The sequence below is a fragment of the Coturnix japonica genome, chromosome Z, assembly GCF_054131305.1.
Source record: "Coturnix japonica strain WE chromosome Z, WE-NBRP24, whole genome shotgun sequence".
Classification (NCBI taxonomy): domain Eukaryota; kingdom Metazoa; phylum Chordata; class Aves; order Galliformes; family Phasianidae; genus Coturnix; species Coturnix japonica.
In genome coordinates this window covers 66,744,796-66,814,059 of record NC_140702.1, presented here as the reverse complement: position 1 = coordinate 66,814,059, position 69,264 = coordinate 66,744,796, and the positions used below count along the sequence as shown (strand labels likewise).

Sequence of the window (69,264 nt, the reverse complement as noted above, 5' to 3'; positions counted from 1 at the left end):
CTACCCCAGCTCTGCTCCGAGCACCTTGTGCATGACTGGACAGTGGGGGCTGCTCCTCAGCTCACTCAGGACCAGCCACAGAGGCTCCTCGGCTGCATGCACGGGCTGAGGGCATCCAGGAGACCCAGGCTGGGGGGTGGGAATTTCCAAATCCATTTGGATGCTGCGTCCAAATTAAAAGTCACTGCTAACAGGAACAGGGTCGCTCAGCTTCACTCAACCCGCTGACCAGCAAATTCCTTCCCGCAGAGCCCCCAGTTCCCAAGAGAAAGCCACTGAGGCACCTCACTGAGCCCAGCCTGGAAAGCCCCCGCCACTGGGAAGGGGAGTGGGCCTCCTGCCAGCCCACACCATATAGAAACGTGATCCATGGCATCCTTAGGAAGCAGGAAAAGAATTGCTGGAAGCCAGCAGCACACGCGCCGGCTGCCTCCCCATCCTCAGCGTGCAGCAGGGCTGATGGGAAGAGCAGGGTGAGTGCAGCGTGCTGGGAAGCGCAACCCAGGACTCTCCTCCCCATAAACGGGTACTAGAGCTGCAGGGCTTTGGTGTTCTTGGACAGAGAGAGAGTTGTGCCCCGTGTACCCTCTGATCATGAAGAAAGGCATTTTCCCAGCTGAAAGTCATGGTAGGAGTTAACCCCTTGATCACTCATACACCCATGGAGATGTTAAGCAGCTCTGGGAGCAGATAAGGAAAAATGCGCAGAAAAAAATGTGCAGAAAAATGTGCATGGGGTGAAATGGTGCTGATTGCAGTGAGAGGGACCTGAGTGAGTGGTCAGTGTGGATGTTCTCTTCATCCTCTGCACGGTGTGCAGCACTGCCCGTAGCACTCCCCCTCTACCTGATCCAAAAGAACGGGCTGGGCTGGCTGCCTTTTGTTAACCCCTCTAACCAGGAAAAACTGGGATGCTGCTCTCACCCTCTTGGCCACACAAAGCCCAGTACATGGGATCCTCTGGGCTCAGGTTGGTGTGAACTTGTACATTTGTCACCATGGCACCAGCACACTCAGCTTTGGCTGGAAGGGGTGATGCTGGTCCCTCTGTGGCACAGTGGAGACATCCTTGGAGTGGCAAAGTTTGTGCTGGGGAGGGGACACAGTGAGATGCTCCTGCTCTTGGTGAGAAAGAAACAAGCAGCATGGCAAAGGCTTGATTCAGAATTCCTGCAGTTTCTTTTGCTGCAGTGTAAAACGTAGTGGAAATTGCTGGTACCAGTCCAGCTGTTGTGGAAAACGGAGAGGTAACAAGTCGTAAATCCCCCAGGCAATGGGCCAGGCATGTGACAGCCAAGCCAGGCAGTCTGAAAGGTTTGGGTTGGGCTGTGAGCAAGGACATACAGAGGCACCTTCCCAATGCAGCCTGCATAGTGCTTGAATTCAAAGAGATTTAGGGAAACTGCTGGGAAAAGAGACAGCTGAGCGCTGTCAGAAAGGAAACGAGTCCTCCTCCATTTCATGGCTCTGTGCTGAGGGAGGCTGGATGCTGGGACTGAAAACAGGCAGTCATGCCACAGACACCTAGCATCTGCCAAGCTGCCCTGCACTGCCCCTGGCATGAATTTAGCCACAAAGGGCTCGGCCAGAGAGAATGTATCCACTGCCTATAGCAGACAGGATCTGGCACATGCAGAAAGCTGGGCAAGAGGGAGGGGGGGAAGAAATTAGAGGCTGACGAAGGGAAATGAAGCAAAATGCCAAGAAGGCTTTGAAGGGTTTGTAGAAGATGTTAGAGCAGTATGTAAGCTGGGAACTGGATGTGCTTCAGCTCTGCTCACAGCTCGGCACTGAACAGGGAAGCAGCAGCCCAACGGCAGAGAATGCAAATGTCTGGAGATGGAGAGAGAGCCAAGAGACAGAAGATGGAGCCCAAGGAATGAGGAGATGTGAAGCATTGCATTGGGCATGGACTGGTAGAGTGTCAGCTTTGTGTACCATGAGTGCCTTCAGACAGAGCTGGCACCAGAAGTTGTGTGGAAAAAGCTGTTGAATAGAGAGGAAGTGTTTGGGGTTGCTCAGAGAGCCCTGCTCCACGGTGCACAGGTCTCTTCTGCCCGGATACAATTAAGCAATAGGAAGAAGTTATGAGTTCAAATTCTAAACATGGCTATTCATTAGGACTAATACAAGCAAAGCCAAGGAGCCATCAAAAGCCGACAGCAGCTGGCTTTATGAGACAATGCTTGAAGGCACCAGCGGTGACATGAGACTCATTTTGGCAGCCAGGAGCAACATCAAGGGGTTCTCTGCACCAATTGTATGATGCAGATCAGCTTCCTCACAGACATGCACAGAGGTGAAATAACTCAGATACACCAAAGATCTGGGAAGATATGAGTGGCCATATGGCTTGGTCTCCAAATTGGTCTTCAAAGGAGGCAGAGGGGAAGAGTGTGGAGTAAACATTGTCTGGGGCTGGGACTCTGCTTGAGATGCTCCATCCAGCCGGCGAGCATCCAAGCCCCTTGGTTCAGCGGGTGGCTGCAGATGGTGTCCAACGGGCCAGGAGCAGTGAGGGGCTGGAAAATCCCCTTGGGGCTGGGGATCTAGCAGGATGGCTATTTACAGTGAGGGAGCAGCAGGGAAGAGCTACAGAACCAGGTGCCAAGAGACCTCCCAGCAGCATCTGCCTGCCAAAGCCCCCTGAGAACTTGCAGTGGCAGCACCCGTCTTAGCTCTGGGAGAATCATCCAGCTGCTTTGATAGACACAAAGGACAGAAGAAATGGGTATGTTTGTCCTGTCTGATTAGGCCAGGAACTATCATTGACTGAGCTCACAGAAGTGGTCGATCAGGCCAACCACTCTGGTGTAAGCATAAACCAGATAGCCCTCCTGCCCACCAGAATGCTCAATTTCAGTAGTTTCAGCAGCCAAAATAACCTGCACTCACAAAACTCACGGCTGGAGCTACTGCCAGGGAATCACACTCAGGGCTTTGGAAGTGATGTATGTCTATGCGTGTGCATATCAGCAGACTGCTGCTGGCACAGTCCTTTCTGGTGTCAGCCTTTCAGAAGGAAAAAGGATAAGGTATTGAGAAAAGGATGAAGAAGGACTTACAAAAAGATTTTTAAAGAGATAGGGTGTAACCAAGACAGAATCTCCCCTTATGGCACTGGGAAGAAATAATAGGTGTCTCTAATGCATCAGGAGGTTGATATGCAGCCTTCACAGTCACCCAAATACTTTGTGTTCCACCAGATTTGTCCTACAGTGGTACTTGTCAGACACAGATACTGGCTCACAGCTGCAGAGCCTGAAAAGAAACGAAAGACCTGCAAGTAGTTCTCCATAACTGCGGTAGGCCATGGCCAATGGTTTATTCCTCAGTGACTGCAGTGTTGAACTCTCCCATGTTTACAGCATCCAGTTTCCACAAATAATACCCCAGAAAACAAGAAACAACCTCAGTGCTCTTCTAACCCAACGAGTTGGTCAGTCTTGTCTCCATCCACGTGACGTGTCTCCAATGCTTTGGCAGGCGGATGCTGCCGGGAGGTCTCTCGGCGCCTGGCCCTGTAGCTCTTCCCTGCTGCTCCCTTGCTGTAAACAGCCATCCTGCCTGATCCCCAGCCCCAAAGGGAATTTCCAGCCCCACACTGCTTCCAGACCATCGGACACTGCCTGCAGCCACCCGCTGAGGCAAAGGACTCAGATGCTCACTGTCCGGCTGGGGTGCGTTAAGTAGAGCCTCAGCTCCAAATCTTGTTTTCCCTGCACTCTGGCAGTTGCCTCTTCACATCTCCCTCTCATTAGAGAACAGTTCAGCGTAGCTTAGGACAGCCTTTCTCCTTTGCAGGGAGCTATGGAGACCTTAAGATGATTCTAGCACACCCAGGGTAGTTGTAGAAGACAGACACCTGCTAGAGTTGGCATCCCCATGCACTCAGAGCAGATCTGCCTCCAGAGTCTATGCAGCAGAGTGGTTCTGCACGTACCCAGGGAACCTTGCAGTCCAGCTCTGGAGGTCCAGCTCCTTCTTGTAGTATACTGGGGTCCAGAGGTTCCATTCCTACCTCTTCAAGTGGGTTCCATCCCAAAGTCTTGGCAGCAGAGCAGACCCTGCTTGTTGCACATGTCTGGAGGAGCTCGGGGCTGCCCAGATTAGATTCAGACCAGATCATGCCCCACACAGCCCAACAGTAATTGACTTTGTTTGCAATTACGAGGGGGATTTTGCACCCCCAGGAAGACCACAAGGGCCATGGCCCTAATTCCCATCTGTGCAGGGCTCTGCTCCAGTCCCGAAGGTCTCTCTGAGAGTTGCCAGCATTGCAAAACAACGGCCTCATTGGAGTGAGATGGGGAAGATGTTCAAGCCAACAGCAGAGGACTGTACCATTTCAGTGTCGAAATTTCCAGAGATGCTCCTGCTCTCTTTGCCTTTGCTGTGTGCTCCTTATCCTGGGAGCAGGACCACCAAACTGTCATGTAAGCCTCAGCCTGGGGGAAACCCAACCTCCCAATCATCAGCTGTGACTTAGTTGCCTGGATAGCTCTTCTGGAACCTGATGAAGTTCACAGTTTCTCCACTGTCACAGGGAATTAGACAACTCTGCATCGAGCCAGGATCACACACATCCACTTTGGCTATAGCACTGCAAAGATAAGGAGAACTCTAAACATCCAAACAGCTCTTGGAGGTCAAGCTGCTCTCCATTCCCACTCGATGTTATCTGCCTTTCAAGCTCCTTAGTCAAATAGAGATTTCGGGAAAAAACACTGTCTTATTGAAAAACACTTTATCATGTCCTCCAGCATGGGGATGTGCTAGTAACTAAGTGGTCCACCAGACATGTGCACCATCTTTCTAGTTCATCCCTGTACCCTTGTCAAATATTATTTTAACATTTTTTACTAAATCTTTTGGAAATCCCCGCTGTCCCAAGACTTGGCTGCTTCTTGGGCTCAGCACACTTTGCTGAAATAGGCAATTTATATGCACTAAGTGAATGATTAGAAGATCTTTCCTTGGAGTGAGTGATACTCATTGGAGACTGCAGATGTCCCTTCAAGGACTTCTCCGAAGCTATGTACAGTGTCCATTTACCTGCAGGCTTCACCTATGTGCTCAGGAGAAGCCGTGAGCACTGGCTGCCCTGCAGCAAAGGTTTACAGACTGAATTAATCTGTGTGGTTGTCACTCTTCCTAAAACTATTATGAGCTCCCAGGTGCAATGGGAGATGCATGCCCAAGCACCACGATAAGGGCAAATCCTGGACATGAGCCATTCCTTGTTCAAGGGAGGTCCCAGTGAGCTGGCCCCAAGCTACCTGGGAAGAGCAGGGTGCAGAAAGCTGTAGACAGGGCCATGCAGCTGGAGCCACACCATGTTCCTGGCACACAAAGTGGATCAGCTCCTCACCCTCACAGCCATCTCACTGTTATCTGTGGCTTGTAGAGGGCTATGTCTGGGCAGATCAGTGGTTTCTCCAGCCTTGAACTCAGTTTTAGAAGAGGCCGGGTGGAACAAGAACCAAGAGAAAATATGGCACCCAAACCTTCCTCCATCCTCACCACATCACTCTCCTGCCTAGCCCTGGCTGCTGGAATATGCACACCACAAGCTTCCACTCAAGCCCACTCCCTTCTTCTGCTCAGAGGATGTCCCCATAAAAAGCTGTCCTTCCAGTCTTTCAATACTGAACTCAATATGATGCAACTTCTGGGAAGCTTTGGATTTCAAATGTGTTTGTCCCACTTCCCAGGCTTCCCAGCTGTTGTGTTCCATTTAAGCTAATCACAAAGATTAAGGCAAAGACCCAGCCTGGAAGGTTTGCAAACAGCTCCAGACTACTTCTGCAAATAGCTTTTACAGACAGCAGTCCTGCACAAAAGCACAGGGGCTAACAAACCTATGGCATGCATGCAGGGAATTCCCAGGAAAGCTCAGTTCTAACAGATCCCAGCCATTTCCAGTTACTGGCTTAGTGACACTGCAAATCCCAGGACTACTGGACACAGGACCCTCGAAGGGAAGTTCATGGTGGCAGCAAGGGTGAGAAAAGTACATGATGCATCCCAGCACAGAGGCTGGATCCTGTTGTCCCTTGTCCGCTCAGAAGGCTTGCAGTCAGGCTGCGTGGCCAGCCCAAGCAGAAGGAAGCCCCAAATCATTCCCATTAGACCCTCATGTTCTCAGCTGCAAGCAGTAGCTGCTGACCAGAACTGTGCACAAGCAGATTGACTCCAGATTTTGCAGCCTTCAATCTCTCACAGCCAGGAGACATGACAGATAAGCCACCCCACAACTGTCCAGATGTGTGCTGAGGTTTCCACAGCCACCCACTAAGCAAGCCCTGTCAGAGTAAACAGGTCATCCTCCCTCTTGAGGGATCACTTTGAACCCCCAGCCCATCTGCAGCCCCGTGTTTGTCCCCATATTAAGGAAGCATCTTGCAGCTGGCTGTGCTAGGACAGAAGGGGCCCTGGTTGACTGTAGTGTGTGATGGACAGTTGACAAACTGACCCTTCCCAGAAGTTCAGTGTCAAGTCCTCATTTGATGGGTGGTTGTGAGGAAGAGCTGAGAGAGAAGACAGATGCTTGTCTAAGAGGGGATTGTGGCTGAAATGTGATCTTCTCTCTGAGCGTGGTGGGAACACTCCTGCTAGTATTGCTGCTACTGAGGCAAGGAAGACATTTTCCAGGACAGTTTGCTTCCAAGAGCATGGCAGGAGGCTGGGACTGCCCTGATGCGCATGAGACTTGGGAACACACGGTGGCTCCTGCCAGATGTGTCAACAAAGGGGAAGGAGCAGAGCACACAGCCCGTGTACTGTGCAGCAAATAGACCTGACCAAACTTGCTTCAGCTCCAGTCACACAGCACACCATGATCTGTTCTCCCCTCCCTTCCACAAGGCCCCTCACCCACCCCACTATCAGCACAGCACAAGCAGGGCGATTTACCAGCAGGCTTATGTGGCTGCAGACATTCAGCATCAGTACAGCTGTGCCAGCACCTTGTTCCCTGCCGGCACATGGTTTTGAAGGCAAAGTGCAATGCTAATACTGTAGGAACGCACAAAGCTCAGGCTAAGCACGGCTGGCTTTTGGCAGGATGTAGAGTGAGCAAGGCCAGCAACAGCCCTGAAAGCAGTGATCTGAAAGGTCTGGGCTCAGGAGCCTGCTGGCTGTCATATCTGAGCACCTTGGCTAGAGTAAATCTCATCCATCCCTTCTCCAGCACAGTGTGGCCTCCCATCCATGACAACCTCAGGCTTCTGTTGATAATGCAAAAAGGACATATTGACCCCCAAACCCAAAGTCAGTTAAACCAGAAACATTCATGAGACCTCCAGAGGGGAGATTTTAGGGTCAAATGATTTATTTATTTCCAATGAGGAGCACAACGTGGGGGAGGGGGGTGTTGGGGGGGAGAATAGGAAAAGAAATTTCAATTATCCTCTGTTGTTGTTTGGGAAAATAAACATTTTCCTGAAAGGCAGGTGGCATAAAATCAGGGGCTTTCCATCCAGGAGAGCTGCCAGAGGATCACTGGGAACCCTGTACAGATCAGGGGACCCAAGGAACCTGCAGCACCGACCATGTCCTCATCTTTGACCATGACAAGAGGGTGCATCTTCTTGCTGCAGATGAGGGGGCTTCTCCACACCAGGTAGCTGAGGTGCTTGGTGGCCTTCACATGCATGCTTTGTCAGCTCATCCAGACTTCTCCTGGTTCTTCTTCTTCTTTGACCAGGAAGGCAGTGGAATCATCGTCCCTGGCAGTGTTCAGGTGGTGTCCAGATGAGTACCTACGAGATATGGTTTAGTAGCTTGTGGTAGTAATGGTGATGTAATGATGACCTTGTAGGTCCTTTTCAACCTTGTGATTCTATGATTTTAAGATTCCCACTCCTTTAATAGATTCACAATCCTGTCCAGGCTGGAGAGGACCTCAGGAGGTCTCTAGTACAACCTTCTTCACAAAGCTGTGACGGTGATGGTATCAAACCAGGCTGCTCAGCATTCTGCACATCTGAGTCTTAAAAACATCCAAAGTCAGAGATCCCACAACCTCTCTGGGCCCCTCTCCCAGTGGGTAACTTAGGGAATACCCTCAAATTTAGCCTGTTCCTCCTGAGCTGCACCTCCATTAAAAGCCTGATTCCATCTTCTTAATAATCTCCTCACAGATGTTAGGGGGTCTTTTCTAGTCCTCCAGAACCATCTCTTTTCAAAGCTGAACAAGCCCAACTCTCCAGTCTCTCATCACGTGGCATTAACTCCAGCCCGTGTCTCAGAAGCTTCTCACACCTCCTGGAGAGCTGCAGGCTGGAGCCCTGTTGAGAGCTGCGCAGATGCCTCCTCAGTGTAATTTCATAACCCTTTCCTTGCCCCTTGGAACCAATAGATTTCATCTCTCTGTGTGGCTAAAGTGCATGAAGGATGCCTTGCACCCAAGGGGATGCAGATGCCTGAGCAGAGAACCTGGCAGAGCATCGCCTGAGAACACTAGAGAAATTCCAGTTGTATAACAAATAAATGTTGCTAAAATTCAGCCCATTCTTTCAGGACTATTGTGTACAATTCTTCTGGGCTGCTTCTTTTGAAATATTTGTCCTCGGTGTACATCGTCCCCTCCTGTGCCTGATAAACAGGATAGCATCTTCCAGACTCACTTACACTTTCCCAAACAGTGGATACAGACACTGCCTATCTTACAGTATCTTTGCTCATCAGAAAACAGCCAACAGCTCAACAGCATTTACATTTTTTCCTGGAAAGCGACCGTTATCAGAAGCATGGCTATATACCGAATTCATAGAACTGCTCAGGTTGGAACCTGAGAACCTTCAAGATCATAAATTCCAACCTCAACCTAACCATGCAACCCTAACTCCAACAACCAACTGCAAAATCATATCCCTGAGCACCCCATCCAGGTGGTTTGTCAATAGGTTGCCCAAGGAGGCTGTGGATGCCCCATCCCTGGAGGCATTCAAGGCCAGGCTGATGTAGCTCTGGGCAGCCTGGTCTGGTGGTTGCTGACCCTGCACATAGCAAGAGGGACTGAAAAGAGATGATCTTTGAGGTCCTTTTCAACCCAGCCATTCTATCAGTCTATGATACTATGACAGCAACCCAGCCACCTCCCCACAGCACCACCTCCAGTGCTTAAATACCTTTTTTGTAAGGGGTTGTTTCTCCCTCCTCCGGGTTACACATTAATCCACTCCCGCTCAGATCATTGCTCCACACCCCGCACCGCCTTTGTGGCTATTTTCTGGACACGCTCCAGGGCCTTGAGGACTTTCCTGTTCTGAGGAGCACAAAAGAGAACACAGTGTTTGAGGGGTGTCCTCACCAGGCCAGAATGCAGAGGGATGCCCATTTCCCCGCTCCTGCTGCCCACGCTATTGCTGACATAAGGCAGGATGCCATCGGCCTTCTGGCTGTTGGGCTGCAATAGGCTGGACTGGGCCCAGCCAGTGGCCATTGGCGCTGCGGCCGTTCCTGACAGGCCGAGATGGGTCCCCGGCCTGCAATGTGCTGCTGCTTGGCACACAGGTGCAAGGGGAAAGCTTGGGCCTCCTCCAACCCACACGCACGTCCCAAGAGGACTTAATGGAACTCTGTGAGCTGGCCCTTACCAGGTCCTCCATTACGTTCTTCTTTACGTGACCCTCCCACAGCCAAGTGGATGCTGATGACAGAAGCCGTGGGCATCCACAGCCCCTCTGCCTCCTTGAGGTCCGCCAGGGGAAGGAGGCGATATGGGGCCAGGTCTCTCCGCACTTCCAACACTGGTGATGTTGGCTTGGCAGCCGTCGTCCTCCATTGCCAGCACTGAAGCCGTTGGTGCTGCCTGTGTTGCTGCCTTGTATTCACCTTGGGATGTGCAGGAACCTGCAGGGCCACCTCTGACCGGTGCACGCGCGGACGATCAGTCCCACTGGCACCTCTGCTCCCACCAACTTACTGCCACCTCTATTCGCAGGATGTTGTCATGTACAACAGTCCCCTGCTGTGGCCGCCGTCTGTAACAGCAGCAGGTCCCAGCACGCCGCTCAGCAGCTCTTCCTTGTTGCCCTTGCTCCCTTGCTGCTCGTTCCGAAGACTGTCTGGCAGAGCTGGGAAGGCCTGTTGGAGACACAGCCTGCTGAGGAGGGGGCACGAGATGATCTGGCCTCTGGGGCAGCCGCCCGTCTGGGACAAGATGCACGGTGCAGTCCTCTCCTGGTGGCTGGGTAGAGAAGCCACCACCGCCATGCTTCTCTTTTTCCCACCAAGGAAGCCCTGCTTTCAACACTGAATGGCCTACCTTCTTTCTTGACCTGCAAGCGTTCCGTTTCAGAGAGACCACTTGGTCTCCCTGTCTGTCTTCTGGACGGTGTTTGTCCAGGAAACTCCTTCTTGATTGTGCGAAGGCCTGGTGGATTCACTGCCCACTCTCGAAGGGGCTCGAGATTATCCGGCCTCTGAGGCAGCCGTCCGTCAGGGAGGAGGATGGCCTCGCGCAAAATGCACTCCTCCGCAGGTGGCCGGCAGACCTCGGTGGGATCCCCTGCTCTGCTGGCTGCCCTGCCACCTTGGAACTTTGTCTGGGCTGGTTTTGTTGCCATCAGACCTGGCCGGCGGTGGGGCTGGGTTCTGCAGTCCATGTGGGCTCTGTCGTATCTTCTGGTTGAGCTCTGGACACCAGAAGAGCTGCAGCAGGACAGGCTGCCACTCTCCACCAGCTCCTCCAGATCCCTCCAGGCAGCATCCCAGAAGTCAGGGCCCAGAGTGCCGATGTGCTCAGGCAGTGCTGACTGCACCAGCTGCTGCAGCTCCTGGTCCGCCTTGCTGCAGCGGTTGCATCTGGGGCAGCAGCACCGTGGCCCATGCATCTGTCTGTTGTCATCTGCAAAGCAGGGAGGGGACCTGAGCCACAGCAGGATGGGGATGCCCTTGACCCAATCTGCAGAGTGCAAGGTCCTGTTCCAGGGCTGGGCTCCTCCCCTGGGCCTAGCACACATCAGGGCAATTATGTAGATTGGGGCTGATCCGCAAAAGACTTACCTGACTCACGAATTGATGCTCCGCGCTTCTTTTCTGGCTGGGCATTGGCAGAGCTGCAGCAGTACAGACTGCCCTGCTCCACCAGCTCCTCCAGATCCCTCCAGGCAGCATTCCAGAAGTCAGGGCCCAGACTGCCGACAGGCTTACGCAGTGCTGACTGCACCAGCCGCTGCAGCTCCTGGTCCGCCTTGCTGCAGCTGTTCCAGCTGGAGCAGCACCATGGCCTGTGCCTCTGTGGCTCAGCATCTGTAATAGGGAGAGGTCCTGAGCCACAGCAGGATGGGGCACCAGGGACAACCTTGTCCCATCTGGCCGACCTGCAGTGTGCCAGTTCCCAGGCCAGGGCTGGGCTCCTCCCATGGGCCCATCCCTGCCTGGCGTGAATCAGGACAAGGCTGGGGCTTGGTGATGACCCATGGGACACTCACCTGACTTTGGTGCTGCTGCTCCTCGCTGCCATGATCGCAAGAATAGCTTGACAGCCTGCAAGCACATGAACGTGGCACAGTGAGGCTCTGGGAAGCAGCCAGCGCAGTCGGTTCCAAATCCCCCAGCCCTGAGTCCCCCAGCCCCATATAACCCCATCCTCAAACTCCCCTACCTGTAGGTGCCACAGGGTGTGAAGCAGAAAGACCCCGGCCACCAAAAACAGGCCATCCAGGAAGAAATGGTATGTAGGGACAAGAAGAACGCTGTTGTCAACCATCGCTCAAAGCCGGTCACAACCGCACTGAGAGAGGCGGGGTGCTGGTCACTGGCTCCTAAAGATTCAGCTGTGAGGTCACAGTGCTTTGGGTGGGGACACCTCTGTGAGGTCACAGCCCCGCAGCCCACATGGGAGCCAGTCAGTGCTTGCCCTCTGTGTGCTGGTGGGAGAAGTTACAAGTAAACCTGTGGATAATGAAAATTGCTTCGAAAAATTGTAGCTTAAACATCAAGTGAAATCGTGCACCAGCCTGGGAACCAGAACCATCCTTGTGGTGTGCAGCTGCAATCTTCCCTTCAGGTACCTGAGGCAGACACAGGGTAAAGAAGCAAAGTGCTTTTAGTCTGCTTTTTCTTCTTGCTATCCTACTGCATTATTAGCTGGTAATAAATGAAACTTCCCTGGACCTAAACTGCTTTGTCTGGGACTGTAACTGTGAGCCATCTCTGTCTCCTTCTGGCACGTTGATTATATCACACTACCCCAAACCAAGGACGGAAGCGGCCACTGGATGGCTGGAAACATATCCCATGCTCCATGCCTCCATCCAAAACACTATCCTGGGCACTTGGCACCCTAGAAAGAATTCAGTCCAACCGGACTCATTTCTGAAATAAGCTGACCAACAGCTGTGCCAAAGAGCGTGGCTTTAAGTGGGTATATCGCATTCTCTGTCATGCTCCAGCAGAGCCCACACGGGGATCAAAGAATAACAGAATCACCGAAACATGAAATCACAGAATTGTAGAATCACTGAATGGTCTGGGTTGAAAAGAACCTTAAAGACCATCTGGTTTCAACCCTCTGCTCTGTGCAGGGTCGCCAGCCACCAGACCATGCTGTCCACAGCTGCATCCAGCCTGGCCTTGAATGCCTGCAGGGATGAGGCATCCACAGCCTCCTTGGGCAACCTGTTCCAGTGCATCCCCACCCTCTGTGTGAAAAACATCCTCCTAATATCGCACCTAAACCTCCCCCACCTCAGTTGAAACCCATTCCCCCTTGTCCTATCACTATCAACCCTCGTAAACGGCCATTCCCCCTCCTGTTTATACACTCCCTTCAAATACTGGAAGGCAAGGAGCTCTCCCCAGAGCCTTCTCTTCTCCACACTAAAAAAGCTCAGTTCCCTAACCCTTTTTCACAGGAGAGGGTCATCCTCAGACCCTCCTCTGGATTCGATCCAAGAGCTCCATGTCTTTCTTGTGCCTGGGGCTCCAGGCCAGAACTCAGTACTGCAGATGGGACCTCACAAGAGCTGAGCAGAGGAGAACAGTCACCTCCCTGTCCCTGCTGGCCACCCCCTTTTTAATGCAGCCCAGAACACAGCTGCCCTTCCGGGCTGCAGGCACACACTGATGGTTCATGTCTAGTTTCTCGTCCACCAGGACCCCCAAGTCCTTCTCTGTAGGGCTGCTCTTAAGGAGATCTTAGAGAATTATAGAATCACCAAGGTTGGTAAAGATCTACAAGATCATCCAGTCCAACTGTTCTCCTGCCACCAATAGTTCCCACTAAACCACGTCCCTCAACACAATGTTTAAATGATCCTTGAACATCTCTGGGGCCAATGTCTGCACCACCTCTCTGGACAGACCGTTCCAGGGCCTGACCAGTCTATCGGAGAAGAAATATCCTGACAAAGAGGATCTTTTCTTGAATCCTAAAAAAAATTCCCTAACGTCCAGACTGAATCTCCCCTGGCACAACTGGAGGCCATTCCCTCTGGTCCTATCACTAGTAACACGAGAGGAGAGGCCGACCGTCAGCTCACTACAACCTCCCTTCAGATAGTTATAGAGAGCAATAGAGAGGTGTTCCCTGAGCCTCCTCCAGGCTGAACAGTCCCAGCTCTCTCAGCTGCTCCCCATAAGCTCTGTGCTCCAGACCCCTTGCCAGCTTCACTGCCCTTCTCTGGACATGTTCTTGGCCACCTGGGCTCACTCACTGATGGCTCATGTTCAGCTGAGCATCTTCCAGCTGCTCTGCCCCAAGCCTGTAGCGTTGCCTGCAGTTGCAGTGGTCAAAATGCAGGACCAGGCACGTGGTTGCACTGAACCTCATCCCATTGGCTGCTGCCCAGTGACGCAGCCTGTCCAGATCCCTCTGTAGGGCCTTGCCACCCCCAGGCAGATCCACACTTCCTGCCAACTTGGTGTCATCTGCAAACTTACTGAGGGTGCACTCAGTGCCCTCGTCCAGGTCATCAATAAAGATACGGAAGAGGACGGGTCCCAACAACGACCCCTGGGCAACACCACTACTGAGCGGTCGCCAGCTGGATTTAACTCCATTCACCGCCACTCTCTGGGCCTGGCCCTCCAGCCAGTTCTTTACCCAGCAAGGAGCTCAGATCTGCCAAATGGCCGCATTAGGGGATCTGCCAGTCAAGCCTCCTGTGTATGGTACAAAGGGATCAAGTCCCTGCAGTGCACTTGAACAACATGCTGGGCAAGCCGGTCAGGGTTGTTCCCGCCTCGGGCAAAAGCAAGCCCATCCGTGGGATTGCTTCTGCTCAAGGATCTGCATGCACTTGGTGGGAAATGTGGAAGGATGGGGATGTCCAGTGTTTACCTGGAAGAGGATGTGATGTCGGGGGAGAACAGCCAAGAATTTGAATTGTATGATGCTAGTTGCTATATAATGCCGCATATTATTATTCCTATGATTCCCATACCCCTCACTAATGGCATTACAGTAAGGAGAACCCAGGTTAAGGAAGAATGAATTCTGACAGAACCAGAAGTGGATTCAGCACACAACACTTCAACACCACACTCCATTCTATTAATCATAACTACTATTCTTTTCTCCCCTTCCTTGTTCTGTCTTAGTAAATAGTTTTTATCTCAACCTGCAAGTTCCAGGTTGTTGTATTTTTCTGATTCTCTCTCCCATCCCACTGGGAGGCCGGGCAGTGACTGGGTGGTTTGTAGCTACAGGCTGGGTTAAACTGCAGCATACCTGGATCTCCCTGGCCTTGTGGCATTAGTGCCTAGTAAAGTCTCCCAGACTTGACTGTTGCAGAATTACTGAATCACGGAACAGCTGAAGATGGAAGGGACCTCTGGAGATCTTCTTGTCCAACCAGTCTGCTCAAGCAGATTGCACAGGCCCATCCCCAGGGTTGTCCAGAACCATTGTGTCCACTAATCAGACCTATAGGGAGAGAACACCTCTGCTATGCTTGATGTTACACAAAATGCTACTCTGGATGCTTCAACAGATCTTCAGGCTGATTTATACTAACGCCAGGTGCTATACAACTACCTATAGGTGTAGCTACTAGAAACTGGAGGCATCCTCACAATAGCTGCTGTATATTTGCTTTCCTGCTGGTAGCTGTTAGAGGATGCTCTCTGTATCTACTCTTAGCAGCAGAAGTGCCATCTGAGAGAGTGAGAGAGGTCATCTCAGAGGTTAGTAGATAATTGTTGTGTGTCTCCAAGGCAGTTATACCCAAAGCCCATCTGTACCCTTGTGGGTCCTTGAAGTACCCTTTCCTCCTGCGGTAAACTATAGCATCTCGGAGGTGGATGTTCACACACACAGTGCAGTCCTCTGCTGGTCCTCTGCTGGTGGCCACGTAGAGGAGTTCAATGTACCGTTCTTCTCTTTTTCCCACCGAGGAAGCCCCAACTCTCTGGCAGAGCTGGGAAGACCTGGTGCAGACCCCACCTGCTCAGAAGCGGGCACGAGATTACCTGGCCTCTGAGGCAGCCGTCCATCTGGGAGAAGGGTGATTCTGTGCACAGTGCAGTCCTCTGCTGGTGGGCGGCTGGAGGAGTCACCTGCACTGTGCTTCTCCTTTTCCCACCGAGGAAGCCGGTTCTGACTCTGAGTGGCCTGCATTCCCTCTGGACCTGCAAGCATTGTTACTTGTCAGACACAACTTGGTCTTCCTCTGCATCTTTTCAACACTGTTTGTCCTGGAAACTGCTTCTTGATTGTGCGAAGGCCTGGAGGATTTACCACTCTCCCTCGAAGGGGCACAACATTATGCAGCCTCAGAGGAAGTCGTCCATCTGGGAGGAGGATGTTCTCACACACAGTGCGTCCTCTGCTGGTCTGGCTTCCCAGCATTTCTCTTTCTTCCCGCTGTCTTTCAGCCCCCCCGAAAGCACATGGGTGCACTCAGACAATGTGGAAAGCATCCTGGGCATTGCTGACCCACCAACATTGTCCCTGTGTTGCTCAATGAAGTCCCCATTTGCAGGTGGCTGCATGCAGGTGCAGCTCTGTGGGGGCTACTCCATGGCCCCCTGCCTGCCTGGGAGCCCTGACAATCTGTCCTGGGGGCTGCGGGGACCACCAGCTGCCACCAGTACCAGCCCTTCACTCACTTCTCGCACTGAGGGCAGAGCTCAGATGCTGGCTGGCTGCACTTCTGCCGTCATCTTCAGTAGTCAGACGTGAAGGTGCTGTTGCTGCTGGTCTCACTGTGCTGTGCACTTAGAGAACTACTGGTGCACATGCAGACGATCAGTCCCACTGGCACCTCTGCTCCCACCAATGTACTGCCACCTCTGCTCGCAGGATGTTGTCATGTACAATTGTCCCCTGCTGTGGTGGCTGTGTGTAACAGGAGCAGGACCCAGCACGCCGCTCAGCAGCTCTTCCCTGTTGCCCTTGTTCCCTTGCTGCTCGTTCCAAAGACTGTCTGGCAGAGCTGGGAAGGCCTGTTGGAGACACAGCCTGCTCAGGAGGGGGCACGAGATGATCTGGCCTCCGGGGCAGCCTCCTGTCTGGGACAAGATGCACGGTGCAGTCCTCTCCTGGTGGCTGGGTAGAGAAGCCACCACCGCCGTGCTTCTCTTCTCTTTTTCCCTCCGAGGAAGCCCTGCTTGCAACAATAAATGGCCTACCTTATTTCTCGACCTGCAAGTGTTGTTCCATTTCAGAGACACAACTTGGTCTCCCTGTGTGTCTTCTGGACGGTGTTTGTTAGCAGAGCTGGCTGTGCTAGGACAGAAGGGGCCCTGGTTGACTGTAGTGTGTGATGGACAGTTGACAAACTGACCCTTCCCAGAAGTTCAGTATCAAGTCCCCACTTAATGGGTGGGTGTGAGGAAGAGCTGAGAGAGAGAGACAGATGCTTGTCTAAGAGGGGACTGTGGCTGAAATGTGATCTTCTCTCTGAGCGTGGTGGGAACACCCCTGCTAGTATTGCTGCTACTGAGGCAAGGAAGACATTTTCCAGGACAGTTTGCCTGCAAGAGCATGGCAGGAGGCTGGGACTGCCCTGATGCACATGAGACTTGGGAACACACGGTGGCTCCTGCCAGATGTGTCAACAAAGGGGAAGGAGCAGAGCACACAGCCCGTGTACTGTGCAGCAAATAGACCTGAGCAAACTTGCTTCAGCTCCAGTCACACAGCACACCATGATCTGTTCTCCCCTTCCCTTCCACAAGGCCCCTCACCCACCCCACTATCAGCACAGCACAAGCAGGGCGATTTACCAGCAGGCTTATGTGACTGCAGACATTCAGCATCAGTACAGCTGTGCCAGCACCTTGTTCCCTGCCGGCACATGGTTTTGAAGGCAAAGTGCAATGCTCATACTGCAGGAAAGCACAAAGCTCAGGCTAAGCACGGCTGGCTTTTGGCAGGATGTAGAGTGAGCAAGGCCAGCAACAGCCCTGAAAGCAGTGATCTGAAAGGTCTGGGTTCAGGAGCCTGCTGGCTGTCATATCTGAGCACCTTGGCTAGAGTAAATCTCATCCATCCCTTCTCCAGCACAGTGTGGCCTCCCATCCATGACAACCTCAGGCTTCTGTTGATAATGCAAACAGGACATATTGACCCCCAAACCCAAAGTCAGCTAAACCAGAAACATTCATGAGACCTCCAGAGGGGAGATTTTAGGGTCAAATAATTAATTTATTTACAATGAGGAGCACAACGTGGTTGAGGGGGGTTTTGGGGGGGAGAATAGGAAAAGAAATTTCAATTATCCTCTGTTGTTGTTTGGGAAAATAAACATTTTCCTGAAAGGCAGGTGGCATAAAATCAGGGGCTTTCCATCCAGGAGAGCTGCCAGAGGATCACTGGGAACCCTGTACAGATCAGGGGACCCAAGGAACCTGCAGCACCGACCATGTCCTCATCTTTGACCATGACAAGAGGGTGTATCTTCTTGCTGCAGATGAGGGGGCTTCTCCACACCAGGTAGCTGAGGTGCTTGGTGGCCTTCCCACGCATGCTTTGTCAGCTCATCCAGACTTCTCCTGGTTCTTCTTCTTCTTTGACCAGGAAGGCAGTGGAATCATCGTCCCTGGCAGTGTTCAGGTGGTGTCCAGATGAGTACCTACGAGATATGGTTTAGTAGCTTGTGGTGATGTAATGATGACCTTGTAGGTCCTTTTCAACCTTGTGATTCTATGATTTTAAGATTCCCACTCCTTTAATAGATTCACAATCCTGTCCAGGCTGGAGAGGACCTCAGGAGGTCTCTAGTCCAACCTTCTTCACAAAGCTGTGGCAGTGATGGTATCAAACCAGGCTGCTCAGCATTCTGCACATCTGAGTCTTGAAAACATCCAAAGTCAGAGATCCCACAACCTCTCTGGGCCCCTCTCCCAGTGGGTAACTTAGGGAATACCCTCAAAGTTAGCCCGTTCCTCCTGATCTGCACCTCCATTAAAAGCCTGATTCCATCTTCTTAATAATCTCCTCACAGCTGATAGGGGATAATCTTAAGTCCTCCAGAACCATCTCTTTTCAAAGCTGAACAAGCCCAACTCCAAAGTCTCTCATCACGTGGCATTAACTGCAGCCCCTGTGTCTCAGTGGTTCCTGCAGAACTCTCTCCTGATTACTCAGATTACTGGATACAGTGTCCAGCCCTGGTGTATTGAGTGTTGAGAAGTGGAGAATATTCACCCTCTCCCCCACCCCACCTAGAGTCAAAAGGAAAGAACTGAGCCCCTCTGCCTTCTCACAACCCAAATGCATTGCCAAAGCTATTGCTTAGACTGGCTTGAAATGAGGATCCACTAGCTCATCTGTTCCCTAAGAATCTCTGGGTGATGAACAGATCAGTACCAACTCCTTCTTTCTGCATTGCCCCAGAACTCCAAAGACAAAGATGTGTAGCAGAATTTTTGTAGATATGGAAAAGAAACAGATTCCCCAACACTTCTGATGACTGCAGGAATGGAGCAGCTACAGGATGCATTTTCTACAGAATCACTCGCAGAGCCTACAGCCAGAGGGAGCCATCAGATCAGCTTCTCACACCTCCTGGAGAGCTGCAGGCTGGAGCCCTGTTGAGAGCTGCGCAGATGCCTCCTCAGTGTAATTTCATAACCCTTTCCTTGCCCCTTGGAACCAATAGATTTCATCTCTCTGTGTGGCTAAAGTGCATGAAGGATGCCTTGCACCCAAGGGGATGCAGATGCCTGAGCAGAGAACCTGGCAGAGCATCGCCTGAGAACACTAGAGAAATTCCAGTTGTATAACAAATAAATGTTGCTAAAATTCAGCCCATTCTTTCAGGACTATTGTGTACAATTCTTCTGGGCTGCTTCTTTTGAAATATTTATCCTTCGTGTACATCGTCCCCTCCTGTGCCTGATAAACAGGATAGCATCTTCCAGACTCACTTGCACTTTCCCAAACAGTGGATACAGACACTGCCTATCTTACAGTATCTTTGCTCATCAGGAAACAGTCAACAGCTCAACAGCATTTACATTTTTTTCCTGGAAAGCGACCGGTATCAGAAGCATGGCTATATACCGAATTCATAGAACTGCTCAGGTTGGAACCTGAGAACCTTCAAGATCATAAATTCCAACCTCAACCTAACCATGCAACCCTAACTCCAACAACCAACTGCAAAATCATGTCCCTGAGCACCCCATCCAGGTGGTTTGTCAATAGGTTGCCCAAGGAGGCTGTGGATGCCCCATCCCTGGAGGCATTCAAGGCCAGGCTGATGTAGCTCTGGGCAGCCTGGTCTGGTGGTTGCTGACCCTGCACATAGCAAGAGGGACTGAAAAGAGATGATCTTTGAGGTCCTTTTCAACCCAGCCATTCTATCAGTCTATGATAATATGACAGCAACCCAGCCACCTCCCCGCAGCACCACCTCCAGTGCTTAAATACCTTTTTAGTAAAGGGGTGTTTCTCCCTCCTCCCGGTTACACATTAATCCACTCCCGCTCAGATCATTGCTCCACAAGCCGCATTGCCTTAGTGGCTTTTTTCTGGACACGCTCCAGGGCCTCGAGGACTTTCCTGTTCTGAGGAGCACAAAAAAGAACACAGTGTTTAAGGGGTGTCCTCACCAGACCAGAATACAGAGGGATGCCCATTTCCCCGCTCCTGCTGCCCACGCTATTGCTGACATAAGGCAGGATGCCATCGGCCTTCTGGCTGTTGGGCTGCGATAGGCTGGACTGGGCCCAGCCAGTGGCCATTGGGGCTGCGGGCGTTGCTGACAGCCCGAGATGGGTCCCCGGCCTGCAATGTGCCGCTGCTTGGCAAACAGGTGCAAGGGGAAAGCTTGGGCCTCCTCCAACCCACACGCACGTCCCAAGAGGACTTAATGGAACTCTGTGAGCTGGCCCTTACCAGGTCCTCCATTACGTTCTTCTTTACGTGACCCTCCCACAGCCAAGTGGATGCTGATGACAGAAGCTGTGGGCACCCACAGCCCCTCTGTCTCCTTGATGTCCGCCAGGGGAAGGAGGCGATATGGGGCCAGGTCTCTCCGCACTTCCAACACTGGTGATGTTGGCTTGGCAGCCGTCGTCCTCCATTGCCAGCACTGAAGCCGTTGGTGCTGCCTGTGTTGCTGCCTTGTATTCACCTTGGGATGTGCAGGAACCTGCAGGGCCACCTCTGACCGGTGCACGTGAGGACGATCAGTCCCACTGGCACCTCTGCTCCCACCAACTTACTGCCACCTCTGTTCGCAGGATGCTGTCATGTACAATTGTCCCCTGCTGTGGCCGCCGTCAGTAACAGCAGCAGCTCATAGCACGCCGCTTAGCAGCTCTTCCCTGTTGCCCTTGCTCCCTTGCTGCCCCTTCCGAAGACTGTCTGGCAGAGCTGGGAAGGCCTGTTAGAGAAACAGCCTGCTTAGGAGGGGGCACGAGATGATCTGGCCTCCGGGGCAGCCGCCCGTCTGGGACAAGATGCACGGTGCAGTCCTCTCCTGGTGGCTGGGTAGAGAAGCCACCACCGCCGTGCATCTCTTTTTCCCACCAAGGAAGCCCTGCTTTCAACACTGAATGGCCTACCTTCTTTCTTGACCTGCAAGCGTTCCTTTCCAGAGAGACCACTTGGTCTCCCTGTGTGTCTTCTGGATGGTGTTTGTCCAGAAAACTCCTTCTTGATGGTGCCAAGGCCTGGTGGATTCACAGCCCACTCTTGAAGGGGCACGAGATTATCCGGCCTCTGAGGCAGCCGTCCATCTGGGAGGAGGATCCTCTCACGCAAAATGCACTCCTCCGCAGGTGGCCGGCAGACCTCGGTGGGATCCCCTGCTCTGCTGGCTGCCCTGCCACCGTGGTACATTGTCTGGGCTGGTTTTGTTGCCATCAGACCTGGCCGGCGGTGGGGCTGGGTTCTGCAGTCCATGTGGGCTCTGTTGTATGTTCTGGTTGAGCTCTGGACACCAGAAGAGCTGCAGCAGGACAGGCTGCCACTCTCCACCAGCTCCTGCAGATCCCTCCAGGCAGCATCCCAGAAGTCAGGGCCCAGAGTGCCGACGTGCTCAGGCAGTGCTGACTGCACCAGCTGCTGCAGCTCCTGCTCAGCTCGGCTGCAGCGGTTGCAGCTGGGGCAGCAGCACCGTGGCCCATGCATCTGTCCGTTGTCATCTGCAAAGCAGGGAGGGGACCTGAGCCACAGCAGGATGGGTTGCGCTTGGCCCAGCCTGCAGAGTGCAAGGTCCTGCTCCAGGGCTGGGCTTCTCCCATGGGCCTAGCACACATCAGGGCAATCATGCAGATCGAGGCTGACCTGCAAAAGACTTACCTGACTCACGAGCTGATGCTCTGCGCTGGTTTTCTGGCTTGGCATTGGCGGAGCTGCAGCAGTACAGACTGCCCTGCTCCACCAGCTTTTCCAGATCCCTCCAGGCAGCATTCCAGAAGTCAGGGCCCAGACTGCCGACAGGCTTACGCAGTGCTGACTGCACCAGCCGCTGCAGCTCCTGGTCTGCCTTGCTGCAGCTGTTCCAGCTGGAGCAGCACCATGGCCTGTGCCTCTGTGGCTCAGCATCTGTAATAGGGAGAGGTCCTGAGCCACAGCAGGATGGGGCACCAGGGACAACCTTGTCCCATCTGGCCGACCTGCAGTGTGCCAGTTCCCAGGCCAGGGCTGGGCTCCTCCCATGGGCCCATCCCTGCCTGGCGTGAATCAGGACAAGGCTGGGGCTTGGTGATGACCCATGGGACACTCACCTGACTTTGGTGCTGCTGCTCCTCGCTGCCATGATCTCTTCAGACACAAGAATAGCTTGACAGCCTGCAGGCACATGAACGTGGCACAGTGAGGCTCTGGGAAGCAGCCAGCGCAGTCGGTTCCAAATCCCCCAGCCCTGAGTCCCCCAGCCCCATATAACCCCATCCTCAAACTCCCCTACCTGTAGGTGCCACAGGGTGTGAAGCAGAAAGACCCCGGCCACCAAAAACAGGCCATCCAGGAAGAAATGGTATGTAGGGACAAGAAGAACGCTGTTGTCAACCATCGCTCAAAGCCGGTCACAACCGCACTGAGAGAGGCGGGGTGCTGGTCACTGGCTCCTAAAGATTCAGCTGTGAGGTCACAGTGCTTTGGGTGGGGACACCTCTGTGAGGTCACAGCCCCGCAGCCCACATGGGAGCCAGTCAGTGCTTGCCCTCTGTGTGCTGGTGGGAGAAGTTACAAATAAATCTGAGGACAATGAAAAAATGCTTCAAAAAATTGTAGCTTAAACATCAAGTGAAAGCGTGCACCAGCCTGGGAACCAGAACCATCCTTGTGGTGTGCAGCTGCAATCTTCCCTTCAGATACCTGAGGCAGACACAGGGTAAAGAAGCAAAGTGCTTTTAGTCTGCTTTTTCTTCTTGCTATCCTACTGCATTATTAGCTGGTAATAAATGAATCTTCCCTGGGCCTAAACTGCTTTGTCTGGGACTGTAACTGTGAGCCATCTCTGTCTCCTTCTGGCACGTTGATTATATCACACTACCCCAAACCAAGGATGGAAGCGACCACTGGATGGCTGGAAACATATCCCATGCTCCATGCCTCCATCCAAAACACTATCCTGGGCACTCGGCACCCTAGAAAGAATTCAGTCCAACCGGACTCATTTCTGAAATAAGCTGACCAACAGCTGTGCCAAAGAGCGTGGCTTTAAGTGGGTATATCACATTCTCTGTCATGCATCAGCAGAGCCCACACGGGAATCAAAGAATCACAGAATCACAGAAACATGAAGTCAAAGAATTGTAGAATCACTGAATGGTCTGGGTTGAAAAGAACCTTAAAGACCCTGCTATATGCAGGGTCGCCAGCCAGCAGACCAGGCTGCCCAGAGCCACATCCAGCCTGGCCTTGAATGCCTGCTGGGATGAGGCATCCACAGCCTCCTTGGGCAACGTGTTCCAGTGCATCCCCACCCTCTGTGTGAAAAACATCCTCCTAATATCGCACCTAAACCTCCCCCACCTCAGTTGAAACCCATTCCCCCTTGTCCTATCACTATCAACCCTCGTAAATGGCCATTCCCCCTCCTGTTTATACACTCCCTTCAAATACTGGAAGGCAAGGAGCTCTCCCCAGAGCCTTCTCTTCTCCACACTAAAAAAGCTCAGTTCCCTAACCCTTTTTCACAGGAGAGGGTCATCCTCAGACCCTCCTCTGGATTCGATCCAAGAGCTCCATGTCTTTCTTGTGCCTGGGGCTCCAGGCCAGAACTCAGTACTGCAGATGGGACCTCACAAGAGCTGAGCAGAGGAGAACAGTCACCTCCCTGTCCGTGCTGGCCACCCCCTTTTTAATGCAGCCCAGAACACAGCTGCCCTTCTGGGCTGCAGGCACACACTGATGGTTCATGTCTAGTTTCTTGTCCACCAGGACCCCCAAGTCCTTCTCTGTAGGGCTGCTCTTAAGGAGATCTTAGAGAATTATAGAATCACCAAGGTTGGTAAAGATCTACAAGATCATCCAGTCCAACTGTTCTCCTGCCACCAATAGTTCCCACTAAACCACGTCCCTCAACACAATGTTTAAATGATCCTTGAACACCTCTGGGGCAGGTGTGTCTGCACAACCTCTCTGGACAGACCGTTCCAGTGCCTGACCAGAAATATCCTGACAAAAAGGATCTTTTCTTGAATCCTAAAGAAAATTCCCTAACGTCCAGACTGCATCTCCCCTGGCACAACTGGAGGCCATTCCCTCTGGTCCTATCACTAGTAACACGAGAGGAGAGGCCGACTGTCAGCTCACTACAACCTCCCTTCAGATAGTTATAGAGAGCAATAGAGAGGTGTTCCCTGAGCCTCCTCCAGGCTGAACAGTCCCAGCTCTCTCAGCTGCTCCCCATAAGCTCTGTGCTCCAGACCCCTTGCCAGCTTCACTGCCCTTCTCTGGACATGTTCTTGGCGACATGGGCTCACTCACTGATGGCTCATGTTCAGCTGAGCATCTTCCAGCTGCTCTGCCCCAAGCCTGTAGCGTTGCCTGCAGTTGCAGTGGTCAAAATGCAGGACCAGGCACGTGGTTGCACTGAACCTCATCCCATTGGCTGCTGCCCAGTGACGCAGCCTGTCCAGATCCCTCTGTAGGGCCTTGCCACCCCCAGGCAGATCCACACTTCCTGCCAACTTGGTGTCATCTGCAAACTTACTGAGGGTGCACTCAGTGCCCTCGTCCAGGTCATCAATAAAGATACGGAAGAGGACGGGTCCCAACAACGACCCCTGGGCAACACCACTACTGAGCGGTCGCCAGCTGGATTTAACTCCATTCACCGCCACTCTCTGGGCCTGGCCCTCCAACCAGTTCTTTACCCAGCAAGGAGCTCAGATCTGCCAAATGGCCGCATTAGGGGATCTGCCAGTCAAGCCTCCTGTGTATGGTACAAAGGGATCAAGTCCCTGCAGTGCACTTGAACAACATGCTGGGCAAGCCGGTCAGGGTTGTTCCCGCCTCGGGCAAAAGCACGCCCATCCGTGGGATTGCTTCTGCTCAAGGATCTGCATGCACTTGGTGGGAAATGTGGAAGGATGGGGATGTCCAGTGTTTACCTGGAAGAGGATGTGATGTCGGGGGAGAACAGCCAAGAATTTGAATTGTATGATGCTAGTTGCTGTATAATGCCGCATATTATTATTCCTATGATTCCCATACCCCTCACTAATGGCATTACAGTAAGGAGTACCCAGGTTAAGGAAGAATGAATTCTGACAGAACCAGAAGTGGATTCAGCACACAACACTTCAACATCACACTCCATTCTATTAATCATAACTACTATTCTTTTCTCCCCTTCCTTGTTCTGTCTTAGTAAATAGTTTTTATCTCAACCTGCAAGTTCCAGGTTGTTGTATTTTTCTGATTCTCTCTCCCATCCCACTGGGAGGCCGGGCAGTGACTGTGTGTTTTGTAGCTACAGGCTGGGTTAAACTGCAGCATACCTGGATCTTCCCGGCCTCGTGTCATTGATGCCTAGTAAAGTCTCCGAAACTTGACTCCTGCAGAATTACTGAATCACAGAACAGCTGAAGATGGAAGGGACCTCTGGAGATCTTCTTGTCCAACCAGTCTGCTCAAGCAGATTACACAGGCCCATCCCCAGGGTTGTCCAGAAACACTGTGTCCACTAATCAGACCTATAGGGAGAGAACACCTCTGCTATGCTTGATGTTACACAAAATGCTACTCTGGATGCTTCAACAGATCCTCAGGCTGATTTATACTAACAGCAGGTGCTGTAAAACTACCTCTAGGTGTAGCTACTAGAAACTGGAGGCATCCTCCCAATAGTTACTGTATATATGCTTTCCTGCTGGTAGCTGTTAGAGGATGCTCTCTGTATCTACTCTTAGCAGCAGAAGTGCCCTCTGAGAGACTGAGAGAGGTCATCTCAGAGGTTAGTAGATAATTGTTGTGTTCTCCAAGGCAGTTATACCCAAAGCCCATCTGTACCCTTGTGGGTCCTTGAAGTACGCTTTCCTCCTGCGGTAATCTATAGCATCTGGGAGGTGGATGTTCACACACACAGTGCAGTCCTCTGCTGGTCCTCTGCTGGTGGCCGCGTAGAGGAGATCAATGTACTGTTCTTCTCTTTTTCCCACCGAGGAAGCCCCAACTCTCTGGCAGAGCTGGGAAGACCTGGTGCAGACCCCACCTGCTCAGAAGCGGGCACGAGATTACCTGGCCTCTGAGGCAGCCGTCCATCTGGGAGAAGGGTGATTCTGTGCACAGTGCAGTCCTCTGCTGGTGGGCGGCTGGAGGAGCCACCTGCACTGTGCTTCTCCTTTTCCCACCGAGGAAGCCGTTCTGACTCTGAGTGGCCTGCATTCCCTCTGGACCTGCAAGCATTGTTCCTTGTCAGAGACACAACTTGGTCTTCCTCTGCATCTTTTCAAGGCTGTTTGTACTGGAAACTCCGTCTTGACGGTGCGAAGGCCTGGACGATTTACCACTCTCCCTCGAAGGGGCACAACATTATGCGGCCTCAGAGGCAGCCGTCCATCCAGGATCAGGATACTCTCACACACAGTGCGTCCTCTGCTGGTTTGGCTTCCCTGCATTTCTCTTTCTTCCCGCTGTCTTTCAGCCCCCCCGAAAGCACATGGGTGCACTCAGACAATGTGGAAAGCATCCTGGGCATTGCTGACCCACCAACATTGTCCCTGTGTTGCTCAATGAAGTCCCCATTTGCAGGTGGCTGCTTGCAGGTGCAGCTCTGTGGGGGCTACTCCATGGCCCCCTGCCTGCCTGGGAGCCCTGACAATCTGTCCTGGGGGCTGCGGGGACCACCAGCTGCCACCAGTACCAGCCCTTCACTCACTTCTCGCACTGAGGGCAGAGCTCAGATGCTGGCTGGCTGCACTTCTGCCGTCATCTTCAGTAGTCAGACGTGAAGGTGCTGTTGCTGCTGGTCTCACTGTGCTGTGCACTTAGAGAACTACTGGTGCACATGCAGACGATCAGTCCCACTGGCACCTCTGCTCCCACCAATGTACTGCCACCTCTGCTCGCAGGATGTTGTCATGTACAATTGTCCCCTGCTGTGGTGGCTGTGTGTAACAGGAGCAGGACCCAGCACGCCGCTCAGCAGCTCTTCCCTGTTGCCCTTGTTCCCTTGCTGCTCGTTCCAAAGACTGTCTGGCAGAGCTGGGAAGGCCTGTTGGAGACACAGCCTGCTCAGGAGGGGGCACGAGATGATCTGGCCTCCGGGGCAGCCGCCCGTCTGGGACAAGATGCACGGTGCAGTCCTCTCCTGGTGGCTGGGTAGAGAAGCCACCACCGCCGTGCTTCTCTTCTCTTTTTCCCTCCGAGGAAGCCCTGCTTGCAACAATAAATGGCCTACCTTATTTCTCGACCTGCAAGTGTTGTTCCATTTCAGAGACACAACTTGGTCTCCCTGTGTGTCTTCTGGACGGTGTTTGTTAGCAGAGCTGGCTGTGCTAGGACAGAAGGGGCCCTGGTTGACTGTAGTGTGTGATGGACAGTTGACAAACTGACCCTTCCCAGAAGTTCAGTATCAAGTCCCCACTTAATGGGTGGGTGTGAGGAAGAGCTGAGAGAGAGAGACAGATGCTTGTCTAAGAGGGGACTGTGGCTGAAATGTGATCTTCTCTCTGAGCGTGGTGGGAACACCCCTGCTAGTATTGCTGCTACTGAGGCAAGGAAGACATTTTCCAGGACAGTTTGCCTCCAAGAGCATGGCAGGAGGCTGGGACTGCCCTGATGCGCATGAGACTTGGGAACACACGGTGGCTCCTGCCAGATGTGTCAACAAAGGGGAAGGAGCAGAGCACACAGCCCGTGTACTGTGCAGCAAATAGACCTGACCAAACTTGCTTCAGCTCCAGTCACACAGCACACCATGATCTGTTCTCCCCTTCCCTTCCACAAGGCCCCTCACCCACCCCACTATCAGCACAGCACAAGCAGGGCGATTTACCAGCAGGCTTATGTGACTGCAGACATTCAGCATCAGTACAGCTGTGCCAGCACCTTGTTCCCTGCCGGCACATGGTTTTGAAGGCAAAGTGCAATGCTCATACTGCAGGAAAGCACAAAGCTCAGGCTAAGCACGGCTGGCTTTTGGCAGGATGTAGAGTGAGCAAGGCCAGCAACAGCCCTGAAAGCAGTGATCTGAAAGGTCTGGGTTCAGGAGCCTGCTGGCTGTCATATCTGAGCACCTTGGCTAGAGTAAATCTCATCCATCCCTTCTCCAGCACAGTGTGGCCTCCCATCCATGACAACCTCAGGCTTCTGTTGATAATGCAAACAGGACATGTTGACCCCAAAACCCAAAGTCAGTTAAACCAGAAACATTGATGAGACCTCCAGAGGGGAGATTTTAGGGTCAAATAATTTATTTATTTACAATGAGGAGCACAACGTGGTTGAGGGGGGTTTTGGGGGGGAGAATAGGAAAAGAAATTTCAATTATCCTCTGTTGTTGTTTGGGAAAATAAACATTTTCCTGAAAGGCAGGTGGCATAAAATCAGGGGCTTTCCATCCAGGAGAGCTGCCAGAGGATCACTGGGAACCCTGTACAGATCAGGGGACCCAAGGAACCTGCAGCACCGACCATGTCCTCATCTTTGACCATGACAAGAGGGTGTATCTTCTTGCTGCAGATGAGGGGGCTTCTCCACACCAGGTAGCTGAGGTGCTTGGTGGCCTTCCCACGCATGCTTTGTCAGCTCATCCAGACTTCTCCTGGTTCTTCTTCTTCTTTGACCAGGAAGGCGGTGGAATCATCGTCCCTGGCAGTGTTCAGGTGGTGTCCAGATGAGTACCTACGAGATATGGTTTAGTAGCTTGTGGTAGTAATGGTGATGTAATGATGACCTTGTAGGTCCTTTTCAACCTTGTGATTCTATGATTTTAAGATTCCCACTCCTTTAATAGATTCACAATCCTGTCCAGGCTGGAGAGGACCTCAGGAGGTCTCTAGTCCAACCTTCTTCACAAAGCTGTGGCAGTGATGGTATCAAACCAGGCTGCTCAGCATTCTGCACATCTGAGTCTTGAAAACATCCAAAGTCAGAGATCCCACAACCTCTCTGGGCCCCTCTCCCAGTGGGTAACTTAGGGAATACCCTCAAAGTTAGCCCGTTCCTCCTGATCTGCACCTCCATTAAAAGCCTGATTCCATCTTCTTAATAATCTCCTCACAGCTGATAGGGGATAATCTTAAGTCCTCCAGAACCATCTCTTTTCAAAGCTGAACAAGCCCAACTCTCCAGTCTCTCATCACGTGGCATTAACTGCAGCCCCTGTGTCTCAGTGGTTCCTGCAGAACTCTCTCCTGATTACTCAGATTACTGGATACAGTGTCCAGCCCTGGTGTATTGAGTGTTGAGAAGTGGAGAATATTCACCCTCTCCCCCACCCCACCTAGAGTCAAAAGGAAAGAACTGAGCCCCTCTGCCTTCTCACAACCCAAATGCATTGCCAAAGCTATTGCTTAGACTGGCTTGAAATGAGGATCCACCATCTCATCTGTTCCCTAAGAATCTCTGGGTGATGAACAGATCAGTACCAACTCCTTCTTTCTGCATTGCCCCAGAACTCCAAAGACAAAGATGTGTAGCAGAATTTTTGTAGATATGGAAAAGAAACAGATTCCCCAACACTTCTGATGACTGCAGGAATGGAGCAGCTACAGGATGCATTTTCTACAGAATCACTCGCAGAGCCTACAGCCAGAGGGAGCCATCAGATCAGCTTCTCACACCTCCTGGAGAGCTGCAGGCTGGAGCCCTGTTGAGAGCTGCGCAGATGCCTCCTCAGTGTAATTTCATAACCCTTTCCTTGCCCCTTGGAGCCAATAGATTTCATCTCTCTGTGTGGCTAAAGTACATGAAGGATGCCTTGCACCCAAGGGGATGCAGATGCCTGAGCAGAGAACCTGGCAGAGCATCGCCTGAGAACACTAGAGAAATTCCAGTTGTATAACAAATAAATGTTGCTAAAATTCAGCCCATTCTTTCAGGACTATTGTGTACAATTCTTCTGGGCTGCTTCTTTTGAAATATTTGTCCTCGGTGTACATCGTCCCCTCCTGTGCCTGATAAACAGGATAGCATCTTCCAGACTCACTTGCACTTTCCCAAACAGTGGATACAGACACTGCCTATCTTACAGTATCTTTGCTCATCAGGAAACAGTCAACAGCTCAACAGCATTTACATTTTTTTCCTGGAAAGCGACCGGTATCAGAAGCATGGCTATATACCGAATTCATAGAACTGCTCAGGTTGGAACCTGAGAACCTTCAAGATCATAAATTCCAACCTCAACCTAACCATGCAACCCTAACTCCAACAACCAACTGCAAAATCATGTCCCTGAGCACCCCATCCAGGTGGTTTGTCAATAGGTTGCCCAAGGAGGCTGTGGATGCCCCATCCCTGGAGGCATTCAAGGCCAGGCTGATGTAGCTCTGGGCAGCCTGGTCTGGTGGTTGCTGACCCTGCACATAGCAAGAGGGACTGAAAAGAGATGATCTTTGAGGTCCTTTTCAACCCAGCCATTCTATCAGTCTATGATAATATGACAGCAACCCAGCCACCTCCCCGCAGCACCACCTCCAGTGCTTAAATACCTTTTTAGTAAAGGGGTGTTTCTCCCTCCTCCCGGTTACACACTAATCCACTCCCGCTCAGATCATTGCTCCACAAGCCGCATCGCCTTAGTGGCTTTTTTCTGGACACGCTCCAGGGCCTCGAGGACTTTCCTGTTCTGAGGAGCACAAAAGAGAACACAGTGTTTAAGGGGTGTCCTCACCAGACCAGAATACAGAGGGATGCCCATTTCCCCGCTCCTGCTGCCCACGCTATTGCTGACATAAGGCAGGATGCCATCGGCCTTCTGGCTGTTGGGCTGCGATAGGCTGGACTGGGCCCAGCCAGTGGCCATTGGCGCTGCGGGCGTTGCTGACAGCCCGAGATGGGTCCCCGGCCTGCAATGTGCCGCTGCTTGGCACACAGGTGCACGGGGGAAGCTTGGGCCTCCTCCAACCCACACGCACGTCCCAAGAGGACTTAATGGAACTCTGTGAGCTGGCCCTTACCAGGTCCTCCATTACGTTCTTCTTTACGTGACCCTCCCACAGCCAAGTGAATGCTGATGACAGAAGCTGTGGGCACCCACAGCCCCTCTGTCTCCTTGATGTCCGCCAGGGGAAGGAGGCGATATGGGGCCAGGTCTCTCCGCACTTCCAACACTGGTGATGTTGGCTTGGCAGCCGTCGTCCTCCATTGCCAGCACTGAAGCCGTTGGTGCTGCCTGTGTTGCTGCCTTGTATTCACCTTGGGATGTGCAGGAACCTGCAGGGCCACCTCTGACCGGTGCACGTGAGGACGATCAGTCCCACTGGCACCTCTGCTCCCACCAACTTACTGCCACCTCTGTTCGCAGGATGCTGTCATGTACTATTGTCCCCTGCTGTGGCCGCCGTCAGTAACAGCAGCAGCTCATAGCACGCCGCTTAGCAGCTCTTCCCTGTTGCCCTTGCTCCCTTGCTGCCCCTTCCGAAGACTGTCTGGCAGAGCTGGGAAGGCCTGTTAGAGAAACAGCCTGCTTAGGAGGGGGCACGAGATGATCTGGCCTCCGGGGCAGCCGCCCGTCTGGGACAAGATGCACGGTGCAGTCCTCTCCTGGTGGCTGGGTAGAGAAGCCACCACCGCCGTGCATCTCTTTTTCCCACCAAGGAAGCCCTGCTTTCAACACTGAATGGCCTACCTTCTTTCTTGACCTGCAAGCGTTCCTTTCCAGAGAGACCACTTGGTCTCCCTGTGTGTCTTCTGGATGGTGTTTGTCCAGAAAACTCCTTCTTGATGGTGCCAAGGCCTGGTGGATTCACAGCCCACTCTTGAAGGGGCACGAGATTATCCGGCCTCTGAGGCAGCCGTCCATCTGGGAGGAGGATCCTCTCACGCAAAATGCACTCCTCCGCAGGTGGCCGGCAGACCTCGGTGGGATCCCCTGCTCTGCTGGCTGCCCTGCCACCGTGGTACATTGTCTGGGCTGGTTTTGTTGCCATCAGACCTGGCCGGCGGTGGGGCTGGGTTCTGCAGTCCATGTGGGCTCTGTTGTATGTTCTGGTTGAGCTCTGGACACCAGAAGAGCTGCAGCAGGACAGGCTGCCACTCTCCACCAGCTCCTGCAGATCCCTCCAGGCAGCATCCCAGAAGTCAGGGCCCAGAGTGCCGACGTGCTCAGGCAGTGCTGACTGCACCAGCTGCTGCAGCTCCTGCTCAGCTCGGCTGCAGCGGTTGCAGCTGGGGCAGCAGCACCGTGGCCCATGCATCTGTCCGTTGTCATCTGCAAAGCAGGGAGGGGACCTGAGCCACAGCAGGATGGGTTGCGCTTGGCCCAGCCTGCAGAGTGCAAGGTCCTGCTCCAGGGCTGGGCTTCTCCCATGGGCCTAGCACACATCAGGGCAATCATGCAGATCGAGGCTGACCTGCAAAAGACTTACCTGACTCACGAGCTGATGCTCTGCGCTGGTTTTCTGGCTGGGCATTGGCGGAGCTGCAGCAGTACAGACTGCCCTGCTCCACCAGCTTTTCCAGATCCCTCCAGGCAGCATTCCAGAAGTCAGGGCCCAGACTGCCGACAGGCTTACGCAGTGCTGACTGCACCAGCCGCTGCAGCTCCTGGTCTGCCTTGCTGCAGCTGTTCCAGCTGGAGCAGCACCATGGCCTGTGCCTCTGTGGCTCAGCATCTGTAATAGGGAGAGGTCCTGAGCCACAGCAGGATGGGGCACCAGGGACAACCTTGTCCCATCTGGCCGACCTGCAGTGTGCCAGTTCCCAGGCCAGGGCTGGGCTCCTCCCATGGGCCCATCCCTGCCTGGCGTGAATCAGGACAAGGCTGGGGCTTGGTGATGACCCATGGGACACTCACCTGACTTTGGTGCTGCTGCTCCTCGCTGCCATGATCTCTTCAGACACAAGAATAGCTTGACAGCCTGCAGGCACATGAACGTGGCACAGTGAGGCTCTGGGAAGCAGCCAGCGCAGTCGGTTCCAAATCCCCCAGCCCTGAGTCCCCCAGCCCCATATAACCCCATCCTCAAACTCCCCTACCTGTAGGTGCCACAGGGTGTGAAGCAGAAAGACCCCGGCCACCAAAAACAGGCCATCCAGGAAGAAATGGTATGTAGGGACAAGAAGAACGCTGTTGTCAACCATCGCTCAAAGCCGGTCACAACCGCACTGAGAGAGGCGGGGTGCTGGTCACTGGCTCCTAAAGATTCGGCTGTGAGGTCACAGTGCTTTGGGTGGGGACACCTCTGTGAGGTCACAGCCCCGCAGCCCACATGGGAGCCAGTCAGTGCTTGCCCTCTGTGTGCTGGTGGGAGAAGTTACAAATAAATCTGAGGACAATGAAAAAATGCTTCAAAAAATTGTAGCTTAAACATCAAGTGAAAGCGTGCACCAGCCTGGGAACCAGAACCATCCTTGTGGTGTGCAGCTGCAATCTTCCCTTCAGATACCTGAGGCAGACACAGGGTAAAGAAGCAAAGTGCTTTTAGTCTGCTTTTTCTTCTTGCTATCCTACTGCATTATTAGCTGGTAATAAATGAATCTTCCCTGGGCCTAAACTGCTTTGTCTGGGACTGTAACTGTGAGCCATCTCTGTCTCCTTCTGGCACGTTGATTATATCACACTACCCCAAACCAAGGATGGAAGCGACCACTGGATGGCTGGAAACATATCCCATGCTCCATGCCTCCATCCAAAACACTATCCTGGGCACTCGGCACCCTAGAAAGAATTCAGTCCAACCGGACTCATTTCTGAAATAAGCTGACCAACAGCTGTGCCAAAGAGCGTGGCTTTAAGTGGGTATATCACATTCTCTGTCATGCATCAGCAGAGCCCACACGGGAATCAAAGAATCACAGAATCACAGAAACATGAAGTCAAAGAATTGTAGAATCACTGAATGGTCTGGGTTGAAAAGAACCTTAAAGACCCTGCTATATGCAGGGTCGCCAGCCAGCAGACCAGGCTGCCCAGAGCCACATCCAGCCTGGCCTTGAATGCCTGCTGGGATGAGGCATCCACAGCCTCCTTGGGCAACGTGTTCCAGTGCATCCCCACCCTCTGTGTGAAAAACATCCTCCTAATATCGCACCTAAACCTCCCCCACCTCAGTTGAAACCCATTCCCCCTTGTCCTATCACTATCAACCCTCGTAAATGGCCATTCCCCCTCCTGTTTATACACTCCCTTCAAATACTGGAAGGCAAGGAGCTCTCCCCAGAGCCTTCTCTTCTCCACACTAAAAAAGCTCAGTTCCCTAACCCTTTTTCACAGGAGAGGGTCATCCTCAGACCCTCCTCTGGATTCGATCCAAGAGCTCCATGTCTTTCTTGTGCCTGGGGCTCCAGGCCAGAACTCAGTACTGCAGATGGGACCTCACAAGAGCTGAGCAGAGGAGAACAGTCACCTCCCTGTCCGTGCTGGCCACCCCCTTTTTAATGCAGCCCAGAACACAGCTGCCCTTCTGGGCTGCGGGCACACACTGATGGTTCATGTCTAGTTTCTTGTCCACCAGTACCCCCAAGTCCTTCTCTGTAGGGCTGCTCTTAAGGAGATCTTAGAGAATTATAGAATCACCAAGGTTGGTAAAGATCTACAAGATCATCCAGTCCAACTGTTCTCCTGCCACCAATAGTTCCCACTAAACCACGTCCCTCAACACAATGTTTAAATGATCCTTGAACACCTCTGGGGCAGGTGTGTCTGCACAACCTCTCTGGACAGACCGTTCCAGTGCCTGACCAGAAATATCCTGACAAAAAGGATCTTTTCTTGAATCCTAAAGAAAATTCCCTAACGTCCAGGCTGCATCTCCCCTGGCACAACTGGAGGCCATTCCCTCTGGTCCTATCTCTAGTAACACGAGAGGAGAGGCCGACTGTCAGCTCACTACAACCTCCCTTCAGATAGTTATAGAGAGCAATAGAGAGGTGTTCCCTGAGCCTCCTCCAGGCTGAACAGTCCCAGCTCTCTCAGCTGCTCCCCATAAGCTCTGTGCTCCAGACCCCTTGCCAGCTTCACTGCCCTTCTCTGGACATGTTCTTGGCGACATGGGCTCACTCACTGATGGCTCATGTTCAGCTGAGCATCTTCCAGCTGCTCTGCCCCAAGCCTGTAGCGTTGCCTGCAGTTGCAGTGGTCAAAATGCAGGACCAGGCACGTGGTTGCACTGAACCTCATCCCATTGGCTGCTGCCCAGTGACGCAGCCTGTCCAGATCCCTCTGTAGGGCCTTGCCACCCCCAGGCAGATCCACACTTCCTGCCAACTTGGTGTCATCTGCAAACTTACTGAGGGTGTCCTCAGTGCCTTCGTCCAGGTCATCAATAAAGATACGGAAGAGGACGGGTCCCAACAACGACCCCTGGGCAACACCACTACTGAGCGGTCGCCAGCTGGATTTAACTCCATTCACCGCCACTCTCTGGGCCTGGCCCTCCAGCCAGTTCTTTACCCAGGAAGCAGCTCAGATCTGCCAAATGGCCGCATTAGGGGATCTGCCAGTCAAGCCTCCTGTGTATGGTACAAAGGGATCAAGTCCCTGCAGTGCACTTGAACAACATGCTAGGCAAGCCAGTCGGGGTTGTTCCCGCCTCGGGCAAAAGCAAGCCCATCCGTGGGATTGCTTCTGCTCAAGGATCTGCATGCACTTGGTGGGAAATGTGGAAGGATGGGGATGTCCAGTGTGTACTTGGAAGAGGATGTGATGTCGGGGGAGAACAGCCAAGAATTTGAATTGTATGATGCTACTTGCTGTATAATGCCGCATATTATTATTCCTATGATTCCCATACCCCTCACTAATGGCATTACAGTAAGGAGTACCCAGGTTAAGGAAGAATGAATTCTGACAGAACCAGAAGTGGATTCAGCACACAACACTTCAACATCACACTCCATTCTATTAATCATAACTACTATTCTTTTCTCCCCTTCCTTGTTCTGTCTTAGTAAATAGTTTTTATCTCAACCTGCAAGTTCCAGGTTGTTGTATTTTTCTGATTCTCTCTCCCATCCCACTGGGAGGCCGGGCAGTGACTGTGTGTTTTGTAGCTACAGGCTGGGTTAAACTGCAGCATACCTGGATCTTCCCGGCCTCGTGTCATTGATGCCTAGTAAAGTCTCCGAAACTTGACTCCTGCAGAATTACTGAATCACAGAACAGCTGAAGATGGAAGGGACCTCTGGAGATCTTCTTGTCCAACCAGTCTGCTCAAGCAGATTACACAGGCCCATCCCCAGGGTTGTCCAGAAACACTGTGTCCACTAATCAGACCTATAGGGAGAGAACACCTCTGCTATGCTTGATGTTACACAAAATGCTACTCTGGATGCTTCAACAGATCCTCAGGCTGATTTATACTAACAGCAGGTGCTGTAAAACTACCTCTAGGTGTAGCTACTAGAAACTGGAGGCATCCTCACAATAGTTACTGTATATATGCTTTCCTGCTGGTAGCTGTTAGAGGATGCTCTCTGTATCTACTCTTAGCAGCAGAAGTGCCCTCTGAGAGACTGAGAGAGGTCATCTCAGAGGTTAGTAGATAATTGTGTGTCTCCAAGGCAGTTATACCCAAAGCCCATCTGTACCCTTGTGGGTCCTTGAAGTACCCTTTCCTCCTGCGGTAATCTATAGCATCTGGGAGGTGGATGTTCACACACACAGTGCAGTCCTCAACTGGTCCTCTGCTGGTGGCCGCGTAGAGGAGATCAATGTACCGTTCTTCTCTTTTTCCCACCGAGGAAGCCCCAACTCTCTGGCAGAGCTGGGAAGACCTGGTGCAGACCCCACCTGCTCAGAAGCGGGCACGAGATTACCTGGCCTCTGAGGCAGCCGTCCATCTGGGAGAAGGGTGATTCTGTGCACAGTGCAGTCCTCTGCTGGTGGGCGGCTGGAGGAGCCACCTGCACTGTGCTTCTCCTTTTCCCACCGAGGAAGCCGGTTCTGACTCTGAGTGGCCTGCATTCCCTCTGGACCTGTAAGCATTGTTCCTTGTCAGAGACACAACTTGGTCTTCCTCTGCATCTTTTCAAGGCTGTTTGTACTGGAAAATCCCTCTTGACGGTGCGAAGGCCTGGACGATTTACCACTCTCCCTCGAAGGGGCACAACATTATGCGGCCTCAGAGGCAGCCGTCCATCCAGGATCAGGACACTCTCACACACAGTGCGTCCTCTGCTGGTTTGGCTTCCCTGCATTTCTCTTTCTTCCCCCTGTCTTTCAGCCCCCCAAAGCACGTGGGGGCACTCAGACAACACGGAAAGCTCTTGGGCATTGCTGTCCCACCAACGTTGTCCCTGTGCTGCTCGATGAAGTCCCCATTTGCAGGTGGCTGCATGCAGGTGCAGCCCTGTGGGGGCTGCTCCAAGGCTCCCCTGCTTTCCTGGGAGCCCTGACAATCTGTCCGTCTGGGAGGAGGATGTTCTCACGCACAATGCAATCCTCTGCTGGTGGCCAGCAGACCTTGGTGGGATCCCCTGCTCTGCTGGCTGCCCTGCCACCTTGGAACTTTGTCTGGGCTGGTTTCGTTGCCATCAGACCTGGCCGGTAGTGGGGCTGGGTTCTGCAATTCGTGTGGGCTCTGTTGCTTCTTCTGGTTGAGCTCTGGACACCCTGAGAGTGGCAGCAGGACAGGCTGCCACTCTCCACCAGCTCTGCCAGGTCCCTCCAGGCAGCATCCCAGAAGTCAGTGCCCAGAGTGCCGATGTGCTCAGGCAGTGCTGACTGCACCAGCTGCTGCAGCTCCTGGTCAGCTCTGCTGCAGTTTGCAGCTGTGGCAGCCTCTCTTTGGCCCATACATCTGTCTGTCGTCACCTCCAAAGCAGGGAGGGGGCCTGAGCCACAGCAGGATGGGGACACTCTTGGCCCAACTGGCTGACCTGCAGTGTGCAAGGTCCTGCTCCATGGCTGGGCTCCTCCCATGGGCCCATCCCTGCCTGACGTGAATCAGGACAAGGCTGGGTCGTGGTGCTGACCCACGGGACACTCACCTGACTCCGGTGCTGCTGCTCCTCGCTGCCACCATCTCCTCAGTCGCAAGCATTGCTTGATAGCCTGCAGTCACATGAACGTGGGGTCACTCAGACATTGTGGAAATCTCCTGGGCCTTCTTGTCCCACGAACGTTGTTCCTGTGTTGCTCGATGAAGTCCCCCATTCTCAGGTGGCTGCGTGCAGGTGCAGCTCTGTGGGGGCTGCTCTGTGGCTCCCCTGCCTGCCTGGGAGCCCTGACAATCTGTCCTGGGGGCTGCGGGGACCACCAGCCGCCACCAGTGCCAGCCCTTCACTCACTTCTCACACTGAGGGCAGAGCTCAGATGCTGGCTGGCTGCACTTCTGCCATCATCTTCAGTAGTCAGACGTGAAGGTGCTGTTGCTGCTGGTCTCACTGTGCTGTGCACTAAGAGAACTACTGGTGCACATGCAGACGATCAGTCCCACTGGCACCTCTGCTCCCACCAACGTACTGCCACCTCTGTTCGCAGGATGCTGTCCTGTACAATTGTCCCCTGCTGTGGCCGCCGTCTGTAACAGGAGCAGGTCCCAGCACGCCGCTCAGCAGCTCTTCCCTGTTGCCCTTGTTCCCTTGCTGCTCGTTCCGAAGACTGTCTGGCATTGCTGGGAAGGCCTGTTGGAGACACAGCCTGCTGAGGAGGGGGCACGAGATGATCTGGCCTCCGGGGCAGCCGCCCGTCTGGGAGAAGATGCACGGTGCAGTCCTCTCCTGGTGGCTGGGTAGAGAAGCCACCACCGCCGTGCTTCTGTTCTCTTTTTCCCACCGAGGAAGCCCTGCTTGCAACACTGAATGGGCTTCCTTCTTTCTTGACCTGCAAGTGTTGTTCCATTTCAGAGAGACCACTTGGTCTCCCTGTGTGTCTTCTGGACAGTGTTTGTCAGCAGAGCTGGCTGTGCTAGGACAGAAGGGGCCCTGGTTGACTGTACTGTGTGATGGACAGTTGACAAACTGACCCTTCCCAGAAGTTCAGTGTCAAGTCCCCATTTGATGGGTGGTTGTGAGGAAGAGCTGAGAGAGAAGACAGATGCTTGTCAAAGAGGGGATTGTGGCTGAAATGTGATCTTCCCTCTGAGCGTGGTGGGAACACTCCTGCTAGTATTGCTGCTACTGAGGCAAGGAAGACATTTTCCAGGACAGTTTGCTTCCAAGAGCATGGCAGGAGGCTGGGACTGCCCTGATGCGCATGAGACTTGGGAACACACGGTGGCTCCTGCCAGATGTGTCAACAAAGGGGAAGGAGCAGAGCACACAGCCCGTGTACTGTGCAGCAAAAAGACCTGACCAAACTTGCTTCAGCTCCAGTCACACAGCACACCATGATCTGTTCTCCCCTTCCCTTCCACAAGGCCCCTCACCCACCCCACTATCAGCACAGCACAAGCAGGGCGATTTACCAGCAGGCTTATGTGGCTGCAGACATTTGGCATCACTACAGCTGTGCCAGCACCTTGTTCCCTGCCGGCACATGGTTTTGAAGGCAAAGTGCAATGCTCATACTGCAGGAAAGCACAAAGCTCAGGCTAAGCACGGCTGGCTTTTGGCAGGATGTAGAGTGAGCAAAGCCAACAACAGCCCTGAAAGCAGTGATCTGAAAGGTCTGGGCTCACAGGCCTGCTGGCTGTCATATCCGAGCACCTTGGCTAGAGTAAATCTCATCCATCCCTTCTCCAGCACAGTGTGGCCTCCCATCCATGACAACCTCAGGCTTCTGTTGATAATGCAAACAGGACATGTTGACCCCAAAACCCAAAGTCAGTTAAACCAGAAACATTGATGAGACCTCCAGAGGGGAGATTTTAGGGTCAAATAATTTATTTACAATGAGGAGCACAACTTGGGGGTGAGGGGTGGGAGGGGAGAGAATAGGAAAAGATATTTCAATTATCCTCTGTTGTTGTTTGGGAAAATAAACATTTTCCTGAAAGGCGGGTGGCATAAAATCAGGGGCTTTCCATCCAGGAGACCTGCCAGAGGATCACTGGGAACCCTGTACAGATCAGGGGACCCAAGGAACCTGCAGCACCGACCATGTCCTCATCTTTGACCATGACAAGAGGGTGTATCTTCTTGCTGCAGATGAGGGGGCTTCTCCACACCAGGTGGCTGAGGTGCTTGGTGGCCTTCCCACGCATGCTTTGTCAGCTCATCCAGACTTCTCCTGGTTCTTCTTCTTCTTTGACCAGGAAGGCGGTGGAATCATCGTCCCTGGCAGTGTTCAGGTGGTGTCCAGATGAGTACCTACGAGATATGGTTTAGTAGCTTGTGGTAGTAATGGTGATGTAATGATGACCTTGTAGGTCCTTTTCAACCTTGTGATTCTATGATTTTAAGATTCCCACTCCTTTAATAGATTCACAATCCTGTCCAGGCTGGAGAGGACCTCAGGAGGTCTCTAGTCCAACCTTCTTCACAAAGCTGTGACAGTGATGGTATCAAACCAGGCTGCTCAGCATTCTGCACATCAGAGTCTTGAAAACTTCCAAAGTCAGAGATCCCACAACCTCTCTGGGCCCCTCTCCCAGTGGGTAACTTAGGGAATACCCTCAAAGTTAGCCTGTTCCTCCTGAGCTGCACCTCCATTAAAAGCCTGATTCCATCTTCTTAATAATCTCCTCACAGCTGTTAGGGGGTCGTCTTAAGTCCTCCAGAACCATCTCTTTTCAAAGCTGAAAAAGCCCAACTCCAAAGTCTCTCATCACGTGGCATTAACTCCAGCCCCCGTGTCTCAGTGGTTCCTGCAGAACTCTCTCCTGATTACTCAGATTACTGGATACAGTGTCCAGCCCTGGTGTATTGGGTGTTGAGAAGTGGAGAATATTCACCCTCTCCCCCACCCCACCTAGAGGTCAAAAGGAAAGAACTGAGCCCCTCTGCCTTCTCACAACCCAAATGCATTGCCAAAGCTATTGCTTAGACTGGCTTGAAATGAGGATCCACCATCTCATCTGTTCCCTAAGAATCTCTGGGTGATGACCAGATCAGTACCAACTCCTTCTTTCTGCATTGCCCCAAAACTCCAAAGACAAAGATGTGTAGCAGAATTTTTGTAGATATGGAAAAGAAACAGATTCCCCAACACTTCTGATGACTGCAGGAATGGAGCAGCTACAGGATGCATTTTCTACAGATTCACTCGCAGAGCCTGCAGCCAGAGGGAGCCATCAGATCAGCTTCTCACACCTCCTGGAGAGCTGCAGGCTGGAGCCCTGTTGAGAGCTGCGCAGATGCCTCCTCAGTGTAATTTCATAACCCTTTCCTTGCCCCTTGGAGCCAATAGATTTCATCTCTCTGTGTGGCTAAAGTACATGAAGGATGCCTTGCACCCAAGGGGATGCAGATGCCTGAGCAGAGAACCTGGCAGAGCATTGCCTGATAACACTAGAGAAATTCCAGTTGTATAACAAATAAATGTTGCTAAAATTCAGCCCATTTTTCAGGACTATTGTGTACAATTCTTCTGGGCTGCTTCTTTTGAAATATTTGTCCTCGGTGTACATCGTCCCCTCCTGTGCCTGATAAACAGGATAGCATCTTCCAGACTCACTTGCACTTTCCCAAACAGTGGATACAGACACTTCCTATCTTACAGTATCTTTGCTCATCAGAAAACAGCCAACAGCTCAACAGCATTTACATTTTTTCCTGGAAAGCGACCTGTATCAGAAGCATGGCTATATACCGAATTCATAGAACTGCTCAGGTTGGAACCTGAGAACCTTCAAGATCATAAATTCCAACCTCAACCTAACCATGCAACTCTAACTCCAACAACCAACTGCAAAATCATGTTCCTGAGCACCCCATCCAGGTGGTTTGTCAATAGGTTGCCCAAGGAGGCTGTGGATGCCCCATCCCTGGAGGCATTCAAGGCCAGGCTGATGTAGCTCTGGGCAGCCTGGTCTGGTGGTTGCTGACCCTGCACATAGCAAGAGGGACTGAAAAGAGATGATCTTTGAGGTCCTTTTCAACCCAGGCCATTCTATCACTCTATGATACTATGACAGCAACCCAGCCACCTCCCCGCAGCACCACCTCCAGTGCTTAAATACCTTTTTTGTAAGGGGGTGTTTCTCCCTCCTCCGGGTTACACATTAATCCACTCCCACTCAGATCATTGCTCCACACCCCGCACCGCCTTTGTGGCTATTTTCTGGACACGCTCCAGGGCCTTGAGGACTTTCCTGTTCTGAGGAGCACAAAAAAGAACACAGTGTTTGAGGGGTGTCCTCACCAGGCCAGAATGCAGAGGGACGCCTATTTCCCCACTCCTGCTGCCCACGCTATTGCTGACATAAGGCAGGATGCCATCGGCCTTCTGGCTGTTGGGCTGCAATAGGCTGGACTGAGCCCGGCCAGTGGCCATTGGCGCTGCGGCCGTTGCTGACAGGCCGAGATGGGTCCCCGGCCTGCAATGTGCCGCTGCTTGGCACACAGGTGCAAGGGGAAAGCTTGGGCCTCCTCCAACCCGCACGCACGTCCCAAGAGGACTGAATGGAACTCTGTGATCTGGCCCTTACCTGGTCCTCCATTACGTTCTTCTTTACGTGACCCTCCCACAGCCAAGTGGATGCTGATGACAGAAGCCGTGGGCACCCACAGCCCCTCTGCCTCCTCGATGTCCGCCAGGGGAAGGAGGCGATATGGGGCCGGGTCTCTCCGCACTTCCAAGACTGGTGATGTTGCCTTGGCAGCCGTCGTCCTCCATTGCCAGCACTGAAGCCGTTGGTGCTGCCAGTGCTGCTGCCTTGTATTCACCTTGGGATGTGCAGGAACCTGCAGGGCCACCTCCTACCGGTGCACGCGCGGACGATCAATCCCACTGGCACCTCTGCTCCCACCAACGTACTGCCACCTCTGTTCGACGGATGCTGTCATGTACTATTGTCCCCTGCTGTGGCCGCCGTCTGTAACAGGAGCAGGTCCCAGCACGCCGCTCAGCAGCTCTTCCCTGTTGCCCTTGTTCCCTTGCTGCTTGTTCCGAAGACTGCCTGGCATTGCTGGGAAGGCCTGTTGGAGACACAGCCTGCTGAGGAGGGGGCACGAGAGGATCTGGCCTCCGGGGCAGCCGCCCGTCTGGGACAAGATGCACGGTGCAGTCATCTCCTGGTGGCTGGGTAGAGAAGCCACCACTGCCGTGCTTCTCTTTTTTCCCACCGAGGAAGCCCTGCTTGCAACACTGCACTGAATGGCCTACCTTCTTTTTTGACCTGCAAGCGTTCCGTTTCAGAGAGACCACTTGGTCTCCCTGTGTGTCTTCTGGATGGTGTTTGTCCAGGAAACTCCTTCTTGATTGTGCGAAGGCCTGGTGCATTCACTGCCCACTCTGGAATGGGCTCGAGATTATCCGGCCTCTGAGGCAGCCGTCCGTCTGGGAGGAGGATGGCCTCGCGCAAAATGCACTCCTCCGCAGGTGGCCGGCAGACCTCGGTGGGATCTCCTGTTCTGCTGGCTGCCCTGCCACCGTGGTACATTGTCTGGGCTGGTTTTGTTGCCATCAGACCTGGCCGGCGGTGGAGCTGGGTTCTGCAGTCTATGTGGGCTCTGTTGTATCTTCTTGTTGAGCTCTGGACACCAGAAGAGCTGCAGCAGGACAGGCTGCCACTCTCCACAAGCTCCTCCAGATCCCTCCAGGCAGCATCCCAGAATTCAGGGCCCAGAGTGCCGATGTGCTCAGGCAGTGCTGACTGCACCAGCTGCTGCAGCTCCTGGTCCGCCTTGCTGCAGCGGTTGCATCTGGGGCAGCAGCACCGTGGCCCATGCATCTGTCTGTTCTCATCTGCAAAGCAGGGAGAGGACCTGAGCCACAGCAGGATGGGGATGCCCTTGGCCCAATCTGCAGAGTGCAAGGTCCTGCTCCAGGGCTGGGCTCCTCCCGTGGGCCTAGCACACATCAGGGCAATCATGTAGATTGGGGCTGATCCACAAAAGACTTACCTGACTCACGAGTTGATGCTCCGCGCTTGTTTTCTGGCTGGGCTTTGGCAGAGCTGCAGCAGTACAGACTGCCCTGCTCCACCAGCTCCTCCAGATCCCTCCAGGCAGCATTCCAGAAGTCAGGGCCCAGACTGCCGACAGGCTTACGCAGTGCTGACTGCACCAGCCGCTGCAGCTCCTGGTCCGCCTTGCTGCAGCTGTTCCAGCTGGAGCAGCACCATGGCCTGCGCGTCTGTGTCTCAGCATCTGTAAAAGGGAGGGGGCCTGAGCCACAGCAGGATGGGGCACCAGGGACAACCTTGTCCCATCCGGCCGACCTGCAGTGTGCCAGTTCCCAGTCCAGGGCTGGGCTCCTCCCATGGGCCCATCCCTGCCTGGCGTGAATCAGGACAAGGCTGGGGCTTGGTGCTGACCCACGGGACACTCACCTGACTTTGGTGCTGCTGCTCCTCTCTGCCATGATCTCCTCAGACGCAAGAATAGCTTGAAAGCCTGCAGGCACATGAATGTGGCACAGTGAGGCTCTGGGAAGCAGCCAGCGCAGTCGGTTCCAAATCCCCCAGCCCCGAGTCCCCCAGCCCCATATAACCCCATCCTCAAACTCCACTACCTGTAGGTGCCACAGGGTGTGAAGCAGAAAGACCCCGGCCACCAAAAACAGGCCATCCAGGAAGAAATGGTATGTAGGGACAAGAAGAACGCTGTTGTCAACCATCGCTCAAAGCCGGTCACAACCGCACTGAGAGAGGCGGGGTGCTGGTCACTGGCTACTAAAGATTCGGCTGTGAGGTCACAGTGCTTTGGGTGGGGACACCTCTGTGAGGTCACAGCCCCGCAGCCCACATGGGAGCCAGTCAGTGCTTGCCCTCTGTGTGCTGGTGGGAGAAGTTACAAATAAATCTGAGGACAATGAAAAAATGCTTCAAAAAATTGTAGCTTACACATCAAGTGAAAGCGTGCACCAGCCTGGGAACCAGAACCATCCTTGTGGTGTGCAGCTGCAATCTTCCCTTCAGGTACCTGAGGCAGACACAGGGTAAAGAAGCAAAGTGCTTTTAGTCTGCTTTTTCTTCTTGCTATCCTACTGCATTATTAGCTGGTAATAAATGAATCTTCCCTGGACCTAAACTGCTTTGTCTGGGACTGTAACTGTGAGCCATCTCTGTCTCCTTCTGGCACGTTGATTATATCACACTACCCCAAACCAAGGACGGAAGCGGCCACTGGATGGCTGGAAACATATCCCATGCTCCATGCCTCCGTCCAAAACACTATCCTGGGCACTCGGCACCCTAGAAAGAATTCAGTCAAACCGGACTCATTTCTGAAATAAGCTGACCAACAGCTGTGCGAAAGAGCGTGGCTTTAAGTGGGTATATCGCATTCTCTGTCAGGCACCAGCAGAGCCCACACGGGGATCAAAGAATCACAGAATCACAGAAACATGAAATCACAGAATTGTAGAATCACTGAATGGCCTGCGTTGAAAAGAACCTCAAAGACCATCTGGTTTCAACCCTCTGCTCTGTGCAGGGTCGCCAGCCACCAGACCATGCTGTCCAGAGCTGCATCCAGCCTGGCCTTGAATGCCTGCAGGGATGAGGCATCCACAGCCTCCTTGGGCAACCTGTTCCAGTGCATCACCACCCTCTGTGTGAAAAACATCCTCCTATTATCGCACCTAAACCTCCCCCACCTCAGTTGAAACCCATTCCCCCTTGTCCTATCACTATCAACCCTCGTAAACAGCCATTCCCCCTCCTGTTTATATGCTCCATTCAAGTACTGGAAGGCCACAAGGAGCTCTCCCCAGAGCCTTCTCTTCTCCACACTAAAAAAGCTCAGTTCCCTAACCCTTTTTCACAGGAGAGGGTCATCCTCAGACCCTCCCCTGGACTCGATCCAAGAGCTCCATGTCTTTCTTGTGCCTGGGGCTCCAGGCCAGAACTCAGTACTGCAGATGGGACCTCACAAGAGCTGAGCAGAGGAGAACAGTCACCTCCCTGTCCCTGCTGGCCACCCCCTTTTTAATGCAGCCCAGAACACAGCTGCCCTTCCGGGCTGCAGGCACACACTGATGGTTCATGTCTAGTTTCTCGTCCACCAGGACCCCCAGGTCCTTCTTTGTAGGGCTGCTCTTAAGGAGATCTTAGAGAACTATAGAATCACCAAGGTTGGTAAAGATCTACAAGATCATCCAGTCCAACTGTTCTCCTGCCACCAATAGTTCCCACTAAACCACGTCCCTCAACACAATGTTTAAATGATCCTTGAACACCTTTGGGGCCAATGTCTGCACCACCTCTCTGGACAGACCGTTCCAGGGCCTGACCAGTCTATCGGAGAAGAAATATCCTGACAAAAAGGATCTTTTCTTGAATCCTAAAAAAAATTCCCTAACGTCCAGACTGAATCTCCCCTGGCACAACTGGAGGCCATTCCCTCTGGTCCTATCACTAGTAACACGAGAGGAGAGGCCGACCGTCAGCTCACTACAACCTCCCTTCAGGTAGTTATAGAGAGCAATAGAGAGGTGTTCCCTGAGCCTCCTCCAGGCTGAACAGTCCCAGCTCTCTCAGCTGCTCCCCATAAGCTCTGTGCTCCAGACCCCTTGCCAGCTTCACTGCCCTTCTCTGGACATGTTCTTGGCCACCTGGGCTCACTCACTGATGGCTCATGTTCAGCTGAGCATCTTCCAGCTGCTCTGCCCCAAGCCTGTAGCGTTGCCTGCAGTTGCAGTGGTCAAAATGCAGGACCAGGCACGTGGTTGCACTGAACCTCATCCCATTGGCTGCTGCCCAGTGACGCAGCCTGTCCAGATCCCTCTGTAGGGCCTTGCCACCCCCAGGCAGATCCACACTTCCTGCCAACTTGGTGTCATCTGCAAACTTACTGAGGGTGCACTCAGTGCCCTCGTCCAGGTCATCAATAAAGATACGGAAGAGGACGGGTCCCAACAACGACCCCTGGGCAACACCACTACTGAGCGGTCGCCAGCTGGATTTAACTCCATTCACCGCCACTCTCTGGGCCTGGCCCTCCAGCCAGTTCTTTACCCAGGAAGCAGCTCAGATCTGCCAAATGGCCGCATTAGGGGATCTGCCAGTCAAGCCTCCTGTGTATGGTACAAAGGGATCAAGTCCCTGCAGTGCACTTGAACAACATGCTAGGCAAGCCAGTCGGGGTTGTTCCCGCCTCGGGCAAAAGCAAGCCCATCCGTGGGATTGCTTCTGCTCAAGGATCTGCATGCACTTGGTGGGAAATGTGGAAGGATGGGGATGTCCAGTGTTTACCTGGAAGAGGATGTGATGTCGGGGGAGAACAGCCAAGAATTTGAATTGTATGATGCTAGTTGCTATATAATGCCGCATATTATTATTCCTATGATTCCCATACCCCTCACTAATGGCATTACAGTAAGGAGTACCCAGGTTAAGGAAGAATGAATTCTGACAGAACCAGAAGTGGATTCAGCACACAACACTTCAACATCACACTCCATTCTATTAATCATAACTACTATTCTTTTCTCCCCTTCCTTGTTCTGTCTTAGTAAATAGTTTTTATCTCAACCTGCAAGTTCCAGGTTGTTGTATTTTTCTGATTCTCTCTCCCATCCCACTGGGAGGCCGGGCAGTGACTGTGTGTTTTGTAGCTACAGGCTGGGTTAAACTGCAGCATACCTGGATCTTCCCGGCCTCATGTCATTGATGCCTAGTAAAGTCTCCGAAACTTGACTCCTGCAGAATTACTGAATCACAGAACAGCTGAAGATGGAAGGGACCTCTGGAGATCTTCTTGTCCAACCAGTCTGCTCAAGCAGATTACACAGGCCCATCCCCAGGGTTGTCCAGAAACACTGTGTCCACTAATCAGACCTATAGGGAGAGAACACCTCTGCTATGCTTGATGTTACACAAAATGCTACTCTGGATGCTTCAACAGATCCTCAGGCTGATTTATACTAACAGCAGGTGCTGTAAAACTACCTCTAGGTGTAGCTACTAGAAACTGGAGGCATCCTCACAATAGTTACTGTATATATGCTTTCCTGCTGGTAGCTGTTAGAGGATGCTCTCTGTATCTACTCTTAGCAGCAGAAGTGCCCTCTGAGAGACTGAGAGAGGTCATCTCAGAGGTTAGTAGATAATTGTTGTGTTCTCCAAGGCAGTTATACCCAAAGCCCATCTGTACCCTTGTGGGTCCTTGAAGTACGCTTTCCTCCTGCGGTAATCTATAGCATCTGGGAGGTGGATGTTCACACACACAGTGCAGTCCTCTGCTGGTCCTCTGCTGGTGGCCGCGTAGAGGAGATCAATGTACTGTTCTTCTCTTTTTCCCACCGAGGAAGCCCCAACTCTCTGGCAGAGTTGGGAAGACCTGGTGCAGACCCCACCTGCTCAGAAGCGGGCACGAGATTACCTGGCCTCTGAGGCAGCCGTCCATCTGGGAGAAGGGTGATTCTGTGCACAGTGCAGTCCTCTGCTGGTGGGCGGCTGGAGGAGCCACCTGCACTGTGCTTCTCCTTTTCCCACCGAGGAAGCCGGTTCTGACTCTGAGTGGCCTGCATTCCCTCTGGACCTGCAAGCATTGTTACTTGTCAGACACAACTTGGTCTTCCTCTGCATCTTTTCAACACTGTTTGTCCTGGAAACTGCTTCTTGATTGTGCGAAGGCCTGGAGGATTTACCACTCTCCCTCGAAGGGGCACAACATTATGCAGCCTCAGAGGAAGTCGTCCATCTGGGAGGAGGATGTTCTCACACACAGTGCGTCTTCTGCTGGTCTGGCTTCCCAGCATTTCTCTTTCTTCCCGCTGTCTTTCAGCCCCCCCGAAAGCACATGGGTGCACTCAGACAATGTGGAAAGCATCCTGGGCATTGCTGACCCACCAACATTGTCCCTGTGTTGCTCAATGAAGTCCCCATTTGCAGGTGGCTGCATGCAGGTGCAGCTCTGTGGGGGCTACTCCATGGCCCCCTGCCTGCCTGGGAGCCCTGACAATCTGTCCTGGGGGCTGCGGGGACCACCAGCCGCCACCAGTGCCAGCCCTTCACTCACTTCTCGCACTGAGGGCAGAGCTCAGATGCTGGCTGGCTGCACTTCTGCCGTCATCTTCAGTAGTCAGACGTGAAGGTGCTGTTGCTGCTGGTCTCACTGTGCTGTGCACTTAGAGAACTACTGGTGCACATGCAGACGATCAGTCCCACTGGCACCTGTGCTCCCACCAATGTACTGCCACCTCTGCTCGCAGGATGTTGTCATATACAATTGTCCCCTGCTGTGGTGGCTGTGTGTAACAGGAGCAGGTCCCAGAACGCCGCTCAGCAGCTCTTCCCTGTTGCCCTTGTTCCCTTGCTGCTCGTTCCGAAGACTGTCTGGCATTGCTGGGAAGGCCTGTTGGAGACACAGCCTGCTGAGGAGGGGGCACGAGATGATCTGGCCTCCGGGGCAGCCGCCCGTCTGGGACAAGATGCACGGTGCAGTCCTCTCCTGGTGGCTGGGTAGAGAAGCCACCACCGCCGTGCTTCTCTTCTCTTTTTCCCTCCGAGGAAGCCCTGCTTGCAACAATAAATGGCCTACCTTATTTCTCGACCTGCAAGTGTTGTTCCATTTCAGAGACACAACTTGGTCTCCCTGTGTGTCTTCTGGACGGTGTTTGTTAGCAGAGCTGGCTGTGCTAGGACAGAAGGGGCCCTGGTTGACTGTAGTGTGTGATGGACAGTTGACAAACTGACCCTTCCCAGAAGTTCAGTATCAAGTCCCCACTTAATGGGTGGGTGTGAGGAAGAGCTGAGAGAGAGAGACAGATGCTTGTCTAAGAGGGGACTGTGGCTGAAATGTGATCTTCTCTCTGAGCGTGGTGGGAACACCCCTGCTAGTATTGCTGCTACTGAGGCAAGGAAGACATTTTCCAGGACAGTTTGCCTCCAAGAGCATGGCAGGAGGCTGGGACTGCCCTGATGCGCATGAGACTTGGGAACACACGGTGGCTCCTGCCAGATGTGTCAACAAAGGGGAAGGAGCAGAGCACACAGCCCGTGTACTGTGCAGCAAATAGACCTGACCAAACTTGCTTCAGCTCCAGTCACACAGCACACCATGATCTGTTCTCCCCTTCCCTTCCACAAGGCCCCTCACCCACCCCACTATCAGCACAGCACAAGCAGGGCGATTTACCAGCAGGCTTATGTGACTGCAGACATTCAGCATCAGTACAGCTGTGCCAGCACCTTGTTCCCTGCCGGCACATGGTTTTGAAGGCAAAGTGCAATGCTCATACTGCAGGAAAGCACAAAGCTCAGGCTAAGCACGGCTGGCTTTTGGCAGGATGTAGAGTGAGCAAGGCCAGCAACAGCCCTGAAAGCAGTGATCTGAAAGGTCTGGGCTCAGGAGCCTGCTGGCTGTCATATCCGAGCACCTTGGCTAAAGTAAATCTCATCCACCCCTTCTCCAGCACAGTGTGGCCTCCCATCCATGACAACCTCAGGCTTCTGTTGATAATGCAAACAGGACATATTGACCCCCAAACCCAAAGTCAGCTAAACCAGAAACATTGATGAGACCTCCAGAGGGGAGATTTTAGGGTCAAATAATTAATTTATTTACAATGAGGAGCACAACGTGGTTGAGGGGGGTGTTGGGGGGGAGAATAGGAAAAGAAATTTCAATTATCCTCTGTTGTTGTTTGGGAAAATAAACATTTTCCTGAAAGGCAGGTGGCATAAAATCAGGGGCTTTCCATCCAGGAGAGCTGCCAGAGGATCACTGGGAACCCTGTACAGATCAGGGGACCCAAGGAACCTGCAGCACCGACCATGTCCTCATCTTTGACCATGACAAGAGGGTGTATCTTCTTGCTGCAGATGAGGGGGCTTCTCCACACCAGGTAGCTGAGGTGCTTGGTGGCCTTCCCACGCATGCTTTGTCAGCTCATCCAGACTTCTCCTGGTTCTTCTTCTTCTTTGACCAGGAAGGCAGTGGAATCATCGTCCCTGGCAGTGTTCAGGTGGTGTCCAGATGAGTACCTACGAGATATGGTTTAGTAGCTTGTGGTGATGTAATGATGACCTTGTAGGTCCTTTTCAACCTTGTGATTCTATGATTTTAAGATTCCCACTCCTTTAATAGATTCACAATCCTGTCCAGGCTGGAGAGGACCTCAGGAGGTCTCTAGTCCAACCTTCTTCACAAAGCTGTGGCAGTGATGGTATCAAACCAGGCTGCTCAGCATTCTGCACATCAGAGTCTTGAAAACATCCAAAGTCAGAGATCCCACAACATCTCTGGGCCCCTCTCCCAGTGGGTAACTTAGGGAATACCCTCAAAGTTAGCCCGTTCCTCCTGATCTGCACCTCCATTAAAAGCCTGATTCCATCTTCTTAATAATCTCCTCACAGCTGATAGGGGATAATCTTAAGTCCTCCAGAACCATCTCTTTTCAAAGCTGAACAAGCCCAACTCTCCAGTCTCTCATCACGTGGCATTAACTGCAGCCCCTGTGTCTCAGTGGTTCCTGCAGAACTCTCTCCTGATTACTCAGATTACTGGATACAGTGTCCAGCCCTGGTGTATTGAGTGTTGAGAAGTGGAGAATATTCACCCTCTCCCCCACCCCACCTAGAGTCAAAAGGAAAGAACTGAGCCCCTCTGCCTTCTCACAACCCAAATGCATTGCCAAAGCTATTGCTTAGACTGGCTTGAAATGAGGATCCACTAGGTCATCTGTTCCCTAAGAATCTCTGGGTGATGAACAGATCAGTACCAACTCCTTCTTTCTGCATTGCCCCAGAACTCCAAAGACAAAGATGTGTAGCAGAATTTTTGTAGATATGGAAAAGAAACAGATTCCCCAACACTTCTGATGACTGCAGGAATGGAGCAGCTACAGGATGCATTTTCTACAGAATCACTCGCAGAGCCTACAGCCAGAGGGAGCCATCAGATCAGCTTCTCACACCTCCTGGAGAGCTGCAGGCTGGAGCCCTGTTGAGAGCTGCGCAGATGCCTCCTCAGTGTAATTTCATAACCCTTTCCTTGCCCCTTGGAACCAATAGATTTCATCTCTCTGTGTGGCTAAAGTGCATGAAGGATGCCTTGCACCCAAGGGGATGCAGATGCCTGAGCAGAGAACCTGGCAGAGCATCGCCTGAGAACACTAGAGAAATTCCAGTTGTATAACAAATAAATGTTGCTAAAATTCAGCCCATTCTTTCAGGACTATTGTGTACAATTCTTCTGGGCTGCTTCTTTTGAAATATTTATCCTTCGTGTACATCGTCCCCTCCTGTGCCTGATAAACAGGATAGCATCTTCCAGACTCACTTGCACTTTCCCAAACAGTGGATACAGACACTGCCTATCTTACAGTATCTTTGCTCATCAGAAAACAGCCAACAGCTCAACAGCATTTACATTTTTTCCTGAAAAGCGACCGGTATCAGAAGCATGGCTATATACCGAATTCATAGAACTGCTCAGGTTGGAACCTGAGAACCTTCAAGATCATAAATTCCAACCTCAACCTAAGCATGCAACCCTAACTCCAACAACCAACTGCAAAATCATGTCCCTGAGCACCCCATCCAGGTGGTTTGTCAATAGGTTGCCCAAGGAGGCTGTGGATGCCCCATCCCTGGAGGCATTCAAGGCCAGGCTGATGTAGCTCTGGGCAGCCTGGTCTGGTGGTTGCTGACCCTGCACATAGCAAGAGGGACTGAAAAGAGATGATCTTTGAGGTCCTTTTCAACCCAGCCATTCTATCAGTCTATGATAATATGACAGCAACCCAGCCACCTCCCCGCAGCACCACCTCCAGTGCTTAAATACCTTTTTAGTAAAGGGGTGTTTCTCCCTCCTCCCGGTTACACATTAATCCACTCCCGCTCAGATCATTGCTCCACACCCCGCACCGCCTTTGTGGCTATTTTCTGGACACGCTCCAGGGCCTCGAGGACTTTCCTGTTCTGAGGAGCATAAAAGAGAACACAGTGTTTAAGGGGTGTCCTCACCAGACCAGAATACAGAGGGATGCCCATTTCCCCGCTCCTGCTGCCCACGCTATTGCTGACATAAGGCAGGATGCCATCGGCCTTCTGGCTGTTGGGCTGCGATAGGCTGGACTGGGCCCAGCCAGTGGCCATTGGGGCTGCGGGTGTTGCTGACAGCCCGAGATGGGTCCCCGGCCTGCAATGTGCCGCTGCTTGGCACACAGGTGCAAGGGGAAAGCTTGGGCCTCCTCCAACCCACACGCACGTCCCAAGAGGACTTAATGGAACTCTGTGAGCTGGCCCTTACCAGGTCCTCCATTACGTTCTTCTTTACGTGACCCTCCCACAGCCAAGTGAATGCTGATGACAGAAGCTGTGGGCACCCACAGCCCCTCTGTCTCCTTGATGTCCGCCAGGGGAAGGAGGCGATATGGGGCCAGGTCTCTCCGCACTTCCAACACTGGTGATGTTGGCTTGGCAGCCGTCGTCCTCCATTGCCAGCACTGAAGCCGTTGGTGCTGCCTGTGTTGCTGCCTTGTATTCACCTTGGGATGTGCAGGAACCTGCAGGGCCACCTCTGACCGGTGCACGTGAGGACGATCAGTCCCACTGGCACCTCTGCTCCCACCAACTTACTGCCACCTCTGTTCGCAGGATGCTGTCATGTACAATTGTCCCCTGCTGTGGCCGCCGTCAGTAACAGCAGCAGCTCATAGCACGCCGCTTAGCAGCTCTTCCCTGTTGCCCTTGCTCCCTTGCTGCCCCTTCCGAAGACTGTCTGGCAGAGCTGGGAAGGCCTGTTAGAGAAACAGCCTGCTTAGGAGGGGGCACGAGATGATCTGGCCTCCGGGGCAGCTGCCCGTCTGGGACAAGATGCACGGTGCAGTCATCTCCTGGTGGCTGGGTAGAGAAGCCACCACCGCCGTGCATCTCTTTTTCCCACCAAGGAAGCCCTGCTTTCAACACTGAATTGCCTACCTTCTTTCTTGACCTGCAAGCGTTCCTTTCCAGAGAGACCACTTGGTCTCCCTGTGTGTCTTCTGGACAGTGTTTGTCCAGGAAACTCCTTCTTGATGGTGCCAAGGCCTGGTGGATTCACAGCCCACTCTTGAAGGGGCACGAGATTATCCGGCCTCTGAGGCAGCCGTCCATCTGGGAGGAGGATCCTCTCACGCAAAATGCACTCCTCCGCAGGTGGCTGGCAGACCTCGGTGGGATCCCCTGCTCTGCTGGCTGCCCTGCCACCGTGGTACATTGTCTGGGCTGGTTTTGTTGCCATCAGACCTGGCCGGCGGTGGGGCTGGGTTCTGCAGTCCATGTGGGCTCTGTTGTATCTTCTGGTTGAGCTCTGGACACCAGAAGAGCGGCAGCAGGACAGGCTGCCACTCTCCACAAGCTCCTCCAGATCCCTCCAGGCAGCATCCCAGAATTCAGGGCCCAGACTGCCGATGTGCTCAGGCAGTGCTGACTGCACCAGCTGCTGCAGCTCCTGGTCCGCCTTGCTGCAGCAGTTGCATCTGGGGGAGCAGCACCGTGGCCCACGCATCTGTCTGTTGTCATCTGCAAAGCAGGGAGGGGACCTGAGCAACAGCAGGATGGGGATGCCCTTGGCCCAATCTGCAGACTGCAAGGTCCTGCTCCAGGGCTGGGCTCCTCCCGTGGGCCTAGCACACATCAGGGCAATCATGTAGATTGGGGGTGATCCACAAAAGACTTACCTGACTCACGAGTTGATGCTCCGCGCTTGTTTTCTGGCTGGGCATTGGCAGAGCTGCAGCAGGACAGGCTGCCCTGCTCCACCAGCTCCTCCAGATCCCTCCAGGCAGCATTCCAGAAGTCAGGGCCCAGACTGCCGACCGGCTTACGCAGTGCTGACTGCACCAGCCGCTGCAGCTCCTGGTCCACATTGCTGCAGCTGTTCCAGCTGGAGCAGCACCATGGCCTGCGCGTCTGTGTCTCAGCATCTGTAAAAGGGAGGGGGCCTGAGCCACAGCAGGATGGGGCACCAGGGACAACCTTGTCCCATCCGGCCGACCTGCAGTGTGCCAGTTCCCAGTCCAGGGCTGGGCTCCTCCCATGGGCCCATCCCTGCCTGGCGTGAATCAGGACAAGGCTAGGGCTTGGTGCTGACCCACGGGACACTCACCTGACTTTGGTGCTGCTGCTCCTCTCTGCCATGATCTCCTCAGACGCAATAATAGCTTGACAGCCTGCAGGCACATGAATGTGGCACAGTGAGGCTCTGGGATGCAGCCAGCGCAGTCGGTTCCAAATCCCCCAGCCCTGAGTCCCACAGCCCCATATAACCCCATCCTCAAACTCCCCTACCTTTAGGTGCCACAGGGTGTGAAGCAGAAAGACCCCGGCCACCAAAAACAGGCCATCCAGGAAGAAATGGTATGTAGGGACAAGAAAAACGCTGTTGTCAACCATCGCTCAAAGCCGGTCACAACCGCACTGAGAGAGGCGGGGTGCTGGTCACTGGCTCCTAAAGATTCGGCTGTGAGGTCACAGTGCTTTGGGTGGGGACACCTCTGTGAGGTCACAGCCCCGCAGCCCACATGGGAGCCAGTCAGTGCTTGCCCTCTGTGTGCTGGTGGGAGAAGTTACAAATAAATCTGAGGACAATGAAAAAATGCTTCAAAAAATTGTAGCTTACACATCAAGTGAAAGCGTGCACCAGCCTGGGAACCAGAACCATCCTTGTGGTGTGCAGCTGCAATCTTCCCTTCAGGTACCTGAGGCAGACACAGGGTAAAGAAGCAAAGTGCTTTTAGTCTGCTTTTTCTTCTTGCTATCCTACTGCATTATTAGCTGGTAATAAATGAAACTTCCCTGGACCTAAACTGCTTTGTCTGGGACTGTAACTGTGAGCCATCTCTGTCTCCTTCTGGCACGTTGATTATATCTCACTACCCCAAACCAAGGACGGAAGCGGCCACTGGATGGCTGGACAAATATCCCATGCTCCATGCCTCCATCCAAAACACTATCCTGGGCACTTGGCACCCTAGAAAGAATTCAGTCCAACTGCAAAATCATGTCCCTGAGCACCCCATCCAGGTGGTTTGTCAATAGGTTGCCCAAGGAGGCTGTGGATGCCCCATCCCTGGAGGCATTCAAGGCCAGGCTGGATGTAGCTCTGGGCAGCCTGGTCTGGTGGTTGGTGACCCTGCACATAGCAAGAGAGACTGAAAAGAGATGATCTTGGAGGTCCATTTCATCCCAGGCCATTCTATCAGTCTATGATAATATGACAGCAACCCAGCAACCTCCACGCAGCACTGCATTACAGCTGTGGCAGCCTCTCTTTGGCCCATACATCTGTCTGTTGTCACCTCCAAAGCAGGGAGGGAGCCTGAGCCACAGCAGGATGGGGACACTCTTGGCCCAACTGGCTGACCTGCAGTGTGCAATGTCCTGCTCCAGGGCTGGGCTCCTCCCATGGGTCTAGCACACATCAGGGCAATCATGCAGATCGAGGCTGACCCACAAAAGACTCACCTGACTCTGGAGCTGATGCTCCGTGCTAGTTTTCAGGCTGGCCATTAGTTTTCAGGCTCCTGGTCAGCATGGCTGCATCGGTTGCAGCTGGAGAAGCAGCACCGTGGCCTATGCATCTGTGTCTAAGCATATGTAAGAGAGAGGGGGCCTGAGCCACAGCAGGATGGGGCACCAGGGACAACCTTGTCCCATTTGGCTGACCTGCAGTGTGCCAGTTCCCAGGCCAGGGCTGGGCTCCTCCCATGGGCCTTGCACATATCAGGGCAATCATGCAGATCGAGGCTGATCCACAGAAGACTTACCTGACTCACGAGCTGATGCTCCGCGCTGGTTTTCAGGCTGGCCATTAGGGGAGCACCAATAGCAACAGCTGCTGCAGCTCCTGGTCAGCACGGCTGCAGCGGTTGCAGCTGGAGAAGCAGCACTGTGGCCTATGCGTCTGTGACTCAGCATCTGTAAAAGGGAGGGGTCTGAGCCACAGCAGGATGGGGCACCAGGGACAACCTTGTCCCATCTGGCCGACCTGCAGTGTGCCAGTTCCCAGGCCAGAGCTGGGCTCCTCCTGTGGGCCTGGCACACATCAGGGCAATCATGCAGATTGGGGCTGATCCACAGAAGACTTACCTGACTCACGAGCTGATGCTCCGCGCTGGTTTTCTGGCTGGGCATTTGCGGAGCTGCAGCAGGACAGACTGCCCTGCTCCACCAGCTCCGCCAGATCCCTCCAGGCAGCATCCCAGAAGTCAGGGCCCAGTCTGCTGACGGGCTCAGGCAGTGCTGACTGCACCAGCTGCTGCAGATCCTGGTCAGCATTACTGTAGTGGTTGCAGCTGGGGCAGCAGCACTTTGGCCCATACGTCTGTCTGTTGTCACCTGCAAAGCAGGGACGGAGCTTGAGCGACAGCAAGACGGGAGCACTCTTGGCCCAACTGGCTGACCTGCATCGTGCAAGGTCCTGCTCCAGGGCTGAGCTCCTCCCATGGGCCTAGCACACATCAGGGCAATCATGCAGATCAAGGCTGACCCACAAAGACTCACCTGACTCTGGAGCTGATGCTCCGCGCTGGTTTTCTGGCTGGGCATTGGAGCTGCAGCAGGACAGGCTACCCTGCTCCACCAGCTTTGCCAGGTCCCTCCAGGCAGCATCCCATAAGCCAGGGTTTGGAGTAGCCATGTGCTCAGGCTGCGCTGATAGAACCAGCTGCTGCAGCTCCTGGTCCGCATTGCTGCAGCTGTTCCTGCTGGAGCAGCAGCACCGTGGCCTATGCCTCTGTGTCTCAGCATCTGTAAAAGGGAGGGGGCCTGAGCCACACCAGGATGGGGCACCAGGGACAACCTTGTCCCATCTGGCCGACCTGCAGTGTGCCAGTTCCCAGTCCAGGGCTGGGCTCCTCCCATGGGCCCATCCCTGCCTGGCGTGAATCAGGACAAGGCTGGGGCTTGGTGCTGACCCATGGGACACTCACCTGACTTTGGTGCTGCTGCTCCTTGCTGCCATTATGTCCTCAGTTGCAAAAATAGCTTGAAAGCCTGCAGGCACATGAACTTGGCACAGTGAGGCTCTGGGAAGCAGCCAGCGCAGCCGGTTCCAAATGCCCCAGCCCTGAGTCCCACAGCCCCATATAACCCCATCCTCAAACTCCCCAACCTGTAAGTGCCACAGGGTGCGAAGCAGAAAGACCCCGGCCACCAAAAACAGGCCATATATACCTAAAGCCCATCTGTAAACTTGTGGGTACTTGACGTACCCTTTCCTCCTGTGGTAATCTGTAGCAACTTGGAGGAGCATGTTCTCGCACAGTGCAGTCCTCTGCTGGTGGCCGGGTAGAGGAGTTCACTGCACCGTGCTTCTCTTCTCTTTTTCCCACCGAGGAAGCCCCGACTCTCTGGCAGAGCTGGGAAGGCCTGGTGGAGACACAAGATTACCTGATGGAGCGGGCACAAGATTACCTGGCATTTGAGGCAGCCGCCCATCTTGGAAAATGGTGTTCTCATGCACTGTGCAGTCTTCTGCTGGTGGCTGCTTGCAGGTGTGCACAGCAGTGCGTATCTCTTCTCTGTTGTCGTGATCACAGTGCCTGCTTCCTTTTCCTGCACTTCTTAGGGTAGAGGAAGACTGCCAGTTCTCTTCTCCATGAGAAGTCCCAGCAGCAACACCTCTGCGGATTGGAGCTGCTCTTGCTGCCAATCCCGCAGGCTCTGTGTAGCTCCTGCACAGTGCTGCTGGAGACACGGTCCTCCCTGGAAGGTGCACGACATTGTCCAGCCTCTGAGGCAACCGTCCATCTGGGAGAAGGGTGATGCTGTGCACAGTGCAGTCCTCTGAGGGTGGGTGGCTGGAGGAGTCACCTGCACTGTGCTTCTCTTCCCTTTTTACATCAAGGAAGCCATGCATTCAGCAGTGAATGGCCTACCTTCTTTCTAGACCCTCAAGTGTTGTTCCGTGTCAGAGACACTACTTGGACTCCCTCTGCATCTTTTGGACGGTGTTCGTCCAGGAAACTCCTTCTTGATGGTGCGAAGGCCTGGAGGATTTACTACCCTCCCTGGAAGGGGCATGACATTATGCAGCCTCAGAGGGAGTCGTCCATCCGGGAGGAGGATGTTCTCACACACAGTACGTCCTATGCTGGTCTGGCTTGAGAGAAATACGGTGAGGGGCCCTCCATTTCTCTTTGATCCCACTGTCTTTCAGCCTCCCCAGAGCACGTGGGGGCACTCAGACAATGCGGAAAGCTCCCGGGTCTTCCTGTCCCACCAAAGTTGTCCCTGTGTTGCTCGATGAAGTCCCCATTTGCAGGTGGCTGCATGCAGGTGCAGCTCTGTGGGAGCTGCTCCGCGGCTCCCCTGCTTTCCTGGGAGCCCTGACAATCTGTCTGTCTGGGAGGACGATGCTCTCACACACAATGCACTGCTCTGCTTGTGGCCAGCAGACCTTGGTGGGATCCCCTGCTCTGCTGGCTGCCCTGCCACCTTGGAACTTTGTCTGGGCTGGTTTCGTTGCCATCAGACCTGGCCGGTAGTGGGGCTGGGTTCTACAATACGTGTGGGCTCTGTTGCTTCTTCTGGTTGAGCTCTGGACACCCTGAGAGTAGCAGCAGGACAGGCTGCCACTCTCCACCACCTCTGTCAGGTCACTCCAGGCAGCATCCCAATGGTCAGTGCCCAGAGTGCTGATGTGCTCACGCAGTGCTGACTGCACCAGCTGCTGCAGCTCCTGCTCAGCTCGGCAGCAGCGGTTACAGCTGTGGCAGCAGCACTTTGGCCCATACATCTGTCTCTCGTCACCTCCAAAGCAGGGAGGGAGCCTGAGCCACAGCAGGATGGGGACACTCTTGGCCCAACTGGCTGACCTGCAGTGTGCAAGGTCCTGCTCCAGGGCTGGGCTCCTCCCATGGGTCTAGCACACATCAGGGCAATTATGCAGATCGAGGCTGACCTACAAAAGACTTACCTGACTCTGGAGCTGATGCTCCGTGCTGGTTTTCAGTCTTGCCATTACTGGAGCGCCGATAGAACCAGCTGCTGCAGCTCCTGGTCAACTCGGCTGCAGCGGTTGCAGCTGTAGCAGCAGCATCATGGCCTATGCCTCTGTGTCTCAGCATCTGTAAGAGGGAGGGGGCCTGAGCCACAGCAGGATGGGGCACCAGGGACAACCTTGTCCCATTTGGCTGACCTGCAGTGTGACAGTTCCCAGGGCAGAGCTGGGCTCCTCCTGTGGGCCTGGCACACATCAGGGCAATCATGCAGATTGGGGCTGATCCACAGAAGACTTACCTGACTCACGAGCTGATGCTCCGCGGTGGTTTTCTGGCTGGGCATTTGCGGAGCTGCAGCAGGACAGACTGCCCTGCTCCACCAGCTCCGCCAGATCCCTTCAGGCAGCATCCCAGAAGTCAGGGCCCAGTCTGCTGACGGGCTCAGGCAGTGCTGACTGCACCAGCTGCTGCAGATCCTGGTCAGCATTACTGCAGTGGTTGCAGCTGGGGCAGCAGCACTTTGGCCCATACGTGTGTCTGTTGTCACCTGCAAAGCAGGGACGGAGCCTGAGCGACAGCAAGACGGGAACACTCTTGGCCCAACTGGTTGACCTGCAGCGTGCAAGGTCCTCCTCCAGGGCTGGGCTCCTCCCATGAGTCTAGCACACATCAGGGCAATCATGCAGATCGAGGCTGACCCACAAAGGACTCACCTGACTCTGGAGCTGATGCTCTGTGCTGGTTTTCAGGCTGGCCATTAGTGGAGCAACAATAGCAATAGCTGCTGCAGCTCCTGGTCAGCACGGCTGCAGCGGTTGCAGCTGGAGAAGCAGCACCGTGGCCTATGCGTCTGTGTCTCAGCATCTGTAAAAGGGAGGGGTCTGAGCCACAGCAGGATGGGGCACCAGGGACAACCTTGTCCCATCTGGCCGACCTGCAGTGTGCCAGTTCCCAGGCCAGAGCTGGGCTCCTCCTGTGGGCCTGGCACACATCAGGGCAATCATGCAGATTGGGGCTGATCCACAGAAGACTTACCTGACTCACGAGCTGATGCTCCGCGCTGGTTTTCTGGCTGGGCATTTGCGGAGCTGCAGCAGGACAGACTGCCCTGCTCCACCAGCTCCGCCAGATCCCTCCAGGCAGCATCCCAGAAGTCAGGGCCCAGTCTGCTGACGGGCTCAGGCAGTGCTGACTGCACCAGCTGCTGCAGATCCTGGTCAGCATTACTGCAGTGGTTCCAGCTGGGGCAGCAGCACTTTGGCCCATACGTGTGTCTGTTGTCACCTGCAAAGCAGGGACGGAGCTTGAGCGACAGCAAGACGGGAACACTCTTGGCCCAACTGGTTAACCTGCAGCGTGCAAGGTCCTGCTCCAGGGCTGGGCTCCTCCCATGGGCCTAGCACACATCAGGGCAATCATGCAGATTGGGGCTGATCCACAAAAGACTTACCTGACTCTGGAGCTGATGCTCCGCGCTGGTTTTCTGGCTGGGCATTTGCGGAGCTGCAGCAGGACAGACTGCCCTGCTCCAACAGCTCCGCCAGGTCCCTCCAGGCAGCATCCCAGAAGTCAGGGCCCAGTCTGCTGACGGGCTCAGGCAGTGCTGACTGCACCAGCTGCTGCAGCTCCTGGTCAGTATTACTGTAGTGGTTGCAGCTGGAGCAGCAGCACTTTGGCCCATATGTCTGTCTGTTGTCACCTGCAAAGCAGGGACGGAGCCTGAGCGACAGCAAGACGGGAACACTCTTGGCCCAACTGGCTGACCTGCAGCGTGCAAGGTCCTCCTCCAGGGCTGGGCTCCTCCCATGGGCCTAGCACACATCAGGGCAATCATGCAGATCAAGGCTGACCCACAAAGACTCACCTGACTCTGGAGCTGATGTTCCGCGCTGGTTTTCTGGCTGGGCATTGGAGCTGCAGCAGGACAGGCTACCATGCTCCACCAGCTTTGCCAGGTCCCTCCAGGCAGCATCCCAGAAGCCAGGGCTTGGAGTAGCCATGTGCTCAGGCTGCGCTGATAGAACCAGCTGCTGCAGCTCCTGGTCCGCCTTGCTGCAGCTGTTCCTGCTGGAGCAGCAGCACCGTGGCCTATGCCTCTGTGTCTCAGCATCTGTAAAAGGGAGGGGGCCTGAGCCACACCAGGATGGGGCACCAGGGACAACCTTGTCCCATCTGGCCGACCTGCAGTGTGCCAGTTCCCAGTCCAGGGCTGGGCTCCTCCCATGGGCCCATCCCTGCCTGGCGTGAATCAGGACAAGGCTGGGGCTTGGTGCTGACCCATGGGACACTCACCTGACTTTGGTGCTGCTGCTCCTCGCTGCCATTATGTCCTCAGTTGCAAGAATAGCTTGAAAGCCTGCAGGCACATGAACTTGGCACAGTGAGGCTCTGGGAAGCAGCCAGTGCAGCCGGTTCCAAATGCCCCAGCCCTGAGTCCCACAGCCCCATATAACCCCATCTTCAAACTCCCCTAACTGTAGGTGCCACAGGCTGCGAAGCAGAAAGACCCCGGCCACCAAAAACAGGCCATATATACCTAAAGCCCATCTGTAAACTTGTGGGTACTTGACGTACCCTTTCCTCCTGTGGTAATCTGTAGCAACTTGGAGGAGCATGTTCTCGCACAGTGCAGTCCTCTGCTGGTGGCCGGGTAGAGGAGTTCACTGCACCGTGCTTCTCTTCTCTTTTTCCCACCGAGGAAGCCCCGACTCTCTGGCAGAGCTGGGAAGGCCTGGTGGAGACACAAGATTACCTGATGGAGCGGGCACAAGATTACCTGGCATTTGAGGCAGCCGCCCATCTTGGAAAATGGTGTTCTCATGCACTGTGCAGTCTTCTGCTGGTGGCTGCTTGCAGGTGTGCACAGCAGTGCGTATCTCTTCTCTGTTGTCGTGATCACAGTGCCTGCTTCCTTTTCCTGCACTTCTTAGGGTAGAGGAAGACTGCCAGTTCTCTTCTCCATGAGAAGTTCCAGCAGCAACACCTCTGCGGATTGGAGCTGCTCTTGCTGCCAATCCCGCAGGCTCTGTGTAGCTCCTGCACAGTGCTGCTGGAGACACGGTCCTCCCTGGAAGGTGCACGACATTGTCCAGCCTCTGAGGCAACCGTCCATCTGGGAGAAGGGTGATGCTGTGCACAGTGCAGTCCTCTGAGGGTGGGTGGCTGGAGGAGTCACCTGCACTGTGCTTCTCTTCCCTTTTTACATCGAGGAAGCCATGCATTCAGCAGTGAATGGCCTACCTTCTTTCTAGACCCTCAAGTGTTGTTCCGTGTCAGAGACACTACTTGGACTCCCTCTGCATCTTTTGGACGGTGTTCGTCCAGGAAACTCCTTCTTGATGGTGCGAAGGCCTGGAGGATTTACTACCCTCCCCGGAAGGGGCATGACATTATGCAGCCTCAGAGGGAGTCGTCCATCCGGGAGGAGGATGTTCTCACACACAGTACGTCCTATGCTGGTCTGGCTTGAGAAATACGGTGAGGGGCCCTCCATTTCTCTTTGATCCCACTGTCTTTCAGCCTCCCCAGAGCACGTGGGGGCACTCAGACAATGCAGAAAGCTCCCGGGTCTTCCTGTCCCACCAAAGTTGTCCCTGTGTTGCTCGATGAAGTCCCCATTTGCAGGTGGCTGCATGCAGGTGCAGCTCTGTGGGAGCTGCTCCGTGGCTCCCCTGCTTTCCTGGGAGCCCTGACAATCTGTCTGTCTGGGAGGACGATGCTCTCACACACAATGCACTGCTCTGCTTGTGGCCAGCAGACCTTGGTGGGATCCCCTGCTCTGCTGGCTGCCCTGCCACCTTGGAACTTTGTCTGGGCTGGTTTCGTTGCCATCAGACCTGGCCGGTAGTGGGGCTGGGTTCTACAATACGTGTGGGCTCTGTTGCTTCTTCTGGTTGAGCTCTGGACACCCTGAGAGTAGCAGCAGGACAGGCTGCCACTCTCCACCACCTCTGTCAGGTCACTCCAGGCAGCATCCCAATGGTCAGTGCCCAGAGTGCCGATGTGCTCACGCAGTGCTGACTGCACCAGCTGCTGCAGCTCCTGCTCAGCTCGGCAGCAGCGGTTACAGCTGTGGCAGCAGCACTTTGGCCCATACATCTGTCTCTCGTCACCTCCAAAGCAGGGAGGGAGCCTATGCCACAGCAGGATGGGGACACTCTTGGCCCAACTGGCTGACCTGCAGTGTGCAAGGTCCTCCTCCAGGGCTGGGCTCCTCCCATGGGCCTAGCACACATCAGGGCAATCATGCAGATCAAGGCTGACCCACAAAGACTCACCTGACTCTGGAGCTGATGCTCCGCGCCGGTTTTCTGGCTGGGCATTGGAGCTGCAGCAGGACAGGCTACCCTGCTCCACCAGCTTTGCCAGGTCCCTCCAGGCAGCATCCCAGAAGTCAGGGTCCAGACTGCCGATGGGCTCACACAGTGCTGACTGCACCAGCTGCTGCAGCTCTTGGTCAGTATTACTGTAGTGGTTGCAGCTGGGCAGCAGCACTCTGGCCCATACGTCTGTCTGTTGTCACCTGCAAAGCAGGGAGGGAGCCTGAGCGACAGCAAGACGGGAACACTCTTGGCCCAACTGGCTGACCTGCATCGTGCAAGGTCCTGCTCCAGGGCTGGGCTCCTCCCATGGGTCTTGCACACATCAGGGCAATCATGCAGATCGAGGCTGACCCACAAAGGACTCACCTGACTCTGGAGCTGATGCTCCGTGCTGGTTTTCAGGCTGGCCATTAGTGGAGCACCAATAGCAACAGCTGCTGCAGCTCCTGGTCAGCATGGCTGCAGCGGTTGCAGCTGGAGAAGCAGCACCGTGGCCTATGCGTCTGTGTCTCAGCATCTGTAAAAGGGAGGGGTCTGAGCCACAGCAGGATGGGGCACCAGGGACAACCTTGTCCCATCTGGCCAACCTGCAGTGTGCCAGTTCCCAGGCCAGGGCTGGGCTCGTCCCATGGGCCTAGCACACATCAGGGCAGTCATGCAGATTGGGGCTGATCCACAGAAGACTTACCTGACTCACGAGCTGATGCTCTGCGCTGGTTTTCTGGCTGGGCATTTGCGGAGCTGCAGCAGGACAGACTGCCCTGCTCCACCAGCTCCGCCAGATCCCTCCAGGCAGCATCCCAGAAGTCAGGGCCCAGTCTGCTGACGGGCTCAGGCAGTGCTGACTGCACCAGCTGCTGCAGATCCTGGTCAGCATTACTGCAGTGGTTGCAGCTGGGGCAGCAGCACTTTGGCCCATACGTCTGTCTGTTGTCACCTGCAAAGCAGGGACAGAGCCTGAGCGACAGCAAGACGGGAACACTCTTGGCCCAACTGGTTGACCTGCAGCGTGCAAGGTCCTCCTCCAGGGCTGGGCTCCTCCCATGGGTCTAGCACACATCAGGGCAATCATGCAGATCAAGGCTGACCCACAAAGACTCACCTGACTCTGGAGCTGATGCTCCGCGCTGGTTTTCTGGCTGGGCATTGGAGCTGCAGCAGGACAGGCTACCCTGCTCCACCAGCTTTGCCAGGTCCCTCCAGGCAGCATCCCAGAAGCCAGGGCTTGGAGTAGCCATGTGCTTAGGCTGATAGAACCAGCTGCTGCAGCTCCTGGTCCGCCTTGCTGCAGCTGTTCCTGCTGGAGCAGCAGCACCGTGGCCTATGCCTCTGTGTCTCAGCATCTATAAAAGGGAGGGGGCCTGAGCCACACCAGGATGGGGCACCAGGGACAACCTTGTCCCATCTGGCCGACCTGCAGTGTGCCAGTTCCCAGTCCAGGGCTGGGCTCCTCCCATGGGCCCATCCCTGCCTGGCGTGAATCAGGACAAGGCTGGGGCTTGGTGCTGACCCATGGGACACTCACCTGACTTTGGTGCTGCTGCTCCTCGCTGCCATTATGTCCTCAGTTGCAAGAATAGCTTGAAAGCCTGCAGGCACATGAACTTGGCACAGTGAGGCTCTGGGAAGCAGCCAGTGCAGCCGGTTCCAAATGCCCCAGCCCTGAGTCCCACAGCCCCATATAACCCCATCTTCAAACTCCCCAACCTGTAGGTGCCACAGGCTGCGAAGCAGAAAGACCCCGGCCACCAAAAACAGGCCATATATACCTAAAGCCCATCTGTAAACTTGTGGGTACTTGACGTACCCTTTCCTCCTGTGGTAATCTGTAGCAACTTGGAGGAGCATGTTCTCGCACAGTGCAGTCCTCTGCTGGTGGCCGGGTAGAGGAGTTCACTGCACCGTGCTTCTCTTCTCTTTTTCCCACCGAGGAAGCCCCGACTCTCTGGCAGAGCTGGGAAGGCCTGGTGGAGACACAAGATTACCTGATGGAGCGGGCACAAGATTACCTGGCATTTGAGGCAGCCGCCCATCTTGGAAAATGGTGTTCTCATGCACTGTGCAGTCTTCTGCTGGTGGCTGCTTGCAGGTGTGCACAGCAGTGCGTATCTCTTCTCTGTTGTCGTGATCACAGTGCCTGCTTCCTTTTCCTGCACTTCTTAGGGTAGAGGAAGACTGCCAGTTCTCTTCTCCATGAGAAGTCCCAGCAGCAACACCTCTGCGGATTGGAGCTGCTCTTGCTGCCAATCCCGCAGGCTCTGTGTAGCTCCTGCACAGTGCTGCTGGAGACACGGTCCTCCCTGGAAGGTGCACGACATTGTCCAGCCTCTGAGGCAACCGTCCATCTGGGAGAAGGGTGATGCTGTGCACAGTGCAGTCCTCTGAGGGTGGGTGGCTGGAGGAGTCACCTGCACTGTGCTTCTCTTCCCTTTTTACATCGAGGAAGCCATGCATTCAGCAGTGAATGGCCTACCTTCTTTCTAGACCCTCAAGTGTTGTTCCGTGTCAGAGACACTACTTGGACTCCCTCTGCATCTTTTGGATGGTGTTCGTCCAGGAAACTCCTTCTTGATGGTGCGAAGGCCTGGAGGATTTACTACCCTCCCCGGAAGGGGCATGACATTATGCAGCCTCAGAGGGAGTCGTCCATCCGGGAGGAGGATGTTCTCACACACAGTACGTCCTATGCTGGTCTGGCTTGAGAAATACGGTGAGGGGCCCTCCATTTCTCTTTGATCCCACTGTCTTTCAGCCTCCCCAGAGCACGTGGGGGCACTCAGACAATGCGGAAAGCTCCCGGGTCTTCCTGTCCCACCAAAGTTGTCCCTGTGTTGCTCGATGAAGTCCCCATTTGCAGGTGGCTGCATGCAGGTGCAGCTCTGTGGGAGCTGCTCCGTGGCTCCCCTGCTTTCCTGGGAGCCCTGACAATCTGTCTGTCTGGGAGGACGATGCTCTCACACACAATGCACTGCTCTGCTTGTGGCCAGCAGACCTTGGTGGGATCCCCTGCTCTGCTGGCTGCCCTGCCACCTTGGAACTTTGTCTGGGCTGGTTTCGTTGCCATCAGACCTGGCCGGTAGTGGGGCTGGGTTCTACAATACGTGTGGGCTCTGTTGCTTCTTCTGGTTGAGCTCTGGACACCCTGAGAGTAGCAGCAGGACAGGCTGCCACTCTCCACCACCTCTGTCAGGTCACTCCAGGCAGCATCCCAATGGTCAGTGCCCAGAGTGCCGATGTGCTCACGCAGTGCTGACTGCACCAGCTGCTGCAGCTCCTGCTCAGCTCGGCAGCAGCGGTTACAGCTGTGGCAGCAGCACTTTGGCCCATACATCTGTCTCTCGTCACCTCCAAAGCAGGGAGGGAGCCTGAGCCACAGCAGGATGGGGACACTCTTGGCCCAACTGGCTGATCTGCAGTGTGCAAGGTCCTCCTCCAGGGCTGGGCTCCTCCCATGGGCCTAGCACACATCAGGGCAATCATGCAGATCAAGGCTGACCCACAAAGACTCACCTGACTCTGGAGCTGATGCTCCGCGCCTGTTTTCTGGCTGGGCATTGGAGCTGCAGCAGGACAGGCTACCCTGCTCCACCAGCTTTGCCAGGTCCCTCCAGGCAGCATCCCAGAAGTCAGGGTCCAGACTGCCGATGGGCTCACACAGTGCTGACTGCACCAGCTGCTGCAGCTCCTGGTCAGTATTACTGTAGTGGTTGCAGCTGGGCAGCAGCACTCTGGCCCATACGTCTGTCTGTTGTCACCTGCAAAGCAGGGAGGGAGCCTGAGTGACAGCAAGACAGGAACACTATTGGCCCAACTGGCTGACCTGCATCGTGCAAGGTCCTGCTCCAGGGCTGGGCTCCTCCCATGGGTCTTGCACACATCAGGGCAATCATGCAGATTGAGGCTGACCCACAAAGGACTCACCTGACTCTGGAGCTGATGCTCCGTGCTGGTTTTCAGGCTGGCCATTAGTGGAGCACCAATAGCAACATCTGCTGCAGCTCCTGGTCAGCATGGCTGCAGCGGTTGCAGCTGGAGAAGCAGCACCGTGGCCTATGCGTCTGTGTCTCAGCATCTGTAAAAGGGAGGGGTCTGAGCCACAGCAGGATGGGGCACCAGGGACAACCTTGTCCCATCTGGCCAACCTGCAGTGTGCCAGTTCCCAGGCCAGGGCTGGGCTCGTCCCATGGGCCTAGCACACATCAGGGCAGTCATGCAGATTGGGGCTGATCCACAGAAGACTTACCTGACTCACGAGCTGATGCTCTGCGCTGGTTTTCTGGCTGGGCATTTGCGGAGCTGCAGCAGGACAGACTGCCCTGCTCCACCAGCTCCGCCAGATCCCTCCAGGCAGCATCCCAGAAGTCAGGGCCCAGTCTGCTGACGGGCTCAGGCAGTGCTGACTGCACCAGCTGCTGCAGATCCTGGTCAGCATTACTGTAGTGGTTGCAGCTGGGGCAGCAGCACTTTGGCCCATACGTCTGTCTGTTGTCACCTGCAAAGCAGGGACAGAACCTGAGCGACAGCAAGACGGGAACACTCTTGGCCCAACTGGTTGACCTGCAGCGTGCAAGGTCCTCCTCCAGGGCTGGGCTCCTCCCATGGGCCTAGCACACATCAGGGCAATCATGCAGATCAAGGCTGACCCACAAAGACTCACCTGACTCTGGAGCTGATGCTCCGCGCTGGTTTTCTGGCTGGGCATTGGAGCTGCAGCAGGACAGGCTACCCTGCTCCACCAGCTTTGCAAGGTCCCTCCAGGCAGCATCCCAGAAGCCAGGGCTTGGAGTAGCCATGTGCTCAGGCTGCGCTGATAGAACCAGCTGCTGCAGCTCCTGGTCCGCCTTGCTGCAGCTGTTCCTGCTGGAGCAGCAGCACCGTGGCCTATGCCTCTGTGTCTCAGCATCTATAAAAGGGAGGGGGCCTGAGCCACACCAGGATGGGGCACCAGGGACAACCTTGTCCCATCTGGCCGACCTGCAGTGTGCCAGTTCCCAGTCCAGGGCTGGGCTCCTCCCATGGGCCCATCCCTGCCTGGCGTGAATCAGGACAAG

The 69,264-nt window shown here is 54.0% G+C and overlaps 3 protein-coding genes and 2 long non-coding RNA genes across 6 annotated transcripts; all 5 read right to left on the bottom strand.

Annotated features, from left to right (window-relative positions):
* Nucleotides 1-20,044: 20,044 nt before the first annotated feature.
* LOC146754171 (uncharacterized) lies at nt 20,045-21,921 on the bottom strand. Its single transcript, XM_085528709.1, has 2 exons — nt 20,971-21,921; nt 20,045-20,789 (listed from the first exon to the last, which is right to left on the bottom strand). Exons 1-2 carry the CDS (start codon nt 21,536-21,538, stop codon nt 20,686-20,688), a joined length of 672 nt encoding a protein of 223 aa, XP_085384835.1. The 5' UTR covers nt 21,539-21,921; the 3' UTR covers nt 20,045-20,685.
* Nucleotides 21,922-28,301: 6,380 nt separating this feature from the next.
* LOC146754170 (uncharacterized) lies at nt 28,302-32,421 on the bottom strand. Of its 2 annotated transcripts, XM_085528911.1 has the most exons (4): nt 31,659-32,421; nt 30,988-31,477; nt 30,520-30,656; nt 28,302-28,708 (listed from the first exon to the last, which is right to left on the bottom strand). In XM_085528911.1, the coding sequence occupies exons 1-2, from the start codon at nt 32,224-32,226 to the stop codon at nt 31,374-31,376; spliced, it is 672 nt and encodes a 223-aa protein (XP_085385037.1). In that variant the 5' UTR covers nt 32,227-32,421; the 3' UTR covers nt 28,302-28,708; nt 30,520-30,656; nt 30,988-31,373. The 2 variants fall into 2 exon arrangements, with proteins under 2 accessions (XP_085385037.1, XP_085385036.1); XM_085528910.1 differs by having other exon boundaries at nt 30,988-32,421.
* Nucleotides 32,422-39,780: 7,359 nt separating this feature from the next.
* On the bottom strand, nt 39,781-42,085 carry LOC146754169 (uncharacterized). The gene is made up of 2 exons (XR_014939348.1): nt 42,034-42,085; nt 39,781-40,222 (listed from the first exon to the last, which is right to left on the bottom strand). It is a non-coding gene; the product is annotated as an uncharacterized LOC146754169 (long non-coding RNA).
* Nucleotides 42,086-50,511: 8,426 nt separating this feature from the next.
* LOC146754168 (uncharacterized) lies at nt 50,512-54,455 on the bottom strand. Its single transcript, XM_085528713.1, has 4 exons — nt 53,887-54,455; nt 53,216-53,705; nt 52,748-52,884; nt 50,512-50,946 (listed from the first exon to the last, which is right to left on the bottom strand). The coding sequence occupies exons 1-2, from the start codon at nt 54,452-54,454 to the stop codon at nt 53,602-53,604; spliced, it is 672 nt and encodes a 223-aa protein (XP_085384839.1). The 5' UTR covers nt 54,455; the 3' UTR covers nt 50,512-50,946; nt 52,748-52,884; nt 53,216-53,601.
* Nucleotides 54,456-55,051: 596 nt separating this feature from the next.
* LOC146754167 (uncharacterized) lies at nt 55,052-56,506 on the bottom strand. Its single transcript, XR_014939716.1, has 3 exons — nt 56,413-56,506; nt 55,237-55,646; nt 55,052-55,118 (listed from the first exon to the last, which is right to left on the bottom strand). It is a non-coding gene; the product is annotated as an uncharacterized LOC146754167 (long non-coding RNA).
* Between the last annotated feature and the right edge of the window lie 12,758 nt (nt 56,507-69,264).

Coding starts and splice junctions, on each gene's coding strand:
- LOC146754171 (XM_085528709.1), bottom strand. CDS start 21,538: ATGCATGGGCCACGGTGCTGCTGCCCCAGCTGCAACCGCTGCAGCCGA. Junction 20,790..20,970: donor CTTGCAGGTCAAGAAAGAAG/GTAGGCCATTCA, acceptor TTTCTCTAACAG/GCCTTCCCAGCTCTGCCAGA.
- LOC146754170 (XM_085528910.1), bottom strand. CDS start 32,226: ATGCATGGGCCACGGTGCTGCTGCCCCAGCTGCAACCGCTGCAGCCGA.
- LOC146754168 (XM_085528713.1), bottom strand. CDS start 54,454: ATGCGTGGGCCACGGTGCTGCTCCCCCAGATGCAACTGCTGCAGCAAG. Junction 53,706..53,886: donor CTTGCAGGTCAAGAAAGAAG/GTAGGCAATTCA, acceptor TTTCTCTAACAG/GCCTTCCCAGCTCTGCCAGA.